Source organism: Bufo gargarizans, chromosome 11, assembly GCF_014858855.1.
Source record: "Bufo gargarizans isolate SCDJY-AF-19 chromosome 11, ASM1485885v1, whole genome shotgun sequence".
NCBI classification, from domain to species: Eukaryota; Metazoa; Chordata; class Amphibia; order Anura; family Bufonidae; genus Bufo; species Bufo gargarizans.
Genome location: NC_058090.1, coordinates 50311713 through 50383801, shown reverse-complemented (window position 1 = coordinate 50383801; position 72089 = coordinate 50311713). Strand labels below are relative to the sequence as shown.

The following is a 72089-nucleotide window of genomic DNA, read 5'->3' as shown; positions in this document are numbered from 1 at the left end:
TGAGGGCAGTATAAAGTACTGACAGAAATGCTGATGTCAGCGGTGTGTCACACATGAGCTAAAAGTAAGTGGTTGCCGAGAACAAGCATCATAATCATTGCAGCCCAGGCCTTGAAAAGAGTCAAATCAACATGAGAAGAGTCCTGGTTATTCCTAATCTCCTGCTCTCCCTGCACCTGCTGATGACTGACCGGCTTCTCCCTAGTTTTCTCCCTTTCTCTCTAGGAGAGAACTGCCAATCATCAGCAGATGGGTGAGAGAGCAGGAGATTAGGAATAACCAGGACTCTTCTCAGGTAGATCTGACTCTTTTCAAGGCCTGGGCTGCAATGATTATGATGCTGGTTCTCGGCAGCCACTTACTTTTAGCTCATGTGTGACACACCGCTGACATCAGCATTTCTGTCACTACTTTATGCTGCCCTCTGTACAGTCAGCATAAAGTTGATGATCAAATTCCCTTTAAATCAATAATTTAATCAAGTTATAGAATTGATTTTAATTCCCAATATATTCTTTAAGTTTACACACTACATTGCATTTTGAGGACACTTTGTTCTGCTTTGTAAATTGGCAATGAGCATCTCTATGAAAAGAGACTTTTAAAGTAAATTATCTCCATTAAACTCTAGCAGACAAGGAATATGTAAATTACGGTACCAACATTTAAACAAGGCCTTCACTGCCGCTCAGCCTGGCTGTTACTGCAAAGAATGCACAGTATGGCATTGACGGAATACATGGCCTTGTCTCACTTCCAGGGAAAAAACAACTGGCTTTTGTTTTATTTTGTGTGCAATTAGCAATTTATTTTAAAAAATTAAAGCTTTTACGGTACAAAATTAGCATCAATGCGGCTCAATGTGAAATCAGACACAAATGAAGAAACACGCAATGAGATATCTGCTTTCCATTACCATGTGCGCTGCGGAGAATGCATTGACAATCTGCTTTGTTATTGTGGCCTTGTGTGATGAGAACGGTTTCTTGCGTTTTAGATGTTCAGATTTAAAAGTTACAGTTGCATTTGTCTTTTTCAAGACATTGAACATAAAACGAAGCATCATAAAGATGATAAAGAGATCAGTTACAGAATGTTCCATGTGCATTGACAATGGATCACATCATGGGTGCGCAACCCGCACACGCATGCGGACTGCAGTGCCATGGCTTGCTGATGTGTTTCTGACTGGAGCGCCACCCAGCGCTGGATGAAAGGTCCTGCTGCTGAATTCTTGTAGGAACAGGTCGGGTCCCCCGTTGTCAGTGACAAAGGAGACCTGAGAAGACATTAGTGCTTTACTACCACTTCTGCCCTCTCCTCAGATAGCAAGTTGCTGTGCCACTTCCTCTACTGGACCTGGAGATCACGTGATCACAAGGTATCTCAGGGACAGAGCAGTGCTGCAGGTTAGCTCTGCTCCGTTTTCAGCTGTAACTGGGGCTCAATAAAAAAAAATAATAATAAAGAGGTATCAGTGTCCCAAGAGGGCTCTCAATGACCTCTTGGGGGGACATATGTGCAAAAATATATTAAATAAAATATAATTACTAATTAAAAAAAATGTAATAAAATATAAATAAAAAGGAAAAAAGGAAAAATAATAAATAAACAAAAAAAGTATGTCCCTCAAAGGTCTTTTAATGACCTCTTGGGGCACATGTAAAATATATATAAAAAAATAGGATATTTTTCGCTCAATAAAAGATCATGCACACGGCCGTTGCCGTATTTGCGATCCACAAATTATGGATACTGGATGTGCGTGTTCCACATTTTGCAGATCGGAGCGTACCGCCCTCTATAGAACTATTCTATGCTTGCCTGTAAAACAAACAATAGGACGTCCTATTATTTTTACAGAGCCGCAAAACAGACATATAGAGGCAGACAGCACATGGGTGTGCTCTCCATATCTTTTGTAGCTCTACTGAAGTGAGTGGGTCTGTATCCGATCTGCAAAAAATGCGGATCGAATGCGGAGCAAAAATATGTTTGTGTGCATGAGCCCCAAGATACTTTTTCCCCCCCAAAAAGTGTGTGTGTTAGGGGTGATGGCAGTGCATCTTATGGGGCCAATACTAGTCAATGCTTCCATTATGGAGGAATGGGGGTCTTATCTGAGGTCTAATAATCAATGGGGATCTGAATTGGTGGTCTAAGGTCTGATATGTCGTCTAATAATCAATGGGGGTCTGATCTGATGTCTGATGGGGGTTTGAATTGAGGTCTAATGAGAAATTTGGGCCTTATTGTCATTCTAACGAGGAATGGAGGTCTGATGAAAAATATTAATTTTTTTCTTATTTTCTTCCTCTAACTCCTAGTTGCGCATTATGGAGCGAAAAATATGGTAAGTAAAAAATGAAAAACATTATAAAATGCAAATGAAAAAAAAGAACACTCGTGCCAACCAAAATCATAGCCGATATAGCCTCATTCATGTGAAACTATACATATTATATATCAAAACACAAAACAAAATAGGGAACCCATTTTAAAAATGTATTTTGGCATCAGTTTCATACTTAAAGAACAAGGAGCTATAGTTGAAAAAAAAATAAAAATATATATAAATTCCCAACGCCACCTAAAAAAAAAATTATACTAAATTATTTTGGTTGTCCAACAAAGTTACAATCGTTAGTGTCTGGTCATTAAGGTCTTGTCAACCCTGGTTATAAAGGGTTAACCAATAAGCGCTTTCCCTGCTAGTATGGGATAGTGCTTAGTGGTTATTACAAGGCACTGGTCATACAGATATAACCTATAACTTGTGGGGGCAGGTGGCGGTAATAAACAATTTGCCCCATCCTATGCAGTGAAGGAAAGCGCTCATTTATGAATAGGCGGCAGGAAGGAAAAGTTGCCAGTTAAGCCCTTATTACACTGCTCGATTATCGCTCCAATTACTGGGAACAACTGTTGATAGGAACACTCATTCCTGATAATTGGCCTGTAAAAATTGTGCCACTGATCAACCCATATCACTCATTTGTCGGCTGATTTGCATCTTTCATCAGCACGAAAGATGTACGATTAGCGTCAGCACATCTTCCAGTGTAATCAGGGATATGCTACCGATAATCAACAGAACTGAATGAGAAATGACTGTGGTAGCAATCATACCTCCCCATTCACTTTGCATGGGACTGTGTAATAGCCTGATGCAAACATGTGCCGATTGACCTTTTGTTTTGTTTTTTTTGCAGTCCCTTGAAATAGAGCAATGTGACAATGAGACCACCAGACCCCAAAAAAAAATTGTGCACCCCTGGACAGATCTGGAAGACAGGCAGGGCTAGTTGAATAAAACGCATGGCACACCTATGTAAAGCCACCATACATATTCAATAGCTTGTTCGTCCGACAGCTCTCTTTCCTGACTTCTCCATACACATGAACAATCAGTTTAGCCAAAAGTGTATTTAATGGGAAGAGAGGAGAAAACAAAAGGAAAGTGCGTAAATATTCACTTCATCCGATTCTTCTCTTCTCTGACATCAGTAAAGAATTGGGAGGTCCCCATACACATTAGACTTTTAGTCCAACTCGCCGTTCTCAGCGGGTCTGGCTGACAATACAATAATGTGTATGGGAGTCTTTAGAGTAGATCAAGTCTGAAACATGGAGATGGCGGTTGTTAAAGCAAATTAGTGGCCCGTGTAGGAAAAGGTAAATTGGGAAAACACACTCTGGCGCACTATATGACAAAGATACTGCTGCAACCTGAGGGAAGCAAACGGTAGAGTACAGCCATCCGCAGACAGATTCATTATGGACAAGTCTAACATCCATGTGATTCAAAAGGGTGTTTTGTCAGGGGGCACAAAAAGCACTGACCTTCAGGAAGGCAAAGATTGATCAGTTTAGAAAGGCAATTGGAACAATGTCCTCATCAATAAAAATCTGACAAAATAGGATATTTTTAAAACCATCTTAAAAGTTTATTGTGAGAGATACATACCTTATAGGAATAAACAGTTAAAATACAAGAAAAAACCCCCAATGTAGATAAAGAGAAATGTAAAGAGGGCAATAAGTAACAAAAAGAAAGCATTTCAATTATATACATTAAATACTAAAGCAGGAATGTGGTGAAGAAGCACTTGAAAACTATAAGAAAAAAATTTGAATGTGTAAAAGATAGAGAAGGACAGAGAGGCTCATTGCCAAAAGAGAGTAACACTAACCCTAAAATGCTCTTCAATTACATAAATAATAAAAAGGTTAAACCTTAAAGTGTTGGCCATTTGAAAAGTCATGAGTTGTAAAGGGCAATGAGGAAAAAGCGAATTCATCAAATATTCTTCAGTGTATTCACTGAGGACAATACAATGTCAGAATGCAGAGTGTCAAAATAAACACATTAAATGTGGCCTGTCTGACCCAGAAAGGTTAAAAAAAGAAAAATATCTGGGTCCAGGTGGCATACACCCCTGTATCCTAAGAAAATTAATGTAGTAGACAGACCCTTATTTCTGATATTTAAGGACTCTATAATGACAGAGTCTGTTCCACAAGACTGGATGTCATATCTTGACTTCTTCAAAGAATTTGATACAGTGGTAAGTACATAAAATCAGAATTCTTGGACTGGGGAAAATGTCTGAAAATGTAGGTAAGTAACTGGCACAGTGATAGAAAACAAAGGGTGGTTAATAATGGTATACACTCAGATTGGGTCACTGTAACTAGTAGGGTTCCACAGGGGTCAGTATTAGCTTCAATATACAGTATTATTAATAATTTTATAGAGGGGATGCACATTCAAATATCAATTTTTGATAGTAATACCATGTAAAGTAATTAACACAGAAGAGGACAGTATATGGCTACAGAGGGATCTGGATAGATTGGAGGCTTGGGCAGAGAAGTGGCAGATGAGGTTTAACACTAACAAATGTAAGGTTATGCACAAGGGAAGGAATAATACATGTTACCTGTACATACTAAATGGCAAAACACTGGATAACACTGACATGGAAAGGGACTTAGGAATTTCAGGCAGCTGCTGCCATGGCCAATAAGATAATGGGTTGCATCAAAAGGGGCATAGATGCCTGTGATAAGAACATAGTCTTGCCACTTTATAAATCATTAGTCAGACCACACTGAGTATTCTGTACAATTCTGGGTTCCTCTGCACAAGAAAAGCATAGCAGAGCTTAAGGGGGTATTCCCACCTTGGATACTAGGGAAATATCGCTAGGATATGCCACCAACCTCTAGGACTTGTACCTATACTTAGAACGGAGCCAGAGGGCACACCGCACATGCACGGTCGCCCTCCATTTCTATGGGAGAGCCGAAAATAGCCAAGCGACACACTCGGCTATTTTCAGAAGTCCCATTGAAATGAATAGAAAGTGCACCACACAAGTACAGCCACTGCTCCATTCACTTCTTGGAGCTTAAAGAAATAGCCGAGCCAGCGTTTGGTTATTTTCAGCAGTCCCATAGAAATGGATGGCAGCCGCACATTTTGCGGGCATTTTAAGTGTAGGTTCAACTGGCGGTGGGACCTGTAACTATGAGACATTGGGGGCATATCCTAGCCTTATGTCCCTATTGTCTAAGATGAGAAATCCCCTTTAACAGGGTTCAAAGGTGGGCAACTAAATTAGTAAATGGCATGGGTGGACTACAGTACCCAGAAAGATTATGAAAATTAGGGTTATTTAGTTTACAAAACAGATGTCTAAGGGAACATCTAATAACTATGTATAAATATTTCAGGAGATCAGTACAGAGATCTCTCCCATCATCTATTTATCCCCAGGACTGTGACGAGGGGACATCCTCTGTGTCTGGAGGAAATGTTTTGTTTTTTTACTGTAAACGCAGAGAGACTATGGAACTCTCTGCCTGAGGTGGTGATGGCAAACTCACTAAAAGAGTTCAAGAGGGGCCTGGATGTATTTCTGGAGTGTAATAATATTACATGCTATAGCTACTAGAGAGGGGTCTTTGATCCAGGGAGTTATTCTGATTGCCCGATTGGAGTCGAGAAGGAATTTTCCCTCTAAAATGAGTACATTTAATTTCAACCTCAAGGTATTCTTGCCTTTCGCTGAATCAACTTTGCAAGATAATAGGCTAAACTGAAGGATTTATGTCTTTATTATCCATACAAATTATGTTACTATAGCCAGGAGCAACAGTTTGATGTATGGGCCATGACAGCCACACAAAGTCCAGGGAGCGCAGGTACAGCATGCACGCCAGGCACACTCTGGTGAAACAAGTTATGTACCTGTATTGAGAAGCCTCCGATAAAACTGTATGGCCATACAGATAAAGAAAAAATTCTTACAGTAAAGGAACAACTACTTTTATCGTCGAAAAGCTGTACCGAAGGAAATTGCGGAACAGAGTGTCAACTCCCGCGATCTTTGGAACTCCCCCGAGCTTGCTGGAAGGAGCGATCTTATAAGCCGGCAGACATTTAAAGCTCCACTTAAGCAACAGGGAGACAGCAGACACCAGACGGTAAGCCAAATACTGATTTAAAGTTTACCTCGACTTTAAAAGGAAATACCATAAGAGACTTTTTATTCCAACATTATCAGGATTCCTGTGGACATTTTATGAATACATTACGTTCCCAGGGGAAATACACCTACAATATTTAAAGTGACACTCATTTTCCGAATCTGGGATAGAGTCACAGAGGAAATACCTCCCCCTTCACAACAACAGCATATATAAGACCTGGACAATACTTGAAGTTTTTGGTGTGCGATTTATATCAGTGAATTTATCGACTATATATTATTGAATAGTATCGAACATTTTATTATCGATTGTTTTATCATTCAATACAATATTGAATATATTATCAATATCTACCATAGTTTATGTGATTGTAGTTTTTGTATGTCATTGCTATAATACACAGTTTTTATTATTTTTATTACTTGAATTTTATGGGGATTTAATAATAAATATTTTCTGCATATGTCAATTTGGTTGCCAAGTGTATGAGTGCCCGCTCATTTTTCCATTCTTATAAATCATATATAGATTAAATCTACCAATTACATCCTTAATGGAGATCAAGTATCAAAGTGTATCCATAAAAGCAATCACAATACAAAAGCAGTATCAGCTAGAGGACATCTGCCAGCAGATTTGCACCTAGGACACTGGCTGACCTGTTACATGTGCACTTGGCAGCTGAAGACATCTGTGTTCGTTCCCGTGTTCAGATGCGACTGCATTGATGAGAAAATATTATGTTTTAGCATATACAAAAGAGACTGTGGGTGCAACTGGGGCATTACCATTACACCTAGGGTGCCGTTCTCTCTGCACTTTGATTGACAGGACAGTGAAAATATCAAAGTCTGGCCCTGTCAATCAAAGTTGCAGAGGGATTGCAATACAAAATTTAAACTCAAGGTGGTGGCTCACTTCAGGCAGGGTTCTGGAGTAGGTGCTACTTGCCCAAATTAGAGGGACACCCACCCTCTAGTAATGAGTAATAAATATATAACCAAGGTTAGGGCGAGCACACAACACTTGGACCGCAATAATGAATAGTGTGAATAAAATTTATTAAATCACAATCAAGCTACACGTGTATAATATAAAATCCACAATAAGCAATGCTTCATAAATTCAAATAAAATCAATTCAAATAAAATCAATTATAGTGCTAGATTCCACACAAATAGGGTTCATGGATGGAATTAGTCCCTTATATTCACAACACGCTAAAGTGTAGATACATCTGCACCGTAATGGGTTGCTTTACAGTTGCAGAACTTCAATATCCAGTATGCACGTAACCACCCACAAGTTGATGATAAGACTCCCAAACTCCTGCACACTAATCCGGTGCTTATGTGGTCTGTGGGTTCCAGTGTGGGCAATGCGAATCCACCCAACTAAACTCCTGCTCATGTGGTGTCTCACACCGCAGTATCGTTTAGCACAAAATGTATGTAGTAGGGTTATTTATGCTAATTTTAGTTTCATGCCCATCACATAAAATACCACAAGTAGAGTCTTACCTTCCGGTTGGTTTATATCGTGTGTGCGTCTTTATGGACGCGAGAGGTAAATGAGCGGCGCGGGACACTGCCAGCGTCTCGCTCCTGACTCCTGTAGTTCGCTTACCCGAAGTCTCACGGGACTTGAAGCGTGATCTGTATCCAATCGGTGAAGAGCGGTGAATGTCAGGTTATTTGCTCTACGTCCTGATTTTCCAAGTGTTCCTCTATTTCAATATTGTTAGCATGGTCATGCATAAAGGTGCGGAGGTGCTTCTTTCACGGGTGTGCAGACCAGACGCGTTTCGGGAACTCTCCTTCCCTTTGCCGGGGAAGGGCAAAAGGAGGGCAGAACAAGATCCTTGTTAAGGTGGAAGGGAGAGACCACCTTGGACAAAAAGAAGGGAACCGGATGGAGCACAACTTCGTCCTGGAGAAAAAAACTGAAAAAGGCTCCTGGCCGGAAGAGCGGCCAGCTCCAACACCCGTCTGATGTAAGTTATGGCCACAAGGAAGACCACCCTCCAGGTGAGAAAAGTCAGGGAGACCTCTCTCAAAGGCTTGAAGGGGGCCATCTGCAGAGCACGCAGGACCAAAATAAGATCCCAAGGAGGCAAGGGGGGGGGGGGGGGGGGACATATGGGGGAACCGAAAGTGCCACCCCCTGAAAAAAAGGTCTTCACAGGACCCATAAGAGCAAGGGACTTCTGAAAGAAGATGGCCAGCGCCGAAACCTGACCTTTCAGGGAACTAAACGACAGTCCCATCTCAAGCCCGGACTGAAGAAACGACAGCACCATTGGGATGGAAAAACTAAGGGGAGGGAACCCCGAGTTCTCACAAAAAGTCAGGAAGGCCTTCCTCGCACTGATCATGGTTCTAATCACTGAATCCGAGAACCCCCTCTTCCTCAGGATGGCGGTTCCAATAGCCACGCCAGTAAACGAACAGACCGTAAATTCCGGAGGAAGAGCGGGCCCTGAAACAGTAGATCCCTTCCGTCGGGAAGAGACCATCGGGCGTCCGCCAACATCCGAGCCACGTCTGAGAACCACACGCAGCGAGGCCACTCTGGGGCGATGAGAACGGTCAGAATCCCTGCCGCCTCGATCTTGTGTATGTAGTAGAGAAAGCGGAGGGAAGACAGAGGACTGAAGTCCTGCCATGGAGACACCTGCCCGTCCACCCCATACGCCTTCGGATCCCGGGAGCGAGCCAGAAACACCGGGAGCTTGTTGTTGAGCCTGGATGCCATCAAGTCCACATCCGGACGCCCCCATCTGTGGCAGATTTCTTCGAATACATCTGGATTCAGAGACCACTTGTCTGGATCCACCTTGTTGCGGCTTAGAAAGTCTGCTGTCCAGTTGTCCACTCCTGGAATGTAAACTGCTGACAACACCGGAACGTGCGACTTTGCCCACGTTCGAATTCTCGTCACCTCCTGCACCACCATCCGACTGTGGGCCCCGCCCTGATGGTTGATGTAGACCACAGTCGTGGCATTGTCCGATTGGATCCTCATCGGGAGGCCCGCAAGGAGAGGAGTCCAATGGGAGAGGGAGTGGAAAATTCGCCCTCAGCACCAGAATGTTGATCGGAAGGAGAGATTCCGCCGCCGACCAAAACTACCTGAACCGTGCGAGACTGGAGAACGCCGCCCAAACCCAGGAGGCTGGCATCGTTAGTGATGATCACCCAGGAGAATGGGAGAAAAGATCTCCCCGACTTCAGGTTCATCGGGGACAGCCACCAAGGGAGAGCTGCCCGAACCCGCTGAGACAAGCAGATGCTATCATCCATTTTGTCCCAGAGGGAAAGGATCTCCTGTTGCCACAGGCTAGCGTGAAACTGGACATATGGAATGGCCTTTAAGACCCCAGACCCGCATGCATTCCCGTATGGAGAGACACGGGAAGCGCAGAATATGCGACACTGCCCCCTGGATCTGGGAGGACTTGAAAGCTGGCAGGAATACTCTGGCGGCCGAGGTGTCCAAAATCATCCCCAGGAAGGATTGGTTCTGGGACAGGAAGAGACAGGAGTTTCGAACAGTGATCCGGACGCCGTCCTCGGCCTGCGGTAGAGCGGGGGCCTTTAACGGGGTACCGTCCAGATAGGGCAGCAAAGGAATGCCCCTGGTACGAAGAGGCGCCATAAGCGGCGCAGGATCTTGGTAAGGGCCCGAGAGGTGGTCGCTAACCCGAAGACAGGGCGACAAACTGATAGTGTCGACCCCCAATGACGAAGCGCAGGAATCGTTGGTGGGAGACACGCAGATAGGTGTAGGAGCAGCAGGGCGGGCTGACTGGGCCCTCTAGCGCCAGGAAGGCTGGTTTGAAGGAGGGCCTTTTTGCAGACGACCTGAGACCCCCGGCGGAGGAAGCAGGCGACGTCCTAACAGACGAGAAAAGGGGAAAGGCATGCAGAGATGAACTCATCTAGTTGATCCCCAGAAGGTCTGGAAACCCCAGAATCAAAGGCATGCCAGATGCCTTTGATCCTGACTTAAAGGCAGGCAATATGTGCCCCTAATAAAGAGCCCCAACGTGCCCCCAGAAGGACTCCTATCTCTGCTTCACCCAGGCAGCCTCAGGAGTAATAAGAATGGAGAGAGGGAGGAGGAGGAGGAGGGAGGGGGGGTGGCAGTAAAGCCCGGATCAACTTGTCTTCTTTGGGGGGCAATGGAGGCAGCGTCCCAAAGACGGCGGCCGGGGACTCCACGGGGGACCAGGAAGGCGCCATGCCGACCTGTGTCCCCATCTAGAAAGAAAATAACAAACCGGAGTAGAGATAATAATCGTGTCAACCTCCTTCACCGGACACTAAGCAAAGACTGAGTTCCTCCTGGTGGAGTCGGGGGGTATAGCCCGAGGAGGAGGAGCTCTTTTGTATTTGCATAGTGTACCTCCTACTAAAACCTCTAAGCTATACCCATGGTCTGTGTCCCCCAATGGATAAAAGTACAAGAAATAAATACCAAATGGATAACATATAGATAAATCAGTACGGGGGCTATATATACTAGCCCAAGGAGGTTCACCAAACTGAATACATAAGTAGTATGTGAATAGGTCACAGCAGTGAACAGAGGATAAATATCCAAGTTGAGTTCATGAGTAGCATATAAGTAGATCACAACCGTTAACAATGTATACTGACCCAAGAGAAGACTCCCACCACAAAAATGCACCACCGGTCCACACCCCGACGCGCGTTTCGCGCGCTGCTTCCTTATGCGGTTTTGTTTTAACTTTGATTTGAAATTGACTAATTTACGTGACTGACAATACAGAACAATGTTCCTGCAGATCAGGTAGGCTTCCACTCTATAGCCTTAGTAACTTGATATTTACAGATTCAACTCTTGCACATGCGTTTTTTGCACACAAATCCAAGCTGTGTATGTAGCACCCCCAGTCAACAAAGCTCTTAGCTGACATTTTCGAGCTGCTATATTGATTACGGCAACTACAACATTACAGAACTCATTTAAAGCCAGCAGATCTAGAAGTAATTATATTTTCATCTGGCAATGATCTAATTTCTCCATGTGCAAAGCACGGTGCTAAACAGTCTAAAGAAATTGGATTTCTTCAAATGTATATTGACGTTTCAAAGAGTGTAAATGCGGCCCGAGCCGCCGTCTCCTGCATGCTGCTTCATGCAGTTCTTAGAATACAAAACCATCTGTTTTGCTCCACGTCGCTTGACTGTATGTAAACACTAATTGATTTGTGTGGTCGATACATGTGGAGAAAAGCTTGATTCTTCCAAATGAGCAGCTCACAGACTTGGAAGCAGTACATCTGGGGAGACTTGACAAATGAAAGCCATTTAGAAATCCTAAAGAGACCCTCATCCAAGATGGCCACACCACTTCTAAGACTTATGCACACTGTGCAATGGTAGTCCAAAATGGCACTGTGCAATGGTAGTCCAAAATATTTCCCGTTTGTCCAGTCCTGCTCTTGGATTGGTTAGCACTGCTCAATAGGAAGTGTCCTTGGCTACCAATTATTTGGATCCCTTTTTCAGACTTCTACTCCAAGATCCAAGGAGGATAAGGTCACAATGGTCCAGTCTGTTGCCACAACTGTACCCACTGCATCTCCAAGAATAAAACCATCACAAAGTTACGATCGGCAATATTAAAGGCTATGTACTGCTTTGGGGGCAATTTATTTTTTATTATTGCATTGTACTCATTTTGAGCTAAAAATATTTTTTAAAGTTGGTCTTTAATGAAAATATGGAGTCCTTTTTACTGTACAGAGCTGAGGTGCTCTAGTAGCACACTTTGGATTTTCTGTCTTTTCCGTCAGATCAGACAGGCTTCTTATCTCTGCTCTTTGCCATTATAAAGACTCATTATAGCTCAGTTCTTATCTTACGGATAACAATGTGGCTTAAATAAGTGTTTATGACCTCTTAGTAATTTAGAGATAAGGTTTATTAGATGACTGGCACAAAATGAAAGTGAAAGTACCAGTCACACAGCTAGAAAAACAGACAGAAGGGCTCAATATTTTTAATAAAGGCCAATAGAAAAAAAGGTTTGGTTTTTTAGCCAAAATTGAGTGAAATCATAAAAGATTTGCCTCTCAAGGTTTACATAACCTTTACAAAAAGGTAGCTGTGGAAGGGATTTTTTATTTTTCAACACCAGTGGGAAGTCGAAGCTTAAGTTTTATAAGGTTAGTTTCACACAAACTCTAAAACTGTTCCAGCAGGCTGTTCTGGTAGAGGAACAGTCTTCCGAAGTTCATCATATCTGGCGTAGTTGGATTATACCTTTCGTCGCTGGAGCCCATTGACTATAATGGGACCCGGCAGGATCCAGCCTTTTTGTGGCATTTGATCAGACAAAAATGCTGGTTGCAGAGATATTTGTCCGCCCAAGTCTTGGCACAGATGCCGAAAACAGGACAGATCCCCGCCGTATCCCATTACAGTCAATGGGGCCTGGCGGTAATATGGCAGTTTATGGTTATGCCGGATGATATGAACTCCGGCAAGCTGCTACTCTACCGGAACCATCTACCAAAACAGTTTAGCACTAGTGTAACCTGGCCTAAAACCTGTACATTCAAACCAGATTTTGCATCAGAATGTGGGAGCTTGAAGTTAACCTCTTTCCAGTGTTGGTGTCTTTGATGTCTATGCTTTGCAGAAATTGTTAATACAGTTGCACTTCGCTGGTGGTCAAGATTCAGGTCTGTGGGTGATCCAAAAGCTCCACCAAAACAAACCTTTGAAAACCAGCTTATATTATATCAATAAACTGTCCAAGAAAATCCCAATTTCCTGGGCTCATCTAGCTTAGATCATAATTTTTTGAAATATATATTTATTTTTTTGTACATGTAACATAGAACAGAATTACTCACAACCATCCACGTCAGGCGTCAGGATATAATTTCCCATATTTCCTTTTACAGATATACTGTATTTACAATCTTGAGAAATTTATTTTATATTGGAATATGACAGAATGTCCTGTCAGACAACTAGAGTAACTGATTATGCGAGTGAAAAAATAAGCAGCTTTCTGCTACTAAATCCCATATTCTGTGTGTTACTTTTTACAAAAATACATCATCATTACTACAAATTATCAAAGTGACATTTTATTTTCTGAAAACTGGCACACAGAACGAACGCCATCATACAATTGTCTAGAGTTATAAATGTAGGTAACTTACATTAACACAAAACACATGATTTTTACATAATTTATGCACAAGATGCCCACATTTGCAGATGTAACTGCTCCACCAGTCCTGAAGTAGTCCTGATTGTCCCCAATTTTCAGAGACAATTCTGGCAAATTCACATTTCTTGGTCCAAAAATAGGTGGGGCTTAAGTAAGCCCTGACCAGAGGGCGTTACTGGGAAGGTTTGGGGCATGTCTATGGGTGGGGCTTACATGCCCCAAATTTACTAATGAAAATGTTGGTAAAACCTATGTTTTTTCCACTTAAAATTTGGCTTGCGAACTTATGTGTATTCTCACTGGGAAAATCATTTACTAGTCACAGAATTCATGACTAAAGGTAGGTCAATGGAAGTCACAAGAATGAGTGTCCCATGCGCCATGTGTCCTCTATTCTGTGTCCCCTTTTTGTAGACAATTCTCCTGGAAGGAAAACCCATATAAAAGCCAGATAGGTGAGGGTCCCAGGGGTTCCTGCATGCCCCACTGAACTCTGTTTGACAGGTCATAAATACCTAATGGCTATGTACACCTTCGGGGGCAATTTTCTTTATGATTGCATTTTACACATTTTGGCCTACAAAAAGTTTTTTCAATTGATTCAATTCAATTCAATTCAAAAATATTAAGACATTCTGTTACAAAGGGTTAACTGTTTTTTCTAGCTGCTTAATCGTACTTTACTTGTGTCCAGCATCTAATAAACCTTATCTCTGAATAACTATTTTATAAGCCACATTCTTATCAGTAAGACAAAAATTCAGCTATGAGTGTTTATAAGGTCAGAGATAAGGAGCCATCAGATGAGCTGGCTGATAGAGCAGAGAGAAAATTCAGATTGTGCTAGTAGAGCATCTCAGCTATGTATAGAGAAAGGGCCTCTAAATTTTTAATAAAGACCAAATAAACGAAAGATTTTTAGCTCAAAATGAGAATGCAATAATAAAAACAAAATTGCCCCCAAGTTGTACATAGCCTTTAAGATACCTCTTGGGAACTTAAAGGGGTTTTCCGGGACTAGAGGCAATTTAACCTGTGATAGGAGGAGGATTTACAAATTACTTACCCTTCTGAAACACCGTTTGTTCCTTTATCGCCGCTGCAGTCTTAGTTGGGTTTTTGGCACTTTGTTATTTGCCATCCCAGAATCTATATTCTGTCTTCCGTTCCAGGCAATATACAGGGCATCATCATTGACGTCACGTACAGTGCAGGTAGGAGGCAGATTTACACTGCCAAGATAACTTGGCTATGAGGAGCCATAACTGAACGAGCGCCGGAAACAGACGAACCATGAAGTTTAAGCTGTAAACATCCAGGTCAGTGGCGGTGACAACAGTGACCATGCAAGAACACCAAAAATGCTGATAAAGGGTATTTGGAGCTCATCTACACAAGAGCATGAGTGAGATAGGAAGATTTACAGAAATTGAATATTTAACCAAAAAAATTATGTTCATCACTCTGAGTCTAGTCTCACTGTCTATCCGGTGAAGACCCAAGCAGAAACATCATGTAACAAAAACCAAGAAAAAAACTAAAAGTGTCCATATATAAATACTTATTTACAACAGTGCCTTGCTCAGTGTCTACATTAGACATGTCTTCTACAGCTATGACAGCTACAGCTATGACAAGATTATTTTGGCCTTCACCTGGATATTTTCCATCTCATTACAATGACTCTGAAGAGGAGACCAATGTCACTGGAAATGTGGAATGATGGAAGCAACAGAAAAAAGTAGACAAATGGAGGAACCAAAATTCTCCGGGGCAAGGACAGCAATATCCAGACCAAAGTCCATATGACTCTACTACATCTTCTCCAGCGACTCAACTTTTGCTTTTTTGTAGAGGGACTGTCTGAGAGCATTGATTTTTTGGTCAAGCTCCACCAGTGAGTAGTTCTAAAAACAAAATATATATTTTAGGCATGTAATCTCAAAGGCGTTACCACACAAATAATTTATTATATATCCACAGGATAAGTGATAAATATCAAATTGCAGGGACCCAACCTCTAGAAAGCCCCAGCAAACCAGAGCACGAAAGCAGTGGTAGTGTGCATATCGGTCCATCGCTCCATTCATTTCAATGGCGCTGGCGTAGACTGCACTACCATAGAAATGAAAGGAGCGGTGGATCAAAATGAACACTCGCACCCCCCACAATCCAATATTCATAAAAATACTTTCTGTGGTATAACCCCTTTACTAGCAAACATATTGAAACAATAAATCACCGTAAGTATATATACTTTTCTATTTTTAATTAGATTTCTTTTATTTTTATTTTTTTACTGTGTATGTATTAGGGCACTTTCACACTAGCGCTTTTATTTTCCGGTATTGAGTTCCGTCCTAGGGGCTCAATACCGGAAAAAAACTGATCAGTTTTATCCTAATGCATTCTGAATAGAGAGCAATCCGTTCAGTATGCATCAGGATGTCTTCAGCTCAGTCACTCTGCGGTATTTTCTCCATCCAAAATTCCGGAACACTTGCCGGAATGCCGCATCCAGCATTATTTTCCATTAAAATGCATTAATGCCGCATCTGGCACCAAGTGTTCCGGCAAAACAGATCCGGTTTTCCAGTCTGCATGCGCAGACCTTTAAAAATGCAAAAAATAAATGAATACCAGATCCGTTTTTATGGATGACACCAGAGAGACGGATCCAGTGTTTCAATGCATTTGTTAGACGGATCCGGATCCGTCTACAAATGCTATTTATTTGCACACGGATTTCCGTATCCGGCAGGCAGTTCCAGCGACAGAACTGCCTGCCAGATCCTCACAACGCAAGTGTGAAAGTACCCTATTTATGGCATTTCGTCCCATGACACTCTATTCACACTGGCGTTGTGTGTTCTGTGTCTGCAGGATGTATTCCAACCAACCCGAAATGTTAATGTGTGCCGAGCCTAAGGATCTAAGTCACATGTGCTATTTGTAATGTAATATAACGGTACTACAAATCTGCTACTGATCACATCAGTGGGACTTTTAATTCACCATCAGGCACTCATTCATTCTTTTGTCTGATACGTGGACACTATTACCTCTATATAAGTATATGTACCTGTGAAGTTTGCGATTTTCTTCTCTTACTCGGCATCTCCTGCAACAGAAGACAAATAAAAAAAAACATGAAATATGTAAAAGTGGATATCATAAAACCTTAAAATATATGACATAAGAATACATAATAGGAGAACCCCTTTAGGGTGCCAACACAGTCTTGTATCTCTCCTTGTGTTTGAGATTTAAAGGCTATGTACACCTTCGGAGGCAATTTCTGTTTATGATTGCATTTTATTCATTTTTGGCTAAAATTGATATTTTATGTGGAAGCAATTATATACTAGCACAGACATGTCGGGAGGGAAAGGACATGTTGAATATTTTACAGCAGACTGTTCTTACGGCGCGAAATGTAGACAAAAATAGCTTACTAATGACCATCAGTATGAAAAAATGTAATTGAGAAAATTTTTTAATGCTAAATATATCCAAAAGTAATCTAAAAAGAGAAAAATTAACCTTTTAGGGTCATCAGAGTTAGGCCTCTTGCACAAGACCATATGTTTGGTCCGCATCCAATCCGCTTTTTGGGGGATCGGATGTGGATCCATTCATATCAAAGAGGCCACATTGTGTGCTGCGCGCATCCGCACGTCCACTCCGTGGACCCGCAAAAAAGATAGAACATGTCGTATTCTGGTCCGTTTGGCAGACAAGGAAAGGACATTTCTACAGGAGTTTGAAAAAAAAAAAAAAAATGCTACTTAGGACAATATAGTGGGAAGTCCAAGGGCAGTCTAGTATTGATATGCTGTGAAGCACGTTTCATTTTAAAGTCAGAAAAGATGGCACAAACGAGTTGTAAGCAGCAGAGTCTCTTTAGGGACAGAATTACAAAAAAAATAAAAAAAAAAAAATAATAATAATAATAATAAAGCACATTAGAATAAATCTGAATCCCACTGCTCGATTTGTAGGCTAGCTCGTATGTATATGATTATAGGAATCTAACTAATAGCATGCTACAACTAACAATTCCTAGTCGTATCGTCGCTGTCTGCCGGCAGCAGGAGATGAAACATCACGTCCCAGCAGCACACAGTAATCTGCAGGCAATTTAACACTGGGAATCATTGCACTTTTAGGGATAAAAAACAACTTTGATGCTTTTAAAGGGGAACTGCCGTCAGTGTATAAAACCGCACCGGATTAGCCAAGATAAACCACAGCTTTCTTCTTAATTCATTTTTTTATCTTAATACCGCTTTGTGATGACTGTTTGCCCTCTTATCTTTACTTATTGACGTACTTCACATTAGATACTTAAAAGAAGCTCTATAAAAGTAGAAAAAAAAAATTAAATCAGATTTTGTGCTGGAAACAGCGCCACCCTTGTGGATGGGCTGCGTCTGGTATTGCCATCTAGTTGCAGTACCACACACACATATTCCTTCTCTGTCATTAAAGAGGTTGTGTAGGTGTGTGTGATTATATATATATATAACCTGTCGTCAGTATAGGTTATCAATATAAGATAAGCAATCAGCTGTTTGAAGAGGAGACCGTTTAAAGAATGAATGTTTTCTGTTCATTACACTGCACTTCGTCTCGGAATACAAGTACTCTCTCCATCCAAGCTTGTATGGAGCGCCACCTTCTCGTCAAACAGCTGATCAGCGGGGGTGCCGGGTGTTGAACCTCTGCCGATCTGATATTGATGACCTATCCTGATGATAGCTCATCAATATATATGGCCTTCACAACTCCTTTAACCTCTATGAAGGCCAAAGGTAGCTTTGCATTAGACAAAATAATTAACTTGATGGCCATGGAGTACACGTTTAAGTGATTTTGACTATGGGTACTTTCACACTAGCGTTTTTCTTTTCCGGCGCCGAGTTCCATCCTAAGGGCTCAAATCCGCAAAAGAACTGATCATTTTTATCCTAATGCATTCTGAATGGAGAGTAATCCGTTCAGGATGCATCAGGATGTCTTCAGTTCAGTCTTTTTGACTGATCAGGCTTTTCAGAAAACCGTAGCATGTTGTATTTTTACCTCCAGCCAAAAATCCTGAACACTTTGACTGAACGCCGGATCCGGCCTTTTTCCCATTGACTTGCATTAACGCCGGATCCGGCACCGTGTGTTCAGTCAAACCGGATCCGGCTTTTGCATGTTAAACCCGAAAAATGTGAAAGAAAAGATAAAGTCCATAAATGGCGGATCCGTTTTTTCCAATGCATTTTTTCATTGTGATCAAAATCCTGATCAGGATTCAAATGCAATCCGTTTTCACGCGTTTTTCCGGATCCGGCGGGCAGTTCCGGTGTCGGAATTGAACGCCGGATTTAAACAACGCTAGTGTAAAAGTAGCCTTAGTTTGCTGCAGACATTTCATACATTCAACTTGTTATTCAAACTGTATGCAGTGCTGTCCAAAGCTCCCTCTAGTGGTGGCTGTAGGCAGCCAGAACTGTATCATTTCGCTGTGGGAAGAGAAGCAGGGTTTTGGGGCACCTGGCAAAATTGTATTCTCAAATTATAATTTTTCTGTTGGAGTTGTCTTCTGTACAGTTGCGGAAAACACAAATGAGCTGTCCATTGCCATCATCACAGATCCAAGTAGACGCAATAAAAAATTACTGTACTGCAATACACACAAAAGAGACCGTCCTGAAAGCTGCTGGCACTGTAAATGCTTGTTATGGTATATCAGAGGTCTTGCTATGAACACTTCTGGCAGCTGAGTTAGCCACTAAATATGTTAGAAATTTCATTTTACAAAGAACTGGATTTTTGTTCTTACTGTAAAATCCCTTTCTGATTCGATGCATTGGGGGACATAGCAATGGCGAGGATGACTGGCGAGGTACTGAAGTACGAGCCGGCAGGAGGTGTTACTAACATGGAGACCCATAGTGAAGGCTCGTCTGCCTCCTATGGACTCTAGACTAAAACTGGTTAGTCCAGTGACTGTGAGAGGGTATATATGGTCCACCTAGGCGGGGCCAACACTTCTTTCTAATGTCAGCTTCCTATTAGCAGCTAGGCATATACCCACGGTGCTGTCTCGTCCAATGCCATTCACCAGAAGACCCTTTAAATTCCTTTAGCCATCAATATAAAATTAAATGGGCATAAAATTAAAATCTTGTGCTATTTTAAAGGGGTTGTTTCATAAAAAATATTCTTCATTTTTTAAAACTAGTACCTGGATCTGAATAATTTTGCAATTGCATGCAATTAAACATTTTGTATAGCTGCTGAGTTATTCAACAAAACGTATCTGTATAGCACCACCCGCTTTTTCTCTGTCCACCTCGCTGAGGTGGATGCACATGCTCAGTTCCATCCTTCAACTGCCACCAGTTGTATTTGTGACAGTTACAGGGAAAGATTTAAAGCAGAAAGGTCATGACTCCTGAATAAGGACACTCCCCCTGAGCTGCCATATTGAAATAAACCTGGCAGGTAGGGAGGGCCGAAACGATTAATTCGACACAAAAAAATCATCTACGCAAAATTTTTCCATCGAGGATTCGTTTGTGTCATGTGACCACAGAGCTAGCTATTACTTACTGCTCCGTGGTCACCCGCCGGCCCGCACCGCACTTTTTTTTTTTTACTGACACATCGTCAGGTCATATTGCACGTAAGCATGCACTATGAACCGACGCTGTGTGACGCTGGAGGAGCTGTGGAGCGGCACTACTACAGGAAAGGTAAGTACTGTCGCGGGGGAGATGGTGGCACTGGGGGGCAGTTGGGGGATGCAAGCTGGTGGCACTGGGGAGCAGTTGGGGGGATGCAAGCTGGTGGCACTGGGGAGCAGTTGGGGGGATGCAAGCTGGCGGCACTGAGGGGGGGGGGGAGAAGAGCCGATGACACGGGGGGGGGGGGGGGAGAAGAGCCGATGACACGGGGGGGGGGGGGGAGAAGAGCCGATGACACTGGGGGAACGGAAGAGCCGATGACACTGGGGGAACGGAAGAGCCGATGACACTGGGGGAACGGAAGAGCCGATGACACTGGGGGAACGGAAGAGCCGATGACACTGGGGGAACGGAAGAGCCGATGACACTGGGGGAACGGAAGAGCCAATGACACTGGGGGAACGGAAGGAGCCAATGACACTGGGGGAACGGAGGAGCCAATGACACTGGGGGAACGGAGGAGCCAATGACACTGGGGGAACGGAGGAGCCAATGACACTGGGGGAACGGAGGAGCCAATGACACTGGGGGAACGGAGGAGCCAATGACACTGGGGGAACGGAGGAGCCAATGACACTGGGGGAACGGAGGAGCCAATGACACTGGGGGAACGGAGGAGCCAATGACACTGGGGGAACGGAGGAGCAATGACACTGGGGGAACGGAGGAGCCAATGACACTGGGGGAACGGAGGAGCCAATGACACTGGGGGAACGGAGGAGCCAATGACACTGGGGGAACGGAGGAGCCAATGACACTGGGGGAACGGAGGAGCCAATGACACTGGGGGAACGGAGGAGCCAATGACACTGGGGGAACGGAGGAGCCAATGACACTGGGGGAACGGAGGAGCCAATGACACTGGGGGAACGGAGGAGCCAATGACACTGGGGGAACGGAGGAGCCAATGACACTGGGGGAACGGAGGAGCCAATGACACTGGGGGAACGGAGGAGCCAATGACACTGGGGGAACGGAGGAGCCAATGACACTGGGGGAACGGAGGAGCCATGACACTGGGGGAACGGAGGAGCCAATGACACTGGGGAACGGAGGAGCCAATGACACTGGGGGAACGGAGGAGCCAATGACACTGGGGGAACGGAGGAGCCAATGACACTGGGGGAACGGAGGAGCCAATGACACTGGGGGAACGGAGGAGCCAATGACACTGGGGGAACGGAGGAGCCAATGACACTGGGGGAACGGAGGAGCCAATGACACTGGGGGAACGGAGGAGCCAATGACACTGGGGGAACGGAGGAGCCAATGACACTGGGGGAACGGAGGAGCCAATGACACTGGGGGAACGGAGGAGCCAATGACACTGGGGGAACGGAGGAGCCAATGACACTGGGGGAACGGAGGAGCCAATGACACTGGGGGAACGGAGGAGCCAATGACACTGGGGGAACGGAGGAGCCAATGACACTGGGGGAACGGAGGAGCCAATGACACTGGGGGAACGGAGGAGCCAATGACACTGGGGGAACGGAGGAGCCAATGACACTGGGGGAACGGAGGAGCCAATGACACTGGGGGAACGGAGGAGCCAATGACACTGGGGGAACGGAGGAGCCAATGACACTGGGGGAACGGAGGAGCCAATGACACTGGGGGAACGGAGGAGCCAATGACACTGGGGGAACGGAGGAGCCAATGACACTGGGGGAACGGAGGAGCCAATGACACTGGGGAACGGAGGAGCCAATGACACTGGGGGAACGGAGGAGCCAATGACACTGGGGGAACGGAGGAGCCAATGACACTGGGGAACGGAGGAGCCAATGACACTGGGGGAACGGAGGAGCCAATGACACTGGGGGAACGGAGGAGCCAATGACACTGGGGGAACGGAGGAGCCAATGACACTGGGGGAACGGAGGAGCCAATGACACTTGGGGAACGGAGGAGCCAATGACACTGGGGGAACGGAGGAGCCAATGACACTGGGGGAACGGAGGAGCCAATGACACTGGGGGAACGGAGGAGCCAATGACACTGGGGGAACGGAGGAGCCAATGACACTGGGGTGAACTGATGCACTTCGGCTGATGGTACATGGGGGAAAGGTGTTGGGGACTGATGGCAGAGGTCTTATGAGTTTTTATAAAGGAAAACAGTCTATTCATTTTTTCTTATTAGATTACACAATTAATCGTAAAAAATAATCAATAGAATACTCTATTTCTAAAATAATAGTTTACTGCAGCCCTATTCAGGACAATTGGCACAATGAATGGGGAGATCTCTGGATCCATGTGAGGTACAGGGCTGGTTCTAGCTTTGTTACCAAGAGATTTTAATGTACTATGTGATGTGCGATTTTCATGTTTTACATTAATCCTGGGATAACCCCTGTAAAGGTACTCACCATGGACTGAAAATACTCAGGGGAAATTCCTTCTAATTCCAAGATTCGGTCTTCTAACTTTTTAATTCTCTGATAAATGTCTTTTGGCACAGGTCCTCCTGTAATAACACAAATAAACTGTATCAGACTTAAACAAGAACCCAAACAGATTAAAAAGGTGAAATTAAACCTCAGTTCTAGAAAACTAAAAATGCTAATGCTGAAAATATCAGTCCAAAAAAGCTTTAGTCTAAACCTCAGCCCAATCAGAGAAACATAACAACCAGAGGTGTGGAAACATAAAACATAACTTACATTGGATCAAAATTAACCCCTTTCTGCCATGGCAATTTTTCATTTTTGTGTTTTAGTTTCTCCCCCCCCCTTCACATAGCTGTAGGAGGGCTTGTGTTTTGCGGATCAAGTTGTACTTTCTCATGGCACCATTTAATATTACATACAATGTAGTAGGAAGCTGGAAATAAATTCCAAATGGGGTGGAATTGGAAAAAAAAATCTGCATTTCTGCCAGAGTTTTATGGGTTTGGTTCTGTATGCGGTAACATTCACCTGTTACCTTCACTCTCTGGTTGAGTATAATTTCGGCGATACCACATTTACATGATCACTTTTCATTCGATTTTGCCAGCATTATGTCTGTGTTATACAATACATTCCAGAACTGTAGGGGTTACATAGCATCACAAATCAATATAATGCTATGCTGCGAGGTCACGTCGGGACCTGCTGCATAATCACTCTGCGAGTGCAATGCGGTGGAACTCGCTCGTCTGAAAGGGGCCTTTAAAGTAAAGCCCTGGAAAAAATAAAACTTAAGCCCGTCCTATATGAACCCCCTTTTGACAGATTGGGGCAATTGAGAACACAACAATAATGGGAATATGAATAAAATTTAAGTTGTCACCTGGGTTTAGCTGTAAGTGATATTCAATATTTTGGAGCCTCTCCTCCACAGCCTGGTTCCCGCACTCGTGTGGGAGAGAATGTGCCCGTGAGCTGGAAGAGGAACCATCAGCTCTAGTCTGAGGTCCGTAAGCATTCACAACCCTGGAGACTAAAATAGGACATAGAAACATTACACCCACATCATACACGAAAACGTATTTCCATTACCATCTGCCAATCATGGTTTCTACAATTCTATAAAAAATAAGAGGAGTGGATGGAAAAAGGCCTATGAACTTAGGGGGACATTTATCAAGACTTAGGTTCCCATACGTCAGCCTTTATACCCTGTGCGCTGGAGTAAGATGCAACTCCTTTATTAGGAGGAAGAGGCCTCTTAATAAATTAGGCACCTCTCTGACACTTGGTGCTCCAGAAACTTAAAGGGGTTCTGTAGGAACATAAAAAAATCTTAACGCATCATCTAAAGATCATACAATCTGCTATGGATTTTAACCTTGTAACTGTCAAGCAATTTTGCTTCCACAATTCATACTTCATGCTCCCAGTAAATCAGGTTGTTTACAGCCCTGAAGTTCCTGGTAGTGGGAGTGGATTAGCTCAGACAATTCCCATAGTTCTGTGCGCCTCCAGTTCAAGCCAGTTTGTAAACGCCCACTACACCTTTCCTGTTAGTGAAGCCTCAGCCACTACACTCTCTGTTCATCAGCCCGGGCTGTTTCTTCCCGTTTCCTCCCACACAGCTTCAGAGAAAGTGGACTCCGCCCACCCCTGCTTCTGGGACCAGAGTAGGGGAAGAAGCAGCGCAAGCGCAGAAGCGTCCTATGCACGCTTGGCACTATTTATGCTGAAGTCCGGCCCTCCCACTGCTTGTCACGTCACGACTTGTATCCACTGCCTCGGAGAGAGGCATGCCGGGATAACTAGCTGTGACCTCAGCACGAGAAATGCTTCCTGGATGAGGAAGGTCACGTGACCGCTATCTGAATCGGCGGTCAGAGATAAGATCGGCACAGCAAGTAAATTGGTAAGTAGCAGGGCAAGTGTAGAACCCCTTTAAATCTATGCCAGATAGCAGCTGGCAAAAACTTGAATTACAACTTACAGCAATTTCTTGCACAAGTTGTAGTAAATCTGGCGGGCCACAATAGGCCCCCTTTTCTCACCTTTTTTTTTTCGGGAGGGAGAATCTTATCACGGCTTACCAGATTTAACAATTTAAAGCTCAAAAAGTTATATTTTTTTACTTTTTAATGCCGTAAATAGATTGATAAGACTCCCCCATAAGTAGTATGTGTTACCTGTACTTTTCTCAAACCAGATAAACACTGAATCATTGTCTAACCCATACAAATATACAGTCCTGATCAAAAATTTAGGACCACTTGAAAAATGGCAAAAAATCATATTTAGCATGGCTGGATCTTAACAAGGTTCCAAGTAGAGCTTCAACATGCAACAAGAAGAAATGGGAGCGAGACAAAACATTTTTTGAGGATTCAATTTAATGAAAACAACGAATAAACTGAAAGAGGCTGTTTTTCAGCTGATCAAAAGTTTAGGACTACACCTCCCAAAAAAAAAAACAAAAAAAAAAACTGAAATCTAACTTCCAAACATGAACTCAGTAATGAGTAGCTCCGCCGTTATTGTTCATCACTTCAAAAATTCGTTTCGGCATGCTTGATGCAAGCGTTTCCATAAGTTGAGTGGGAACATTTCTCCAAGTGGTGAAGACGGCCATCTACTGTCTGGAACTGTTGTCCATTTTTGTAAACTTCCCTTGCCATCCATCCCCAAAGGTTCTCAAATGGATTTAGATCAGGGGAATATGCAGGATGGGCCAAAAGAGTGATGTTATTCTCCTGGAAGAAGTCCCTTGTCCTGTGTACTGTAGCGTCATCCTGTTGAAAAACCCAGTCGTTACCACACAGATGAGGGCCCTCAGTCATGAGGAATGCTCTCTGCAACATTTGGACATAGCCAGCGGCCGTTTGACGCCCCTGCACTTCCTGAAGCTCCATTGTTCCACTGAAGGAATAAGCACCCCAGACCATTATGGTGCCCCTTCCACTGTGGCACGTAGAAAACATCTCAGGTGGGATCTGCTTGTCCTGCCAGTAACGTTGGAAACCATCAGGACCATCAAGGTTACATTTTTTCTCATCAGAGAATAAAACTTTCTTACACCTTTGAATGTCCCATGTTTGGTGCTCTCTTGCAAAGTCCAAACGAGCAGTTCTGTGGCGTTCAAGGAGACGAGGTGTTTGAAGAGTTTTATTTTTTTGTTTTTGAAGCCCTTCAGTCTCTGATGGTTATGGGGCTGCAGTCAGCACCAGTAAGGGTCTTAATTTGGGTCGAGGATTGTCCAGCGTCTTGACGGACAGCCAATTGGATCCTCCGGCTCAGTGCTGATGAAATTTTTTGGGGTCTTCCACTTGACTTTTTTTGTTCCATAACCCTCAGGATCATTTAAGAAATTCCAAAAGACTCTGTGGCGCGCTGTGAGAGACCCTGCTTATGCAGTTCAACAACCCGACCACATTCAAAAAGGAAGAGTTTTTTTGCCTTTGCCATCACAACGTGTGACTACCTGACAGAAAATGACAATGAATCCACATCTTTGCACAGATTTGGCCTTTTAAAAAGGCATGTGGTCCTAAAATTTAGATCAGCTGAAAAACAGCCTGTTTCAGTTTAATCCTTATTTTCAATTAATTGAATGCTCAAAAAATGTTTTGTCTCACTCATTTCTTCTTGTTGCATGTTGAAGCTCTACTTGGAACCTTTTTAAGATCCAACAATGTAAAATATGATTTTTTTGCCATTTTTCAAGTGGTCTTAAACTTTTGATCAGAACTGTATCTAAAAAACAATCAATCATTGATCAAATTCTACTATTAGGACTGTGTTCCCATTTGGAGGGCATACTGGTGAACGCAGCAGTAGTCTTCCACTCAAAACAGTGGACACCACTAAAGCCCCCCAACAGATCCCTTGTGGGTCAATGGGGTCCGTCGGGTGCCATTGGTATCCGACATCTCATGGATCCTGCAGACGGTTGTAACTTCTGAATGGAAGTCATCATATGGAAAGAACATGTAATACAGAAACACTTTTTGTTCCCTTGTATATAGTGTATTTAAAGTGGCAGTCAAGACTTCTTAATATCCTCAAAATAGGCCATCAATATCAGATTGGCGAAGGTCCAACACCTCACATCCCTGCCAATCAGCTGTTCATAAGTAGCGCTGGAAGATGGCGCCAGATACACAGTTCTGTCCATTGTGTAGTGGACAGAGCTTGTTACCGCAGCGTATTCACAGTACCCAGTTCTGTCCACTACACACTGGATGGAGCCATGTAGTCCACGCCTGGACTACTCATGAATAGCTGATCAGCTGGGGAGTGGGGTGTCAGACCACCGCCAGTGTAGGGAGGGCATCAATATTAAAATCTTGGAATACCCCTTTAATATGCTGCTACAGGTCCTCACAACTAGTAGCATCTTGTGCTTTTCAGTTACAAGGAGACCTGAAATAATACACAGCACATATAGTCATGAATCCGGTGTATCCATGAGCATGCTATAGTTTTAAGATCCAGCAGAACAGCAGGAGGTCCACGCACTGAGGCAGTAATATGACATAAAAGTGGGTGCTCATGCTCCTGCCTTGTGAAATCAGATAAAGTAACACCGATTCTGAGGAGAAGAACAACCATAATTGATGAAAAAAGTAACGCACCTTTTATATGGCTCTTAGATCCAGGAAACGGAGTGAAAATGGCATCGGTTCTGGCACAACTGTTTTCTGCAATTATAGAAATACCTTATATTATACTATACTATTTAACTAATGATTTTTACAGTAGTGTTTCTAAAAACAAAGACATTAATAGTAGTGAGTAGTGTTAGGCAGCATTATTACACAATGCACTATAATAGTACCTATTTTACCCCTTCATGACTGCCATACAGCTATATACGTCCTATCTACACATACCCCGTTCAGATAGCACGTATATAAACGTTATGGCAACTCTTGAAGCCCTTCTAGGGATCGACAGATTATCGGATTTACCGATATTATCGGCCGATATTCAGGATTTTGAACGCTATCGGTATTTATTTTGCCGATATTCCGATAGCGTATGGGGAACACAGATCGCGCTGCTGACAGCGCTCTCCGTGTTCCCTCAGCAGCATCACAGGGGAGAAGGAGCAGTGTCTCCTCCCCCTGTGCTGCTGCCGCCAATAAAAGGACAGGGGACAAGAGGAGGGGAGGAGCTTTGGCCACTGCGCCACCAATGAAGCTTAATCTCTCATTTATTCATATACAGGAGGCGGGAGCTGCAGAATCAAATAGCCGGCTCCCGGCCTCTATGAGCTGTAGCTGCGATCTGCGGTAGTTAACTCCTCAGGTGCCGCGGATCGCAGCTACTGCTCATAGAGGTCGGGAGCTGGCTATGTGATTCTGCAGCCAGCTCCCGCCTCCTGTACAGTCATGTGAAAAAATTAGGACACCCTTTGAAAGCATGTGGTTTTTTGTAACATTTTTAATAAAAGGTTATTTCATCTCCGTTTCAACAATACAGAGAGATTAAAGTAATCCGACTAAACAAAGAAAACTGAAGAAAAGTCTTTTCAAGATCTTCTGTAAATGTCATTCTACAAAAATGCCTATTCTAACTGAGGAAAAAGATAGGACACCCTTGCCCCTAATAGCGAGTGTTACCTCCTTTGGCTGAAATAACTGCAGTGAGACGGTTCTTGTAGCAATCTACCAGTCTTCGACATCGGTCTGAGGAAATTTTACCCCACTCCTCAATGCAGAACTTTTTCAGCTGTGAGATGTTTGAGGGGTTTCTTGCACGTACAGCCCTTTTCAAGTCACCCCACAGCATCTCAATGGGATTCAAATCTGGACTTTGACTTGGCCATTCCAGGACTCTCCATTTCTTCTTTTTCAGCCAATCTTTGGTTGATTTACTAGTATATTTTGGGTCATTGTCATGTTGCATGGTCCAGTTCCGCTTCAGCTTTAATTTTCTAACTGATGGTCTCACATGTTCTTCAAGCACCTTCTGATACACAGTAGAATTCATCGTGGATTCTATGATGGTGAGCTGACCAGGTCCTGCTGCAGCAAAGCAGCCCCAAACCATGACACTTCCACCTCCATGCTTCACAGTTGGTATGAGGTTCTTTTCTTGGAATGCTGTGTTTGGTTTACGCCAAACATGTCCTCTGCTGTTGTGTCCAAATAATTCAATTTTGGACTCATCTGTCCAAAGAACATTATTCCAGAAGTTCTGGTCTTTGTCAACTTTATCTCTGGCAAATGTCATTCTGGCCTCGATGTTTCTCTTGGAAAGCAAAGGTTTCCTCCTTGCACACCTCCCATGCAAGTTAAACTTGTACAGTCTCTTTCTGATTGTAGAGGCATGTACTTCTACATCAACAGTAGCCAGAGCCTGCTGTAGTTCTCGAGATGACACTTTAGGGTTTTTGGAGACCTCTTTTAGCATCTTGCGGTCTGCTCTTGGGGTGAACTTGCTGGGGCGACCAGTCCTGGGCATGTTGGCAGTTGTTTTGAAAGCCCTCCACTTGTAGACTATCTTCCGGACAGTGGAATGGCTGATTTCAAAATCTTTTGAGATCTTTTTAAATCCCTTCCCAGACTCATAGGCTGCTACAATCTTTTTTCTGAAGTCCTCTGACAGCTCTTTTGCTCTCACCATGGTGCTCACTCTCACTTCAACAGTCAGGAGCACACCAAACTAAATGTCTGAGGTTTAAATAGGGCAAGCCTCATTCAACATGCAGAGTAACGATCTACTAATTATGTGCACCTGGTGTGATATACCTGTGTGAGATCTGAGCCAATTTAAGAGGGAATACATGTGAGGGTGTCCTATCTTTTTCCTCAGTTAGAATAGGCATTTTTGTAGAATGACATTTACAGAAGATCTTGAAAAGACTTTTCTTCAGTTTTCTTTGTTTAGTTGGATTACTTTAATCTCTCTGTATTGTTGAAACGGAGATGAAATAACCTTTTATTAAAAATGTTACAAAAAACCACATGCTTTCAAAGGGTGTCCTAATTTTTTCACATGACTGTATATGAATAAATTAGAGATTAAGCTTCATTGGTGGCGCAGTGCGCCCCCCCAAGCCCCCCAGTATCAGACATTGGTGGCGCAGTGCGTCCCCCCTCCCCCCCCCAGTATTAAGCATTGGTGGCGCAGTGCGCCTCCCCCAGTATTAAGCATTGGTGGCGCAGTGCGCCTCCCCCAGTATTAAGCATTGGTGGCGCAGTGCGCCCCCCCTCCCCCCCAGTATTAAGCCAAGCCGTGCTGGCGCATAGGGCCCCCCCACCCCAGTCGCAGTGCGCCCCCCCACAGGATTCCCTCTCCCCTGCTCCTCCGATCGGAGCCCCAGCAGTGTAATGCTGGGGCTCCGATCGGTTACCATGGCAGCCAGGACGCTATTGAAGCCCTGGCTGCCATGATAAGCTCCATGCTGCTGTGTGCACAAAGCACACAGCAGCAGGGACAGTGTGAGCTCCTATTCACCCTGATAGATCTCTATCAGGGTGAATAGGACAAGGGTTCTAGTCACTAAGGGGGCTAAAAGTTAGTTAAAAAAAAAAAAAAGTTACAAAAATAAAAATAAAAACACCAAAATATTAAATATAAATGAAAAAGAAAGATTTACAAAAAAATATCGGCTATCGGCATCGGTCCTAAAAAATCAATATCGGTCGATCCCTAACCCCTTCATAACCCTGCCATTTTTCACCTTAAGGACCAGGCCATTTTTTGCAAATCTGACATGTGTCACTTGATGTGGTGATAACTTTAAAACGCTTTTACTTATCCAGGCCATTCTGAGATTGGTTTTATCGTCACGTATTGTACTTCATGACAAATTGAGTAAAAAATAAATACTTTTTTTTTTATATAAAAAAATTTGGAAAAATTAGCTAATTTAAATTTCTCTACTTTTATAATAGATAGTAATACCTCCAAAAATAATTACTTTACATTCCCCATATGTCTACTTCATGTTTGGATCATTTTGTGAATGCCATTTTATTTTTTGGGGACGTTAAAAGGCTTAGAAGTTTAGAAGCAAATCTTGACATTTTTCAGAAAATTTCTAAAACCCACTTTTTCAGGACCAGTTCAGGTCTGAAGTCACTTTGTGAGGCTTACATAATAGAAACCACCCACAAATTACCCCATTTTACAAACTACACCCCTCAAGGTATTCAAAACAGATTTTACAAACTTTGTTAAACCTTTAGGTGTTCCACAAGAAATAATGGAAAATAGAGATAAAATTCCACTTAGATTTTCCATTTGAATCCATTTTTTTCCAGTCACAAAGCCAGGGTTAACAGCCAAACAAAACTCTATATTTATGGCCCCCGATTCTGTAGTTTACAGAAACACCCCATATGTGGTCGTAAACAGCTGTACGGGCACACGGCAGGGCGCAGAAGGAAAGGAATGCCAAATGGTTTTTGAAGGCAGATTTTGCTGGACTGTTTTTTTGACACCATGTCCCATTTGAAGCCCCCCTGATGCCCCCTAGAGTAGAAACTCCAAAAAAGGGATAAGGTGGCAGTTTTGTTGGTACTATTTTAGGGAACATATGATTTTTGGTTGCTCTATATTACTCTTTTTTGTGAGGCTAGATTATGTGGTATTTTTATAGAGCAGGTTGTCATGGACCCGACAATACCAGATAGGACTACTTTTTTTGGTTGTTTGTTTCAGTTTTACATAAAGCATTTTGGGGGGGAAAAAAAGATTTTTTTAGTGTCTCCAAATTCTGAAAGCCGTAGTTTTATTTATTTTTTGGGCGACTGTCAGGCTCATTTTGATTGGCACTATTTTGGGGTGCGTTTGACTTTTTGATCGCTTGCTATTACACTTTTTGTGATGTAAGGTGACAAAAAAATTGCTTTTTTAACACCGTTTTAATTTTTTTACGGTTAGGTCATGTAATATGTTTATAGAGCCAGTCGATACGGACGCGGCGATACCTAATATGTCTACTTTTCTTTTTTTCCCTACTTCTTTACAAAAATGTTTTTAATTTTATTTGGGGAAAATGACTTTTTTTTACTTGAAACTTTTAAAAAAAAAATTTTGGGGGGGGACTTTATTTTTCCACTTTATTTTTACTATATTTACTTCAACTTTTGGGGGTCTGATCCCCTTTACAATGCATTCCAATACTTCTGTATTGAAATGCATTGGCTGTATAAGTAATACAGTGTGCATTACTCATACAGCTTCCTGCCTGTGAGATCCAGGGGGCTGGATCTCACAGGCTCTCCACCGGAAGGCAGCCCCAATGCCTAAAGAAGGCATCGGGCTGCCTTCCATGCCATCGGGTCCCCGTCACAGCAGCATGGGGACCCGATGACAGCTCCGATCCCCGCCCGACATCGCACGTGCCGCGGTCAGCGCTGACCGCGACACATGATGGGTTAATGTGCCGGCATTTTAGTCTGATCTAAGGTCTGATGGGCTATTCTGAGGTATGGGGGTACTAATGGGCTAATCTGAAGTCTAATTGGGGGTACTGATGGGCTAATCTGAGATCTGATTGGGGGTACTGATGGGCTAATCTGAGGTCTTATAAGGCTCTGAGTGGGCTGATATGAGGTCTGATGAAAAATATTTTCTCTTATTTTTCTACTCTAAAATCTGGGGTGTGTCTATCATCTTATAAAGCGAAAAATACGGTAATTAATTAAAATGTAAATTAAAAATAAAATAAATTGCCTTTTCCTATCAGCTCATTTATAAGAGATTAAATTTTTTTTTATTTTTTTTATAAACTACATAATAGATATCACCGCGTCCGTAATGACCAGCTCTATAAATGGATCACATGATCCACCCCGTCCGATAAACACCATGAAAGGATAAAAATAAAACAGTGTAAAAAAACACCACAAAAAGTGCAACATCAAGCGATTAAAAAGGTGTATGTCCCTCAAAATGGTACCAATAAAACCGTCACCTCATCCCGCAAAAAATGAACCCCTACATAAGAAAATCGAAAAGAAAAAAAAAAATATATAGCTCTCAGAACATGGAGACACAAACTTTTTGGGGTTTCAAATATGCTATTATTGTGTTAAAGGGAAATACATTTTTAAAAAAGTATACATATTGGGTATCACGGCGTCTGTGACAACCAGCTCTATAAAAATATTACATGACCTAATCCCTCGGGTGAACACCGTAAAAAAATAAATAACAACTGTAAAAGAAATATATAATAAAAATAAGGCTTTTTTGTCACTAACACTAATCGATCAAAAAGGTGTATGCCCTCCAAAATATTACCAAACAGTCACCTCATCGCACAAAAAATGAGCCCCTACATAAGTCGGTCAAAAAATATAAAAAAGCTATGACTCTCAGACTTTGGAGACACTAAAACATCAATTTTTTTTTGTTTTAAAAATGCTATTATTGTGTAAAACTTAAATAAATAAGAAAAAGTATACATATTAGGTATTGCCACCGCCGTAATGATCTGCGCTATAAAAAGTCACATGACCTAACCCCTCATGTGAACGCTGCAAAAATAAATACGGTTCCAAAACAACCAATTTTTTGGTCATGTTGCTCCATAAAGTGTAATAATGAATGTGCAAAAAAACATATGTACCCAAAAATGGAACCAATAAAAATGACAACTCTTTCTGCAAGAAATGAGCCCCTGCACAAAATGCTTTATTATGTAAAACTGAAAACAAAGAAAAATAGGCACATGATCTACTCTATAAAATAGCACATGATCTACTCTATAAAATAGCACATGATCTACTCTATAAAATAGCACATGATCTACTCTATAAAATAGCACATGATCTACCCTGTCAGATGAATCTTGTAAAAAATTTAAAATGTGCCAAAACAGCCATTTTTGGGTTACCTTGCCTCACAAAAAACATAATATAGGAGCAATTAAAAATCATATGTACCCCAAAATAGTACCCAAAAAACTGTCACCTTATCCCCTAGTTTCCAAAATAGGGTCACTTTTTGGGAGTTTGTGTAAGGGTGTACTGTAAGGGTGCATATCAGGGGGGCTTCAAGTGGGACAGGGCATCTAAAAACCAGTCCAGCAAAATCTGCCTTCCAAAAACCATATGGCGCTTCTTTTCTTCTGCGCCCTGCCGTGTGCCCTTATATCAGTTTACGACCACATGGTGGGTATTTCTGTAAACCACAGGATCAGGGTAATAAACACAGTTTTGTTTGGCTGTTAACCCTCGATGTGTTAAAGAGAAGAATGGATTAAAATGGAAAATCTGCCAAAAAAGTGAAATCTCCATTTTCCTTTAAATTTTGTGGAACACCTAAAGGGTTAGCCAAGTTTGTAAAATGAGTTTTGAGTAAGTTGAGGGGTGTAGTTTCTAAAATGGGGCTATTTATGGGGGGGTTTCCACTATGTAAGCCCCACAAAGTGACTTCAGACATATGAACATAGGGCCAACACAGACGCCTTCAGCTGCCAAGTGCACATGCAACAGGTCAGCCAGTGTCACAAGTACAAATCTGCTGACAAATGCCGTTTAACCCCTAGGTGACCACCCATATGCCTTTTTACAGCAGTTGCTAAAGCACCTTAGAATGGGCTGCCGCCTTTTCACGTCAGCAAGTCTAAGTCTCAAATGGAAGCAGTGCCCCTGCTCTAACAGCAGCAGCCGATCTGGGCTGTTTAATCCCTTACATGGCGCCTGCCCTGTGTAAGCAGTGACAGAGGGAGCGGACTCCTTCTTTCTCCCAAACGGGGACCAACACAGATGTCTTCAGCTGCCAATTGCACATGTAACAGGTCAACCAGTGTCATAGGTACAAAACTGCTGACAGATGCCCTTTACATAAATATAAACATTTTGGCAAATAAATAAAATTTGGTAAATTTATATGCCCGAATTAATACATGACCGGAAGCTAAATTATATTTATAAGACAAAGCTAAAAAAAAAAATAATTATGATGCTACACTTATTCACTCCCCCCCTCCCCCATCTAAATGTATAGTAGTTCTATATGCAGCAAAATGAAAGGCAGGCAGTGTTTGTGTGGCAATTGCACACAATGAATCAAAGTGAATCTCTAGCCGTACAAAGCCATGAATAAGACTGAGAGCACACATTTTGAGTCATATCTCTAGCAGAGATCACTGGGAAATGGAGTGACTGTAGGAACATTTACCTTGATTACAATCAATAACGTTGCAGAACTCCCGGACGTTGTTTTCATTGATCTCTGCTTGCTTTCTCTCTATGAATGCCAATATCCTTCTGTCGATCTACAGGGAGTAAGCACGGCAAAAAAAAAAAGATGGAGTGAGGGGGTAGGGGGAATTGGATATGTTCAGAAAAAGACACAGCGTGTGTGCACCCATCAACTTGAAAAACTTGCCTTTGATTTTGAACACTCTGAAAGGCTGCACGCTATAGTGAATAAGAGCTATGAAGATTCATGTGGACACAGTGATGGAAAGCACATCAAGCTTTGCTTTACTTAAAGGGACAATACAGGTACAGACTCTATGAGAACACATGTATGTCATTGCAACCATATGTCAAATAGTAAACATAATGTGTTCAATTATAATTTTCTCATTATGAGAACTAGTTAGCGTTTCATACAGTCTAGATGATTGCTGTACATTTTTCTCTTCCCATGATTGCTTAAATGTTCAATAACCATTCAAAAAAACATTGCATAAATCAAATGGTACAGGTAAATATAAAAAGCTTTGTAATATCAGGAAAAAAAAAAAAATTATTTCTCCACTTATCAGACTTTTTTTTACCCCCTTCTAAAACGATATTCTCTGCCAAATCCAACTTGAGAGACTGAGATCAACAAGATGACTAAAAGGATCTAAATATCTTCTGCCCATAGAAGTCTTTGTAAAGGGGAGGACGGCGGAGCTGCTAGAGTAGGGCTGGCCAACCTGAGGCTCTCCAGCTGTTGTAAAACTACAACTCCCACCATGCCCTGCTTTAGGCTGATAGCTGTAGGCAGACTGGGCATACTGGGAGTTGTAGTTTTGCAACAGCTGGAGAGCCGCAGGTTGGCCAGCCCTGTGCTAGAGCAAGAGAGAGGCATTTTCCTCTGATAGGAATATAAGAAAGTACTATTGATTTATAAAGCATTTGTGGAAGGCTTAACAACCATTTGAGGGGGGGGGTCATTTACTTACCAGAAATACATCTATATTAGGCGTATTTCTGGTGCAGATTGCGGCGCAATGGTCCTTTGCATCACAATCTACAACTTTTCCCGGCTCATACCAGGTCTAAAAAAAAAATGGCAGTGATAGGGGAGAAAAAGGGGACCGGCCAGCAGGCCTGTCTAATTTACTATTTTCTATGACTTATTTAGGTGTAGAAAATGGTCTGAATGTACACCAGCAAACAAGCTATCTCACGCTTAGAAGAGGCGTTGGATCCGCTGAAGTAGAGGCGGACGCTTCTACATAACTACAACTGATCCACCGCCTGCTATAGGGGATATTAAGACCGTGTCTAAAACGCTGGTGTTAATAAATGATCCCCAAGGTCTTTATAGTGTGTGAAATCTGCCCTTCTCACCTCTGCTGCTCCACACTAACAGCATGCAGCCTCTAAAGGCCCCTTTACACGAGTAGATAATAGTTTTTTTTTTAAAAAAAAAATGGTTAAATCGAGCAAAAGTGATCAATTATTGGAGTAGTGTAAAAGCATTGAACAACAAGCAATACTTGCTTAGCTTTTCATTCCTGCGATCACCAATGTAGACACCTAATCTTCATTCGTCGTCCAGAATCCCACAAGTGTAAACTGGTATCATTTCCACGACAGATGATTTCACAGTGCGCTTTACTGTTACAAACAACATGATCGCAATCAACACATTTTTACACTATACCCTGCTAATCTAAAGCAGTGTTTCCCAACCAGTGTGCCTCCAGCTGTTGCAAAACTACAACTCCCAGCATGCCCGCACAGCCAAAGTCTGTGCGGGCATGCTGGGAGTTGTAGTTTTGCAACAGCTGGAGGCACATTGGTTGGGAAACACTGATCTAAAGTGTTGTGGGTCGAACGTTAAAGTCTTGAATAACGACTCATTCCTCGCTCGATCGAATTATCAACTTGTGTAAAGAGGCCTTGAGATAGACTGAGGAACAGAAGATGCATCTCTCTCCTTCCTGTTATTTACAGTTTTACACCAGATGGACTTTTTTACGTTTCCGAGGAGGTTTCTGAATTGTCGATGCTGAAGCCAGATTTGTTGGCGGTGCTGAAGGGAAGGGAATGGGCGAGTTGGGTTATCGGCTGCTAGTGATGTAGTTGGGGGGCGGCAACGACATTACTGGGGGTGTAGCGTATGAGTGGAGGAGAGGCGCCCTTGGCCTCTGCAGGAGGGCGGGACCGGGCACTCTATGGGGGTGTTATCCTGGGCTCCTTTGAAAAATAAAAAAAATATAAAAACGCCCCTATGGGCACTTTAATGCCTCATTAGCATATGGATCAACGTTGATTTTCTGAAGATATAAATCAAGCTGCAAGGAACAACAACAAAAAATAAACACACATATGGAAAGAAGTGCTGGAAGAACATACTTTTGGTCTTAATAAATTACTCCACATGTGTATTTCAAGCTCTAAAGCTGTTTGCATAGAAAAGTGAAAATTCTAACTTCCTCCTGCAGGACACTTTAAGGGTGGAATAATACTAATCAAAAATTAAAATGCAAAAATATTAGTTAAAATACAAGACTAATCATCACTCACTTCTGACTTTCCAGCCTGAATCTGGACAACTGCAGGATCTGGTAGACATTCCAAGTTTTTATTTAGAGCATGTTTTGTGCCAGTATATCCTACGTTAATGTTCTCCTTCACTTCCACAACATCGACAGTATAGGGAGCCTCTGTGGTGTGCTGTAGGTCGGCACTCTGTTCCTTTCCATTTACAAGGGTTTGAAGCTGATCTAAAAGAGGCTGAAAAATACAAACACATAAGAAATACATAAGTATAATAAGTCACCAAGTTACGGTCTAACTATGAACTTTTAAAGGGGTTTTGCCATCACATACAATGGGGGCATATCGCTAGGATATGCCCCCATTGTCTGATAGGTGCAGGTCCCACCTCTGGGAGTGCACCTACAACGAGAACAGAGTGGGGAAATTAATGGAGAGGGCAGTGCGCATGCGCAACCGCCCTCCATTTCAATGGGGCCGCGAAAAAAACTGAGCACTGGCTTGGCTATTTCCGTCTGCCCCGTAGAAATGAATGGGAGCAGGGCCCGCGCGTTTGCGGTGCGCTCCCATTCACTTGTATGGGAGCAGTGCTTGCTGGTGGACGGACCCCGGGAAACCCAGGGTCCTCCAGCCACAGCTCTTCCCGCTCAGTTCTCCTTGTAGGTGCGAGAGGTGGGACCTGCACCTATCAGACAATGGGGGCATCTTAGCGATATGCCCCCACTGTATGTGATGGTAATAACACTAATATTTTTTACATCTTCACACTAAAAGTGAAAAGAAAGTGCTACACATACACAAATATTTACTGAACAAAAAGGATTTGTAAAAAAATAAATCCTACTGAATTTAATTTAAATATATTGTAACATTTTTACATTTGTCTAATTTTAAGTACAGTTTAAGGAGGGAATAGTCACTCAGATTGGCTCTCCCTCCAACTGAGAAACAAGATTCCGAAGAGGATAAATTATAATTAACATCTTTGTCGTTAGCACCAGGGATTTTTCTTAAAAAAATAAATAAAAAAATCATATATAACAAACGCAATAAAATAGAAAATAGCTGCCATTTAGGACATAAGTTAAAAACTATAAGGGTCCATTCACACGTCCGTTGTTTCTTTCCTGATCTGTTCCGTTTTTTGCGGAACAGATCTGGACAAGTTCTGTACCCATTCATTTTCAATGGGTCCTGAAAAAAAAAAAAAACAGATATTGAGCTGTCCGATTTTTTTCAGGACCCATTGAAAATGAATGGGTCCAGATCTGTTCCGCAAAAAACTGAACAGATCAGGAAAGAAACAACGGACGTGTGAATGGACCCTTACCCTGGATTTGGAGATACATGGATCAAAGCAAAGCCAAGGAAGGTGTAATGTCTATTTTGCCATGCATGTAAGTCTCAAAACAGCAAAAGTACCATATTTTTCACTTTGTAAGATGCACCTAGGTTTTTGAGGAGAAAAACAAGAACAAAAATATTTTTCATCAGACACCCAATCTTTAATCAGACCCACCAATCAGACTGCCAGTCTTCATCAGACCCTAGTTCAAACCTCTCAGTCTTTATCAGACCACTAATCAGACCTCCATTCTTTATCAGACCTCAGATCAGACAGTAAAATAAATAAAACAATCTACCTCTTGTGCGCAGGACGGTGCTGCCACTCTGCAGATCCAATGTACTCTTCCTGCACTACTTGGTCTTCCGCCGGCGCTACTATGCACTGTGACCTGACGTCGCACAGTGTCAGGTCATAGTGGAAACCTACATGCACTATGTCCTGATACTATACGTAGTGTGGGGATTTGCTTAGCGGATGCAGTATAGAGGCAAAGGACCAGGTTATAAATCACACTTATAAAACACCACAACAGTCACTTTTAAGGCTTGGTGCTTGTTCACACACAGAAAACCAAAATAAAGTTCACCTGGTATCCTGGGTGTCAGTTCACACCCGGTTGAATGCTCAGCCTCAGAAAGTCCACTTGCGGGTTTTAAGGCGGCCTGCTCGCCTGATACACGGTCTTCAGACCTCAGCACAGAGATCTCCAGAGCTCCACTGTCAGAGGGAGGTAATACACAACACCTGACAGTGCTGGCTGTTTTTTTTTTTATAAGCCTGCCAAGACCCGGCCTGGCACGTGGGGAGTAGTCACCAACCCAGCACTTTGACTACTCCCAGTAAGATACTTCGGAGGCATCGGTCTGTACTATAAACAGTCGGGCGTTACCAAAACCGGGGACCCACACACGGCCGACTTCAAAGCGCAGAAAGCCTTTTCTGCCCGATCATCCCAGTGAACCATCACTGACTTGCGTCCCTTCAAGAGCCCTGTCAAGGGTGGGGCCACCATAGCAAAGTGGGGGACAAACCTCATAATATCCCACCATTCCCAGGAACGACTTTACTTGCCTAGTAGTGACAGGTTGGGGCCAATTCCGTATCGTCTCCATTTTGTTCACTTGGGGTGTGATGACTCCGTGCCCAATGACATACCCTAGGTATTTCGTCTCCTCTAACCCTATTGCACATTTTTTTTAGGTTAGCTGTTAGTCCAGCCTTTTAAATGGAGTCCACTACAGCCTGTATCTTAGGTAAGTGACTTTCCCAGTCAGTATTGTGGATGACAATATCGTCCAGGTAAGCCAAAGTGTACCGACGGTGTGGACGCAGCACAATGTCCATGAGCTGTTCAAAGGTGGCGGGGAGCCATGCAGACCAAAGGGTAACATATTATACTGATACAGCCCCTCTGGTGTTATGAAGGCAGTTTTCTCTTTGGCAGCCTCCATTAAGGGTACCTGCCAGTACCATTTGGTGAGGACCAAAACAGAAAAATACCGGGCTTGGCCTAACCTCCCAATAAGCAAATCCACCCGTGGCATGGGATACGCATCAAATTTGGAAATCTCATTTAGTTTGCGGAAATCGTTACAGAACCGTAACATCCCGTCTAGCTTGGGAATCAAGACTATTGGACTGGCCCATTTACTTTTGGACTCCTCAATTACATCTAGTTGTAGCATTAGCTGCACTTCTTCCGAGATGGCTTGTTACCAAGCCTCGGGTACCCGGTATGGTTTCAACCGGACTCTGGCCTGAGGCTCAGTGATAATGTCATGTTGGATGATAGAAGTGCGTTCAGGGAGGTCCGAGAACATGTCCGTGTTCCTGCTAACAAACTCCCTGGCCTCCCGAGTCTGTTTGGAGGAAAGGCTGTCAGCAATCTTCACTGTGGCAACTGCTTCCCTTGTATCAGACCGTGGGGCTGGAACCTCTTTCCCTAGAAAACCCAACCACGGGCTGTCATCTGTACTGGTCTCCCTATCTTTCCAAGGTTTGAGCAAGTTCACATGGTACACCTGCTCCGGCTTTTGCCGCCCTGGCTGGTGTACCATGTAGTTTACCTCACCAACTTTTTCGAGTACTTCATAGGGTCCCTGCCACCTAGCCAGGAACTTCCTGTTAACCGTCGGTACCAGAACCAAAACCCGATCTCCTAGGTTAAAGATCCGGACCAGAGTCTGCCGATTATAGACCCTACTCTGGGCTCGCTGGGCTGCCTCCATATGTTCCCTAACAAGTGGCAACAATGTCTCTATCCGCTCTTGCATGTTGGTGACATATTCAATTACACTTTTATATAGTGTGGGTTGTTGTTCCTACGCCCCTTTGACTATGTCCAGCAGACCGCGAGGATGTCGGCCAACTAGGAGTTTAAAGGGCGAGAACCCAGTAGAAACCTGGGGCACCTCTCGCACTGCGAACATGACAGAGGGCAGAAGAAGGTCCCAATACCACCCATCCTTAGACACCACTCTTTTTAACATGTCTTTTAATGTTTGATTAAACCTCTCTACCAGGCCGTCCGTTTGCAGATGATAAACGGACTTCCGTAGCTGTTTTATGCGCAGTAACTTACAGAGTTCCCTTATGACCTTTGACATAAAAGGGGTCCCCTGGTCAGTCATAACCTCTTTAGGTAGTCCCACTCGGGAAAATATCTCCATTAACTCCTTAGCTATGAGTTTGGCCAAGGTATGTCGCAGGGGCACCACCTCCAGGTACAGAGTTGCATAGTCTAAAACGACCAAGATGTGTTGGTGCCCTCTCGGACTTTGGTACTAGGCCTATGAGATCCATAGTGATTCGCTCAAACGGAACCTTGATAATCGGGAGAGGTACCAGGGGACTACGGAAATGTGGCTGGGGGCTAGTTATCTGGCAGGTTGGGCAAGACTTACATTATTCTTCCACCTCTCTGAATATACTGGGCCAGTAAAACCGCTGTAGAATCTGGTCCTGCGTTTTCTGCCATCCCAGGTGTCCCCCGAGAACATGTTGGTGGGCTAGCTCCAACACGAGCTCGCTATACGCCTTGGGCACCACCAGCTGTTCAATATGCTCACCCGGTAGTTGGTTTAGCCGTTACAGCATCTTCTGATGAACCACAAAACATCGACTCTGCCTCCGATTGTTGAGGTTTACCATCAACTATTACAACGGTTTTCCCAGGCCTGAGATAGCGTTGGGTCCCGGTGCTATACCGAAATTTTCCCCGGAGACGTTGAGGTCTGCCAACTCAGGACCCGGCAGCAAATCCTCCACGCCTCCCACCATTACACTCAACGGGTTTGCCTCACCCTCTTCCACCGCAGTGGCGGTCCCCCCTACCGCTGGCCCTTCGGTCTCAGGCTCCCAGGGTTCTGGTTTCCCCCCTGAGCAAGGCCACTCTACTGGGGTTACACCTGTCTCACGGATATTGGTAACTTTCGTATCAGGCCACAGTGTCGGGAAACCCGGGAAGTCTCTCCCAATAATAAGTTCATAATGTAAATTGGTGGCGACGGCCACCTCGTGAGTCCACCTGCCGGCCACCGTGGACAGAGACACCAGGGCGGTGGGATAGTCCTTTACATCTCCATGGATGCACACGACACGACTTTTCGGCCAGTATACTTTGCGGGCAGCTCTTACCAGGGACACCAGACTCCCCGAATCCAGCAGAGCGTCTTCCACTTCCACCTGGCACAGGTGGCTATTGGCTATAGTCTCAGGGGTACCTGTTGCACACAGCTTCCTGGCATACAATGAGTGGCGGTAGCCATAGTTAGTATCCATGGGTTCGCCCCAATGGGGACAGTCGGCCCCTTATATGGCCAGGTTTCTGACATCGCCAGCAGACTATCGGAGCTGCTAGCAGCACTATAGTCACCGCTCCCTGCGTCTCCTGCATACTGCTTCCATAATAAAAGCGTTCATTAGTATTCCCTAATAATACGCACTTGCCATTTCCCCCCCACTTTTGGGAGAAAAAAAGTGTCTCAAAAGCAAAAAATACAGTATCTTGTATGCAATGTGGCCAATGCTATCCTCGTATCCTCCGCAGAGCGGAACCTCATTCATGTCCTAACCAATTCTTATCTATTTAGGTTGAATGCATGTTATTTTCTTGTCCTCCCTGTGTCTCTGACGAGATGTTCTTTTTTTGCAGCTAATAACATAACACTGATTAAATAACAATGCCTGGCAATGAGTACAAAAAAAAAATCTCAACAACAGATGATATTGTGCGTGGTGAGCTGCCGTTTGCATGTCATACTATATTTCAAGCAGGCAGCAACAGTCAGCGCAAAGCTTTTCACAATAATAAAAGATTATTTAAATTCCTCATAATAAAGGATTTCTACACCGCGCACTTATCACTCCCAACCTCATTTACAAAATTGCATAATTACTCAATTGTTACTTGCTCGTAATAGACTGCATCTGATCCTTTCTCCTTATACCCTGTATCTGATTAGATAGATAGCAGAACAAGTCCATTCACCTTGATCCATCCCTATTGCTTACTTTACCTAGTCCGATATATCAGTTCTGGTTTAATAGGACAGGAACACAGAGGAGGAGGAACGTAAAAGTAGACTAAGGGTCCATTCACACGTCCGTATTTGTTCCGCAATTTGCGGACCCATTCACTTTTAATGGGGCTGGAACGGATGCAAATCCACATTTCCTGGATCCGCATTTTCGAGATCCGCATCCGTTTTTTCGGGATCCGCAATTTCGTTCCTGAAAAAAATAGAACATGCCCTATTCTTGTCCGCAATTGCGGACCAGAAAAGGCATTTTCTATTATAGTGTCTGTGATGTGCAGTCCGCAAATTGCGGATTGCACAGTGCAGGTGTCCGTGTTTTGCGGATCCGCAAAAAACACTTACGGACGTGTGAATGGACCCTAAATGTGGATCTAAGTGTTCCTGGGGAAGGAGGATGCACAACCTGAGGCCCTCCAGCTGTTGCAAAACTACAACTCTCAGCATGCCCGGACATCCTACAGCTATCAGCCTACAGCAGGGCATGGTGGGAGTTGTAGTTTTACAACAGATGGAGGGCCGCAGGTTGAGCATGCCAGTTTTAAGCAATTTTACTGTTTCACGTTTTTTTTAAATAAACTTTTTGTGCTGCATATGGCAACTGCCTGCGTTGACACGCGATTTATGGTATAAGAGCTCTGTTTCGTGGCCCTGGATAATGAAGAGAGTTTGACTACTAACTCTCCTCGTAGAAGTGAGTAATAGATATATATTTGTGGTCAGTAGACACTTAAAAACCTGAGTACGATATCCTCTGCTTTCCCACAAGTGCTTGCACTCAGTGTTTTGAGGTCTACTTAATGTTGGCTGAGACAGTCAAATATTGAGTAATTTAGGGAAGGATTGCAGCGGAGAAAATTTGTTTGAGGAGTCATTGTGTGCCCTGAGACGTTTGTGATTGGGCACCACTCACGGATAGTAAGATTTTTAAGCAGTACATATAGATACTTCCTGCAAGAATTTGGCTGGTGGCGCTCCGTAACAGGAAATTTTTTTTTTTTTTCTTGTACTAAATGCAGGTGTCTCTGGATATACAGTCATGAGAAAAACAAGGTACACCCTCTTGAATTCTATGGTTTTACATATCAGGACATAATAAAACATCATTTTTTTTAGGTCTTAAATAATAAATATAAACAAATATAACTTTACATGAACAAAAGCATATGCCAAACTACACTGTGTCATCAGAGCTGAACACGGACATAACCCCTTCTCCCCCCACTCAGCCCCTCTGAGTTCAGTTGCTGCATCGCTTACAGCATTAGCAATGCGCCGCACAGGCCTATGAGAAGAAGGAGCACCCGGCGGCCACGGCGCACGTGAGTATAATGCTGCTCACTAACATAACATGGCAGCCAGGACTTCAGTAGCGTCATGGCTACCATGGTAACCGATCCGATCGGAACTGCCCACTGCCACCATGATGGGGGGAGGAGGGGGACCCTGTGGCCACTGCTACCATGATGGGGGGAGGAGGGGGACCCTGTGGCCACTGCCACCAATGATTAATACTGGGGAGGGAGGGGGGGTGGGTTTGAGTTACCAGAGGGGGCTGATAAGAAGGAGAGGCTGGGGGGCACATGAGGGGCGGATCAGAGGCTGGCTGCCATGGTCAGCTCCCTGCTGTTGTGTGCACAAAGCACAGGGAAGCAGGGAGAGTATAAAGTCCTATTCACCCTAATAGAGCTCTATTAGGGCGAATATGACAAGGGTTCTAGCCCTTAAGGAGGCTAATAGTTATTAAATAAATATATATCGCATATCGCACATGCTTAAAATTATATCGCAATATAGATTTTAGCCCATATCGCCCATCCCTACTCCTAAGCATTAAATGATGTGTGACCACTTCTATAAAAGAAGAAGATTTGGAAGTTTGCTGGTCTGGAACATTCAGACATGTGATAAGCAATGATCTTAAATAAGCAATTGTTGCTGCCCATCAATCTGGGAAGGGTCATATGGCTATTTCCAAACAATCTGAAGTCTTATCATTCTACAATAAGAAAGATTATTCACAAGTGGGAAACATTCAAGACAGTTGACAATCTTCCCAGCAGAGACTGCCCCAATAATTCACCCCAAGGTCAGAGCGTGCAATGCGCAGAGAAACTGAAGAAAAAAAAAAGCGCTACATCGAAGACTCTACGGGCCACAATTAGCATGTTAAATGTTAAAGTTCATGACAGTACAATTTAAAAAAAAGACTGAACAAGTATGGCTTGTTTGGGAGGGTTGCCAGGAGAAAGCCTCTTCTTTCTAAAAAGAAAATGGCAGCACGGCTTAAGTTTACAAAGCTGCATCCAAACAAACTACAAGACTTCAGGAACAAAGGCCCTGATTCATCAAGCCTGGGGCCTGCGCTGCCAGAGGAGCCATGTAATTTAGGAGGAGGCATAGGCGCCACGTTTTGTGAAACCCAAATACAGCACATCAGCACAAACATCTCATACCAAATGTCAAGCTCAATGGAGGAGGGTTGATGATTTGTCTTGTTTTGCCATAGGGCCTGGGCACCTTGAATTCAGTCAGTCAACCATGAACTCCTCTGTATACCAAAGTATTCTAGAAAGAAACGCAAGTCCATCTATCCAACAGCTAAAGCTTGGCCGAAACTGCCCTGGATCGAGGACAATGATCCCAAAAACACCAGGCCTGTCTGTTCAGTAAGCCTGCTGTTAGGACATAACATGTATATTACCATAACAGTATCCTGTGGCATAGAGTTGGGGGTTTGGTCAGGATTAAGGAGGCAGACACGTATTCAATATCATCAGGGAGGCATCCAATTGGCTCCAAATTTATTCAGCAGCAGAACAAGGACCCTAAATATACAGCCAATGTTATTAAAAACTATCTTTAGTGTAAAAAAGAAAAAGGAGTCCTGGAAGCGATGATATAGCCCCTACAGAGCCTCTGATCATCAAGTCTGTCTGGGATTAAATGAAGAGACAAAGATTTGAGCAAGCCTACATCCACAGAAGATCTGTGGTTAGTTCTCCAAGATATTTGGAACAACCTCCCTGCAGAGTTCCTTCAAAAACTGTGTGCAAGTGTACCTAAAAGAACTGATGCTGGTATTAAGGTCACACCAAATATTCACTAGATTTAGATTTCTCTTTTGTTCATTCACTTTGCATTCTGTTAACTGATAAAAATAAAGTATTAACACTTCTGTTATTAAAGGCATTTTTATTTTGCAGCATTTTGTTCCACAACTGCCTAAAACACGGGTGTCAAACACAAGGCCCGCGGGCCGAATCCGGCCCGCCAGACCTCGTCATGTGGCCCGCGTAGCCGCCGCCGGCCGCCAGCCTTCCCCTTTTATTATCACTTCCTGCAGGCGGCCCCCGCTCCTCCCGGCTCCTGTATCGGGTATATCAGCTGTGAGGGAGGAGGGGCTGGGGGCCGGCATCTGCTTTTATAATGACAGCGGGGTCCGTGCAGTGACTATTCTACTACACGGGCCCCGCTCACTGTATAATCATATCTCTAATAGTTAATGGTTACCGTATGTATATAAATCGCATAATGAGTGCTGTGTATTACCGGTACTTACAACTACAATCGCTCGCCGAGAGGAGGGAGGAGGCAGGCCGGGAGGATGGGCGCTGGCAGTGTGAGTCATACGTCACGTGCCTGCGCCGCCCACTTTATGAATGAAGCAGGCGGCGTGGGCGCATGACGTATGACTCACGCTACCAGCGCCCGTCCTCCCGGCCTGCCTCCTCCCTCCTCTCGGCGAGCGCTTGTAGTTGTAAGTACCAGTAATACACAGCGCTCCTTATGCGATTGTATACATACGGTAACCATTAACTATTAGAGATACGATTATACAGTGAGCGGGGCCCGTGTAGTAGAATAGTCACTGCACGGGCCCCGCTGTCATTATAAAAGCAGATGCCGGCCCCTAGCCCGTGTATTGAGGGTCATTCACTACATGGACACTTATGGAGGGGATCTGTGGATGACACATAGCATAAGATGCTATATATGTGTCATCCACAGATCCCCCCCATAAGTGTCACCCACAGATCCCCCATAAGTGTCACCCACAGATCCCCCATAAGTGTAACCCACAGATCCCCCATAAGTGTCACCCACAGATCCCCCATAAGTGTCACCCACAGATCCCCCATAAGTGTCACCCACAGATCCCCCATTACAGTGCGTCACCCACAGATCCCCCATAACAGTGCCACCCACAGACCACAATTAGTTCAAAACCCACCAAAACAGTAATAATTGAATGCAGTGACAATAATTTATGATAATAAAGAGTGGACACATAGTCCTACAGATACAACCGGCCCTTTGAGGGTGACCAAACTGCTGATGCGGCCCCCGATGAATTTGAGTTTGACACCCCTGGCCTAAAACTTTGCACAGCACTATGTTGCCCTTATCTTTCCTAACGGCACATAAAGGCCTCATGCACACGGCCGTTGTTTTGGTCCGCATCGAGAGGCGGACCCATTCACTTCAATGGGGCAGCAAAATATGCGGACAGCACTCCATCTGCTGTCCGCATCCGTGGCTCCGTTCCGTGGACCGCAAAAAAAATATATAACATGTCCTATTCTTGTCCGCGCTTTGCGGACAAGAATAGGCAGTTATATTAAAAGGCTGTCCGTGCCGTTCCTCAAATTGCAGAACGCACACGGACGCCACCCGCGTTTTGCGGATCCGCAATTTGCAGACCGCAAAACACACAACGGTCGTGTGCATGTAGCCAAATACATAACTCACAGAAAGTTAGGGATATTTGGCTTGTGGGTGAATTTTCAGGATGAACCTAAAATGCACTCTAACCTTTACAGGTAAACTTCTCTAAACTTTAGAATGCACATGGCCAACTGTTCAATTAGAATTGGTATTTAAACAGTCCTCCTCATCATGCCGTTCACATTTTGACATCATGAGACCAAGACAACACCTAACAATGGATCGACAGTACTTCGCCACTGCAAGGCTTTAAGCAGGATGTTCTCAGACAGAAATGGCCACTGAGCTTAGAGTGTCATCAGCAGGTTGCAACAGAGATAGACTAGAAAAGTCACAGAAAGGCATAGAAGTGGACATCCTTTGGCCACATCCCACACTGATGACCGCTTCATTGTGAATAATGCCCTGCGGCACTGGATGATGAATGCCACACAACTCCAGGCACATCTAAGGGAGGTGAGAGGCACCCAAGTGTCACGTCAGACCATTCGAAACCATTTACACCAGCGTGGTCTGCATGCTAGATGACCCGCAAGGGTACATGACCACACATCCAGGCCCAGGCGTGATTGTCTTGCATGGGCCAGGGAGCACCTGCGCTGGACAAGGGACCAGTAAGCCTCAGTGCAGTTCACCGATCAAAGATTCACGCTGAGCAGAAATGACGGCTGCCAACGATGTTGGAGACGTCAAGGAGTGCGCTATGCATCAGCCACTGTTGTCACCAGAGGAGCCTCTAGTGGTGGTGTTGTTATAGTGTGAGCAGGTGTGTCTAGTCAGTGCAGAACTGCCCTACACTTTGTGAATGGTACAGTGACAAGGAAAAAAAAAAACAAAAAAAAAAAAACACAGAAAATAATGCACTAAATAATAACACAATAGATGCAACAAAAAATATATATGGACTGTCACAACCCAGGGGGTGTGAACCCACTGTGCCACGTGTCCTACGTCCTCTAAGGGCGTTGTCTAAGTGAACCCCTGGATCTTCACAATACCCCTGTTGGTGGGGATAGACTTTCCCGAAGGGAACACCAGGTCGCTACCTCTAGAGGAGGATAGGCATACGAGCTAGCTGGTCCAGGCAGACCAGGATGGACCTGAGATGAGTACCAGGGGAGCAGGACCGAAGGATGAGACATGAGGCGTGGTGAGACAGGCAAAAGGTCAGGGCAAACGGCACAGGTACAGGTCAGGCAATCCGAATCGGCAACAGGAGAGTCAAGGCAAGCAGGTAGGGATAATAGGTAGCAGAGTCCAGGAATACAGATACGAGTCAGGAACACAAGCTGAAAACAGGAACCTTAGCAGGACACAAGGACCTTGACACTGAGGCATCTGGAAAGAGGGCTAAGCCACTTATATATGCACAGGAGGCCTAGGATTGGTAAGAGGGGTCACATGACCTAACCCATAAATTTTCAGTATTGGACTTAATATAATTGCTAATGTACGCAGAGTCCATATATGCTCCTCTTACCGCTGGCTGTGCTACTTTTCCTCCTACTTTTGGGAGGGGGGGAGTGTGTGTCTTATAGGCCGAAAAATACGGTATATATATATTTAATGACACCCCATTTCGCTTATTAGGCAAATACTTACCTGAATCAAGCATTCAGCGACGTCACCGGACTCTCCGCCTCCTTACCAGCGATGCCAGCGTCTTCTCTTCCGGGTGTAGGGCTGACGTCATCGGCGCAGACGCACTGAGGAAGGAGCAGCCAAGCGAGCGTCCTTCTCTCAGAGTGCCTGCGGCGAATGAGGACCAATACAGCGCAGGTGCGGGACTTCAGCTGCAGACAGGGCCAGCTGGAGGAGGAGAGCGCTCGCTGGCCCTGTCAATGAAGTGGAGGAGGGGGCGGCGGCTACCAGCAAGTAACCGCCCAACTTGCTGGTAGTGAAGAGATTTGCATATCACATAAGTACTATTTTTAAAGAATTTAAAGCACAGCAAGAGGTAAGAGGGGTATATATGGACTCTGCGTACATTAGCAATTATATTAAGTCCAATACTTAAAATTGCTGCTTGGAGGGGGGGGCGTCTACTTGCTGGTAGCAGCCTCAAAAAACCGCCCCCTCCTCTTGTTGATTGACAGGGCCAGCCGCGATCTCCTCCTCCCGGCTGGCCCTGTCTGCATTTCAAAAATTGCGCGCCTGTCTTGATTCGGCACAGGCGCTCTGAGAGAAGGAGGCTCGTCTCCTCAGCACTCCCTCCGTGCGCCTGCGCCGATGACGTCTTCTCTTTCGGTGACAGGTAATTAGCATATTATAAAAGTAAATTTTTTTGCCTTATCTACAGAACGAAAATGATTAATAACATAATGTATAGATATATAGAAGGATAGGGATTATAAGTACCCCAAAAAAAAAATATACGAGTTTAGTGGGGTGACAGAAGCCCTTTAAGTAAGTGCTGCAGAAAACAAACAGCAAACATGCTGTGGCCAGGGCTGAGAGGAAACTGTGGAGCAGATCCCAGAACAACAGCACCCACACAGACAGAGCCCAGGGCTGCAGTTGTGAATGGGAAGCACCGGCCGCAGATCACCGCTGAACACGGCGCCCGTGTTTGATCAAAACACGTGTGCCCACCTACCGGCGCCAAGGTGGTCTCAGTCAGGCAGGTCCTACGCTCAACCTACCTATGCCGTTGGGCGTCTACATTCAGGAGAGCAGACCCTGCACATATAGTGTGATGCTTCACATGGAACTGAACCAAAGTTTGGGGAAATGTTTTTTTACAGTAGAAATTAATTTATGAAGTTATTATGCAAAGTCTTACGAGACTTCGTGAAGTAATAACTTCAGCTCATAGGAGCCAATACATTCTAATACTGTACTGCGCGCTCGCTCCATACAGTATTCAAACAAAGTGTTATGTGAATCGACTTCGGATGTTTCATGACTAGTAAAATCCCTTGCATAATGGAAAAGGGACGGATACGTTTTGCAGCCCATAGACTTCTACAGGTGAAACTCGAAAATTTGAATATCATGCAAAGTTCATTTATTTCAGTAATGCAACTTCAAAGGTGAAACTAACATATGAGACTCATTACATGCAAAGCGAGATATTTTAAGCCTTTATTTGTTATAATTTGGATGATTATGGCTTACAGCTTATGAAACCCCAAAGTCACAATTTTGAGGTGCCCTTTGCTCAGGGGGTATGGATTAATTAGCTGACTAGAGTGTGACACTTTGAGCCTAGAATATTGAACCTTTTCACAAAATTCTAATTTTAAGCTCCATTAATGCAATTCCTTTTAATTTGCATTACTGAAATAAATAGACTTTTGCACGAGATTCTAATTTTTCTAGTTTCACCTGTATTATGACGGAATAAATAATGGAATGCCTCTAAAGGTATTCAGTTATGCATGCCGTCATAGAATTGCGTTATGGTCCGTGGTAACTGAATCCATAACGTAATTCACCTTTTACCACCGAGCAAATTTCAAAATATGAAATTCGCTCATCTCTAATAACTGGCATAAAGTGCAAGTACCAGTCACACAGTTAGAAAAACAGTTGACCCTTTGTGACAGAACAGCTCAATATTCTTAAAGGGGTTTTCTCAAGACGCAGGTTTATACTTACCTGCTCCCGGCGTGCCGTCCACTTCCTGGTTTCGGCAGGGGGCGGGCTCCATCTTCATTGATGTCTTCTCCCGGCCGGGCCGCGCGCTGTACCGAACGCGCACGCAGAGTCCGTGCATGCGCCATGGTGACTTCTTCCTGGCCAGTATAGTATACTTGCCAGGAAGAAGTCACCAGGGCGCATGCGCGGACTCATCGTGCGCGTTCAGTACAGCGCGCGGCTGGCCAGGAGAAGAAAAGAAGACGTCTGCGCTCGCGCGGCCACCGGGACTCCTGAGAAGAGCGGTGGCCATAACCAGGGGAGACGGAAGACAACAGTCAGGTAAGTATAGGTTTATTTTTTTTTAAGGGGTGGGGATTTGTTAATTAAATATATTTAGAAAAATGATCACTGTTAAATCATTAACAGATGTAACAGTGATCATTAAGATGATAATACCCCTTTAATAAAGGCCAATTGAAAATGTGATTTTTAGCCAAAAATTTGTAAAATGAAATTTTAAACTAAAATTGCCTCCAAAGGTGTACATAGCCTTTAAATAATATCATTAAGTATCATAGTATCATTAAAACTTGCTACCTGAAGTTCAGATATGTGCTGATGAAGGACAGCGCACAGGAATGCTGGTTTGGCATCAGGCAGGCACTGGATCTTTTCCCAGTTTATGGACATATTCACCGCATCTTCAGGCTGCTGAAGCTGAGAAAGGGTAAAAAGCAGTGATACATCTTCTACTTGAATGTACACGAAGCAACTAAGGAAAAAGCCACAATATCTATAAGGTTGATCCACACTAGAACCTTACATCTTACAAAGAAGGTCCTAGATAAAACCACCCAATTGTTTTACCACTTATGCCTCATTTACAGTCGGTGTTCGGTCAGTATTTTCCATTAGTGATTTTGAACCAAAACCAGGTGCAGCTCTAAACACAGAACAGGTGCAGATCTTTCCCTTATACCTTATGTCTGTGGAGGCTCCTGGTTTTGGCTCACAATCACTGACGTGTCAATAAGGTCTTAGGGTTTGTCCACAAATTCGAAAGGCCATCATTATCAGACTGGTGGAGGTCTGACACCCGCACCCCCCTCTGACCAGCTGTTTAAGAGTAGAGTCAATGAGAGCATGGCTACTGTTAGCAGCCTCGTCCACTACACAATGGACTGAACTGTGTAATTCTAGCACCGGAGCGAATGGCAGGAGTGCGGGGTGTCAGGTGCCCGAGGATAGTCCATCAATATTTGAATACTGAAATACCCTTTTAAAGGGGTTCTCTGCTTATTAGGAGGGTCAGAGGGACAAAGCACGCCCCCTAAGGAAGGGAGAAGCCAAAAAGTGTTAAAAAGCTGGACAACCAGTCAGCGTCACTCCATTCTAGTGATTGATTGGAGGGCTGAACAGTTGAACTCCCACCGATCACAAAATGATCCCCCCCCTATGTGATTACTTTTTAATGGTATGACAACCCCTTTAGTAAATCCTGCACATGGAATATAAACACCAGTCTTGGTGAATTTGCTCCAATGATCTCACTGAGGCGCTCTATGTGCACAATATGGCAGCATCTGCTTACCTTCCCCACACAGCTCTGCAGCGCTCTCAGTATCCCTCGCACGCCCTCCTTGCAGCTTGCCATAGGTGGCAATTCTACATCCTCCGCCTTAGCCCTTCGCTTCCCTGCGGCAACCGTAACACTTTTCATGGCTTTAACTGATCGCTCTGCAAAACATCCAAAAAGAAAGTAATGGGTTAGAGTAGATCTGACACCTCTGATAATGATATGACTGCTGGCCGAGAGGCTCTCGTCCAGGCCTACGAACGTCATGCTTATCTAGTTGTGCAGCAATACAGAGGCCGGCAGTGTGTTGCTGCATAAACAGACAGGTCGGTCATGCAAGAATCTGGGTTACCAGCTGCGGCTCTCAGGGCATGCTGGAAGTTGTAGTACTGCAACAGCTAGACACTTAGGCTAGGTCTACACGACAACATTTGTTGCGCGTCAATTTTTATAATTGCAGTCTATGGTGTTGCACTGCAACATGCGACTGCGACGCAACAGTCACAGAAAATCCATTCGCAGCATGTCGTATATTGCAGTGCGACACCATAGACTGCCATTACTGAGCGACAAATGTTGCAATGTAGTTGTGCCCTGTCACGCGACAAATGTCATTGTGTAGACCTAGCCCTAAATGGGTTTCCCAGCCAGGACAGATCGTCTATATCGGATTGTGGGAGCGCAACGTCTGGCACTGCCTCCGATCAGCTGTTTTCATCAGCCGGCAGCACCGCAAACCATACCGTGGATATATTCGGTGAATGTGGGAACAGCTGATTGGCGGGGATCCCAGGAGTCACTCAGACCCCCACGGATCTGATATTGATAACCTATCCTGATGGCGGCCATCAATATCAAAAGTCTGGGGGGGAAAAAAAACTTCAAACAGCAAAACAGATGTTTTGAACAGAGAAAACACATACAACACACTAATACAAAAACGTGTGTGTATATAGTAATGAAGCCAAATACAGAAAATACACATACTGCAATACTGCACAGGACTGGCCATTGCTTGTGTACATAAAGAAGGAGGAGAAATAAAAACTGCAAAACAAGACTATAACCCCAAGCAGTCTTACCTGGTAGATGGAGGGCGTTATTGTTGATATGCTGCAACCATGAGAAAAGTGCAAAACAAAGTGCACAAGGGCGAGCGGTCCCAGCAGAGCACTGAGCAAGCAGACGTGAGGAAGAACGTCAGTCACACTGAGCATGCTCAGAACGTGGACGCGGACACATTAGTCACACTGAGCATGCTCAGAACGTAAGGGCAAAGTGAGGTAAGAAGTGAGGGCGGAAGTGATCATACCGGGCGCACCGAGCATGCTCAGAATAATAACATGAACTGCTGCTGCTGTCAGGGCGGCAATAAACTAGTTCTCTGACCGTTATCCTCCTCCCATATGACTGCAGCTTATATAAATGTGGCATGGAAACCCCTCAGTGGAGGCCATGTGTTGTAGTATTAACTCTTTAAAGCAGGGGCTCCTCAGAGATACACAATGTGTGATGTTTTGCCATGAGCTATGGGCATAGCGATTATAGAGACTGAGGGGAGGAAATAAGCAGCGCTGTGTGGTAATGGTCACCACTGCTGGACATGTGTTTGACATTGCTGATACGCCTCGCTGCCTGCACGCCCCCGCAGCCTTAGCGGACAGCCATGTGTGACGTAAACGCTGCAGACTGTCTGCGGCAACATTTAAGGCCAGTTCGCACAGAGTTTTTGGCGCATTTCCACCTCAAAAACAGCTTAAAATAGCCTCCCATTCATTTCAATGGGAAGCAGGACTTGCTTTTTTTTTTCCAAATGGAAATATGATGCAGCGTGCCCTATTTTGGGGCAGAATTCACACTGAATTTTCCTTTGAAATGAACTTCCCGTCATAAAATCGCTCCATACGTGTCTGCTCGTTTTTGACATTATGGACTCCTGCACACAAACTTATTTTTTGTGCGCATCCGATCCACATTTTTTGCTTGTCGGATGCTGACCCATTCACTTCAGTGCGGACAGCGCGCCGTGTGCATGAGATTGAACAATTCCCATGTACACTTTGCAGATTTGTTCTGCACGGAGATTGACATGCCTTACGGATTTTCTAATCTATAGCACGTCAATTATGTTTGCGGTTTTAGCGGCAAATTTCACCCTTTTCAAATGAAGGCTGAGATCTGCAGCAAAACCGCATCTAATCCGCATCAAAAACTGATATTAGGAATTGAGGTTTGTTGCAGAGACGTACAGATTTCCATGCAGATCTTCTGCGCGTTCACCCGACACCCATGTGCACGTACCCTTAAAAGTACCAGCAAAGTGGATGAGATATTCAGAAATCTCATCCACACACGGCGGGGAAAAAGCTGCAGTGTAAACTGATTTGCGCTGAGGGGCTGTGATAAATTAGATAGCCTGTATAAGGGGATTATGTATTACGATGTGACTTTTTTACTGTCTCTTTTTGGAGTGTCTGTCATGGGTTGCTCTTATTTTTGTACAAAAAATTAGCAAAATGTCACACGCCATTTGTTTTCATTTGTAGCACAAATACCTGCGGATCTTTTTGCCTAACGCTAGGTTCACACCTGAGCGTTCTGAAAATCATGCCCTGCTGTAGGCTGATAGCTGTAGGTAGACTGAGCATACTGGGAGTTGTAGTTTTACAACAGCTGGAGAGCCGCAGTTTGCCCATCCCTGGGTTAGGGCAAGAATTTGGCATGGGGTGGGGACGGTGCCCTTTCAATTTTTTCCTCAGACACCACGAATGCCACATGCTTCCCTGTCCCTGGCCACAAAGCACTGAGGGAAGAGGGACCCAAGCTGAACTCTTTAGGGTCAGCTAATGTGCCTCAGTGTTTTTTTATTTTTAACCCTTTCATGACCAAGGGTCATTGATGCCCTAGTGTCCAGGTCAAAATTTACAAATCTGACATGCGTCACTTTATGTGGTAATAGCTTTGGAACACTTTTACTTATCCAAGCCATTCTGAGATTGTTTTCTCGTGACACATTGTACACTGCTCAAAAAAATAAAGGGAACACAAAAATAACACATCCTAGATCTGAATTAATTAAATATTCTTCTGAAATACTTTGTTCTTTACATAGTTGAATGTGCTGACAACAAAATCACACAAAATAAAAAAAGGAAATTAAATTTTTCAACCCATGGAGGCCTGGATTTGGAGTCACACTCAAAATTAAAGTGGAAAAACACACTACAGGCTGATCCAACTTCGATGTAATGTCCTTAAAACAAGTCAAAATGAGGCTCAGTAGTATGTGTGGCCTCCACGTGCCTGTATGACCTCCCTACAACGCCTGTGCATGCTCCTGATGAGGTGGCGGACGGTCTCCTGAGGGAACTCCTCCCAGACCTGGACTAAAGCATCTGCCAACTCCTGGACAGTCTGTGGTGCAACGTGACGTTGGTGGATAGAGCGAGACATGATGTCCCAGATGTGCTCAATTGGATTCAGGTCTGGGGAACGGGCGGGCCAGTCCATAGCATCAATGCCTTCGTCTTGCAGGAACTGCTGACACACTCCAGCCACATGAGGTCTAGCATTGTCTTGCATTAGGAGGAACCCAGGGCCAACCGCACCAGCATATGGTCTCACAAGGGGTCTGAGGATCTCATCTCGGTACCTAATGGCAGTCAGGCTACCTCTGGCGAGCACATGGAGGGCTGTGCGGCCCTCCAAAGAAATGCCACCCCACACCATTACTGACCCAATGCCAAACCGGTCATGCTGGAGGATGTTGCAGGCAGCAGAACGTTCTCCACGGCGTCTCCAGACTCTGTCACGTCTGTCACATGTGCTCAGTGTGAACCTGCTTTCATCTGTGAAGAGCACAGGGCACCAGTGGCGAATTTGCCAATCTTGGTGTTCTCTGGCAAATGCCAAACGTCCTGCACGGTGTTGGGCTGTAAGCACAACCCCCACCTGTGGACGTCGGGCCCTCATATCGCCCTCATGGAGTCTGTTTCTGACCGTTTGAGCAGACACATGCACATTTATGGCCTGCTGGAGGTCATTTTGCAGGGCTCTGGCAGTGCTCCTCCTGTTCCTCCTTGCACAAAGGCGGAGGTAGCGGTTCTGATGCTGGGTTGTTGCCCTCCTACGGCATCCTCCACGTCTCCTGATGTACTGGCCTGTCTCCTGGTAGCGCCTCCATGCTCGGGACACTACGCTGACAGACACAGCAAACCTTCTTGCCACAGCTCGCATTGATGTGCCATCCTGGATAAGCTGCACTACCTGAGCCACTTGTGTGGGTTCTAGACTCCGTCTCATGCTACCACTAGAGTGAAAGCACCGCCAGCATTCAAAAGTGACCAAAACATCAGCCAGGAAGCATAGGAACTGAGAAGTGGTCTGTGGTCACCACCTGCAGAACCACTCCTTTATTGGGGGTGTCTTGCTAATTGCCTATAATTTCCACCTGTTGTCTATCCCATTTGCACAACAGCATGTGAAATTGATTGTCACTCAGTGTTGCTTCCTAAGTGGACAGTTTAATTTCGCAGAAGTGTGATTGACTTGGAGTTACATTGTGTTGTTTAAGTGTTCCCTTTATTTTTTAAGCAGTGTACTTCATGATAGTCATATAATTGAGTCAATATATTTCACCTTTATTTATGAAAGAATCCAAAATGTACCCAAAATTTGGAAAAATTCACAATTTTCCAAATTTCAATTTCTCTGCTTCTAAAATATTTATTACTTAACATTCCCCATATGTCTACTTTATATTGGCATCATTTTGTCATTTTATTTTTTTAGGACGTTAGAAGGCTTAGAAAAAAGATTGCGGCAGTGTTAAAATGCCGGTTTCAGGCTCTGATTTGTGCTCTGCAGATCTGTGCACCAAGCCCCCCTTGTGTCCGTCTGCAGCTCGCAGATCGTTACGAACGTGGCAATACCTAATATGTATACTTTTTCTTATTTATTTAAGTTTTACACAATAATAGCATTTCTGAAACCAAAAAAATGATGTTTTAGTGTCTCCATAGTCTGAGAGCCATAGCTTTTTTATTTTTTGGGCGATTGTCTTAAATAGGGTATCATTTTTTTGCAGGATGAGGTGACGGTTTGATTGGTACTATTTTGGGGGTCATAAGCCTTTTTGATCGCTCGCTGTTGCACTTTTTGTAATGTAAGGTGACAAAAATAGCTTTTTTGGCACAGGTTTTTTTTAATGGTGTTTATCGGACAGGGTCTATCATGTGATATATTTATAGAGACGGTCGTTACGGACGCGGTGACACCTAATATGTGTATTTTATTTTATTTTTTCATTTTTTATAGGAAAAGGCAATTAATTTTTTTAATTTACATTTTAATTTATTTTTTTATTTTTAATTTTTATTATTTTCACTTTCTTTTTTTATCAAGTCCCTCTTGGATCATGAAGATCCAGTGGGGCTTATAGCTGTACTATACTTTGCAATGCTCTTGCATTGCAAAGTATAATACTATTAGATGCCCTGTAGGTGGCAACAGCAGACGCCCCGATGGTTGAAAGAGGGAGCTCCCTCCCTCTATTAACCCCATGGATGCCGCAGCATCTATGGGGTTACAGCAGAGTGTCAGCATAGAGCAGGGGGACCGGGGGCAGCGCTGGAAAGGGGGGGGCGGGGTGGGATGTACGGCCAGCAACATTGAGGGAGGCTGGGGCAGGAGGGGCGGGGAGAATGAATGGGCAGGGAGGGGACGAAGGACCGCATCAGGGCAGGAGATGAGCGCAGGAGAGGAGGAGACGAGCTGCAGGCGGACACAAGGGGGGCTTGGTGCACAGATCTGCAGAGCACAAATCAGAGCCTGAAACCGGCATTTTAACACTGCCGCGGTCCAATTGGTTAGTCTGCACAGACTAACCAATCGGATCGATTGCTGGCAAGGGGCCACTCTGATTGGTCCCTTGCCGGCATTGCTGCACTGTATGCTGTCCGTGACAGCACCAGGGCAGGGGCAGAAGCTTTAATCCAAGCGCTGCCAGAACGTTTATATACGTGATAGCTGCACGGGGCATGTGCAAATGTCACGTATATAAACGTATTGCAGTCGTGAAGGGGTTAAAAATGCATGAAAAAAATTACCAAAATACATGAATACCTTTTCTGAAGTATTATTATAGCGTTGTAGTACCTTTTTTTTTCCAATAATGTTTTTTTATATAGGTATTTTTTCAGGCATTATTAGGTAGGTTCAAAAGATTAATTCTATAGAGAAAAATGACCAACAGAACGCCGTGTCTTCAGCATCCTTAGTTTTGAAACCAGCATTAAAGGTTATAGATATCTTTGTAGGCAATTTTTTTTTTTATTATCGCATTATGAGGTAAAAATCATAATCTTTATAAAAAATATGGAGTCCTTTTCTCTGTACATAGCCGGGATGCTCCTGTGGATTTTCTCTCTGCTCCGTCTGCTCTCTGACCCCCTAAACACTATAACTCAATCCTTATCTTACTGATCAGAATGTGGCTTAAATAAGTGTTTATGACCCCTTAGTAATTTACAGATAAGGGTTATTAGATGACCGGCACAAAGTGAAAGTAGGATGCACACAGCTAGAAAAACAGTTAACCCTTTGTGACAGAACGGCTCAATATTTTAAATAAAGACCACCTGAAAAAAAATATTTTTAGCCCAAAATGAGTCAAATGTAATCATAAAAAAATTGCCCCCGAAGGGGTACTTAGCCTTTAACCCTTTGGCAGTACATTTGTCCAAATGCACTGTAGGCTGGCTACAACACACCCCTCAGTGCACTGATGCCACAATTGGCACATTAATTGACACTAATTACAAAATGGATTAGGGCAATAGGGGCATAATTTTCATTATCAGGATCAACTATACCAGGAAGGATCGGGTTGGTCCTTCTGACATCCTCTTTTTGTATTATTAAATTATACAAAATTCTATAAAATAAGGCTTGTTTCACATTTGCAGTAGTCACATTTCTGTGAATACTGTGTGCTAACAAGGTTGCATACGGCCCCATTTACTATAATGAGGACCAGCGGAGATCTGCCCACAACCGGCAAATAAGGAGAGGAGCAGCCAGACAAATACCGCATGCAGCAGTTTTTATCTGGCCGCCTCTTGGCATATTTGCCGGTTAGTGGCCGAATCTCCACCAGTCCTCATTATAGTAAACGAGGCCAGATGGTATCTTGGCAGCACACGGTAGCGCCCTCCCGCTCGGAACAGCCTGTCGGATCTGTTTTAACGCAAATGTGAAAAAGCCTATTATGGTTGGAACCCTGCCACGACGATAGCGAGACAAAGAAACTGAATCAAAAGCTTCAAAAATACTTTGTTTATAAGTTCCAGAATAGAAGAATAGTCTCCTATCCCCAGAAGTTGCTACTCTGCTAGAAGTTACATAATGGTGTAACTGGGTGTTACCAGTTTGGGGGGGGGGGGAGGTGTTTTATAGTCTGACACTGGCAGAACTGATTGGATAGTGTCAGACTGTACAGGGACACCCCCCCCGCCCCCCCCAACTCTTAGCATTCAGTTGGACCTTTATTGCAGACCGCTGGCAATTCATTAATAAGCTTCTAGGATGAATAATAAAGGAATAGCACAACATAGAGTCATAAGAAAAGATGCTCCAGAATTGTTATCACACGATGTGTGCTGTCCCAGCATTTATTTCTTCCATTTAAGATAAATTGCTGTATTTGTGTTATCATATCATTACCATGTTCTGTAATGCTGCCACCCTGTGGTCATTCTTGTTATAGGTTTTGCTGAATGTATTATGTAAATCCCATTGCCTTTGCTCTCTGTCTACTCCTCCTTTTCGATGACATCATATCCTGTTTGTTCTGGTTCTTTTCTGCAGCAGACTCAGTGCTGGTAAATTCAATAAATTACCAAAGCATCTCAATTGTATTCTCCTCACTGGATTATCACATGCAACTAGTACCACGACCTAAGGGATATTAGTGAGTTCAGCTGTCTACCATTGCTTGTACAGAGATTACCACTCACAACCAGTCAGAGACTTCTCTAACGTACATCTGTGGCAGAATCGTCAAAACTAAGCCTAAATCTACAGTCTTTGCATGTCTACACACAGTCTGCAAGCAAGCAAGCCTAGAGCTTTCCGCCATCTTACATGCACGTGGCTTCATAAGCACAATGAGTAAGCTAAATCCTTAATTAAAGAGACAGTACCACTTAAACAGGAATAACATGTCCACAAGAAGCTCTGTGGATTTCTCAGTCACTGAACATACGGAAACTCACCCTGCTCCCAAAAACTCAGATATACAGGAATGCAGAGTCCATGTTTACTGAAGAACAAACTGTACGATCTAAATGTGTTATCACAGCCAACACAAAAGATTAGAGAGAACTTTGAGGCTACCAAAGAAGAGTTCAGTGACAATTTAAATGATTTATGGCAAAGAACTGAACACTATATAGCAGCTCTTTCACGCTATAACAATGATGCACCAAAGTTAATCACAGCGTTGAATCGTTTAACGCCTATGTCCGCTATCAGCGACTGTCTGAAAAGTACATCACCTTTCTGAACGATTCTGATTTTGATGATGCTTCAGAAGAGTTGAGAGAGAGAAAGAATCTCCTCCAAGAGAAGGAGACCTAAGTACAAGACACTAACAACAAGGCAGAACACAATCGCAGACTTGCAGGAGGTGAGATCTCATCGATTAACTTCAACCAAATATACGGTTTCATCTTCCAAAACCCCTTGTTCCGGAAGGTCGGCGTTACATGACAAGCTTATAGAGATCTGGGCAGAAGTAGAGGAAGCTAGTGTAAGAAGTTCCTTTGCTAAGATGGAGGAAGAGGCAGAAGCCCAACTAAAAATTCTCCAAACAGAAAGGGAAGAAGCAGCTACCTTAGCTAAACTGAAGGTCTTCGAGCAAGCATTAGGGCAAGGTACCAACCTAGACTGTTTCATCCCAGGAGAAGTGGAAGACCCAGCTAACCGTACTGCCAGATATGTGTTAAGGCAATCATCGCCTGCTCCTCCTGCTAAATCACATGTACCAACGCCACTTCTAAATAACCAACTGCGTGAACCCACAGAGCACCAGATGTCATCCACCAATAACAAGGTAATTGCTAGCATAGAGCGAACTGATCCTCCAGAGACTAAACCAAAGCTCAATCCTTATGCCACATCATTTTGTCCTGATCAATCTCAGTCTTTTGTGCCAGAGCCCCTACATGCCCCAGAGACACCACAATATGATCCAGCAACAAGGAATGGGAGATCAGACATGTCGGACTTTGCCAGATACATGATGCGCAGGAATCTGATTAACATTAGTCTCTCGAAGTATGATGACCGGTCTGAAAACTACAGAGCCTGGAAATCGACCTTTGACGCTGTAATCAGTGATCTTAACCTCACTGCCAAGGTGGAACTTGACTTGGTTGTCAACTGGTTAGGCCCAGAATCAGCAGAATGCGTAAAGATATTAAAGGTAACCTGTCACCGGTATTTGGGGTATAGAGCTGAGGACATGGGTTGCTTGATGGCCACTAGCACATCCGCAATACCCAGTCCTCATAGCTCTGTGTGCTTTTATTGTGTGAAAAAAACGATTTGATACATATGCAAATTAACATAAAAGAGTCATATCTTACTTGTGTGACCAGAGAAGAGTCATATTTTCAAGCTCTGACTCATCTCAGGTTAATTTGCATATGTATCAAATCTGTTTTTATACACAATAAAAGCACACAAAGCTATGGGGACTGGGTATTGCGGATGTGCTAGCTGCGATCTAGCAACCCATGTCCTCAGCTCTATACCCAAAATCCCAGTGACAGGTTCCCTTTAAGAGCAGTTCATGAAGGCCACTCAGCGGAAGGTCTCGCTGCAGCATGAGAGAGACTTGAACAGACTTATGGCAGTTCTGAAGCTATAGAAAGCACCTTATTCAAGAGACTCCAAGCCTTTCCAAAAATAACTATCAAGGACAATTTCAAGCTCCAGGATCTGAGCGACCTACTAAAGGAATTAGAATTGGCTAAAATGGACCCACGTCTTCCAGGACTGAGCTACCTTGATACTGCCCATGGTGTCAACCCAGTTGTGTTGAAACTACCACATGGCACGTAAGAAAAATGGGCAGACCAGGGCTCCAGATACAAGAGAGAACACAATGTGTATTTTCCCTCTTTCTCTTATTTTTCCAGATTCATCAGTGAAAAAGAATGATCCCAGCTTTGACTTCACAGAATCCACTCTACCTGCTTCATCCTCGTGCTCAAGGTATGACAACACAAGTAAACGTAGAGACTTAAGGGGAACAGTATCCGTTAGAAAAACAAATGTCCCGCTTATTGCAGCCTCGACTACTAGGAAGGACATCCCCATCCGAAAAGAAAAGGACCCTAACCGCATGTGCTCTATCCACAAAAGATCTCATCCATGTCTTGGGCTCAGGGCAAAGACTTTGCAAGAACGCAGAGAGACACTCAAAGAGCTTGGAGTGTGTTACAAGTGTTGTGCTTTGTCAAATCATATGGCAAAAAACTGTAAAGCTATCATCAGGTGTTCAGAATGCAGCAGTGACAAGCATGTTACATCAATGCATCCTACTTTGCCTCCAGACAACACACCATCTCAAACGCTAGCTACAACAACTGTCTCGTCTTCCTGTATGGAAATATGTGGCAAGGAGACTGGTACCAAGTACTCTGCAAAAGTGTGTTTGGTCAACCTCTACCCAGAAGGGCAATCTGAAAAGGCCACCAGAATGTACGCCATTATAGATGAACAAAGCAATAGGTCTCTGGCGAAACCGAAATTCTTTGAAATCTTTGGCATCACGAGAAAAGCAACACCATACACCCTTAACACTTGTTCTGGTCTTGTAGAGACTTATGGCAGAAGAGCCACTGGATACCTTATATCCTCCATTAAAGGGAACATTCATACCCTTGCCAATGTTAATTGAATGCAAGCAGATACCTGGTGAGAGAGGAAATTCCTACTCCAGAAGCTGCATACCATCATTCCCACTTAAAACATCTAGCTAGTGAGATTCCTCCTATGGACATGAATGCTGATGTCCTACTCTTGTTCGGGAGAGACATTCTGAGAGTCCACAAGGTGCGACAACAATGCAACAGTCCTGACAACGCCCCATATGTACAGAGACTCGACTTAGGCTGGGTGATAAAGTGCTTTGATGCTTTGCCACAGCTGCGCCCTCCTATGTCAGGGATACTTCCGATTTTTTGCTAAAATTGAAAATTAGATTTTCTTGAGTGGTTACTATTTGGTGACATTTAATATAGCATCATTATATACATCTATAAGACACAATGAAGGTTTGGATGCCTTCGGTGTGGCGCTGGCCAGCTTGGGATGTGCTCCACCCTGTGCACGGCTGATCCTCGGACTGCTTGAGATTGTCCTTGAGAGGAATTATTTCCTCTTTGGGGACGACCTCTATTGGCAGAGGAGGGGCACAGCGATGGGGTTGAACGTGGCCCCGACTTATGCCAATATCTTTATGGGGCGGTTCGAGGATCGGTATGTGTATGGGTCCAATTTTGGTGAGCACACCCTGAGCCATATCGATATCTTTATGATATGGTAAGGGGATGAGCATAGTCTGATTGAGTTTTATGATTTTTTAAATCATTGTGTGGAGGGTTTGTCCTTCACTATGTCACAACAGTCAATTCAGTTTCTGGATGTATTGGTTGTGAGAAGGCACAGGGTGCCATAATAGATGATAGATACGTGTCACCGAGGTGCCTGGCCTCGGTGAAATGAACCGGTAATGTTTCGTCAGTAACCCTAGGTTACTGACAGTTGCTAGCGGTAGTTTAGCTGCTAGCTGCAGCTGATCCGGGCCGGGTTTCATTGGAGTAGTCAAAGAGCAGGGTGGGATGACTACTCCCACGTATCCAGGCCAGGTGTTGACTGGCCTATTTAAGCCAGGAATCCCAGGAGAGCTAGGGGGTGTGGTTCCTAGTCTGGAAGTGTAACAGACTGGGAGTAAAGCTGTGTGGTGTGTTGCTGTGGATAAGCCTGCCGTGGCCTAATCTTTTTTCCCCCTCTCCAGCGGGTGGTGGAACTCTGGAGCTACAGAGGACTGTGAGTTAGACCATTTCATATGAACTGTGTTTCTTTGTGTTTACCCGCTGAAGTAAGCGAGCATTTGTTTAAAGCTGTGTTTGAACACAATAAAAGACTATTGTTTAAATGACACCTGAAGTCCCTGTTTGAGCTGATCCCCACAAGTGGTGTCGGATGCGGGCATAAACCCGCGGTCGAATTACATGTCCTGGGTCAAAGCTGCAACACAGAGCCAACCCACACCAGCTGCCATGGAGGAAGTGATTAAGCACCTGGTGCAGGCAAACTTGCAGCAACAGAAAGCACATACGGACGCCATGCAAGCCCAGCAAGAGACCAACAAGCTGCTCATTCAGCAGATGGCCGTTCTGACCGACGCCGTTCGCACCCGGGAGAGTTCAACTCCTCCCACTCCGAATGATGGTCATCGTGTCAGGAGGACTGTGAGGGAAGCTTTACAAAAGATGACCCTGGAGGATGACGTCGAGGCTTTCCTCACGGTGTTCGAGCGGGTGGCTGACCGGGAAAAGCTACCACCGGATCAGTGGGCTGAAGTCCTGGCCCCGTATTTAACTGGGGAGCCCCAAAAGGCCTATTATGATCTTGCCCTGCAGGACGCAAAAGAGTACCCCAAATTAAAAGCCGAGATCCTGGCACGGCTAGGTGTTACTTTGGCGGTGCGAGCCCAAAGGGTACAGTACTGGACCTATTGCCTGGACAAACCTCCGAGGTCCCAGCTATTTGACTTGCTACATTTGGTTCAAAAGTGGTTGCAGCCAGAGGTTTGCTCCCCTGCTGAAATGGTGGAGTGTGTAGTCATGGACCGGTACATGCACTCCCTTCCTCACCCCATTCAGTGCTGGGTTACACAGGGTGACCCCCAGACAGCAGATGACCTGGTGGGACTAGTGGAGAGATTCCATGCCATGGAGAAGTCCCTGGGCGGTCCAGGGAACCTGAAATCAACATATTGGGGGGCCCGGAAGGACTCAGATAGTCAGAGACTAGGGGCCAAGCCTACTCGAGAGGGTCGTGTCAAGGCCAGGGGGATGCCTGAACCCATACCCAGAGGAATCTCTCGGGAAATCATTTGCTGGAGATGTCGGGCCCCAGGTCACATGGTAGCCCAGTGTCCCCTCACCACGGAGCCCATGGACTGTTCTGTGGGCCGGCGCAGTTCCCTCTTTGCGCAGCCAGCTTGCAGCGCCGTACCCACAGGGGGGGAGGGACCCCAGATGTGTACTCTAACCGTCAATGGAACTCTGGTCTCAGGACTATTGGACTCAGGGAGCTTGGTCACCCTGATCTCGGCCTCTCTTCCTCATGTGTTGGTCCCTGGGAAAAATCTGGGAGTCACATGTATTCATGGGGACACCAGAGTTTACCCGGTGGCCCAGGTTACTCTGGAGACAGAGTGGACTGCCCTGACCCACCATGTGGGAGTAGTGAAATGCTTACTACATGAGGTTATTATTGGCCGTGACTGCCCCCTGTTCTGGGACCTGTGGGCAAAGGTTGCTATGCCGAATCACCGCACCGGCCCATGCAACCCTGTGGGTGGGAGTCCAGAGGCGACCCAGGAGTTTCCTCTGACTGTCCTGCTAGGAGACAATGAGGAAGAGGATACCCCAGAGGAAAATGTCCCCGACTTGGAGGTATCCCGGGGAAAGTTTGGTACGGCCCAACTTCGAGATTTGACCTTAAAAGGGGCACTAGAGAATGTGGAGGTCCTTAATGGGGTTCCGCAAGAGCCTGGGGTCGACCAACGGTTTCCACACTTTGCCCTGAATCAGGATCTATTATACCGGGTGACCAAGATACGGGACGAAGTGATAGAGCAGCTACTAGTCCCGGGACCATATCGACGTATGGTTATGGACATGGCCCATTCCCATGTGTTAGGTGGTCACCTGGGTGCAGACAAAACACTTGAGAGGGTCCTACAACGATTTTATTGGCCGGGGTGTTACCGAGAGATTAGGGAATTCTGTCAATCATGTCCAGTTTGTCAGGTCACTTCCCCAGTAGCACACTTCCGTAGCCCTCTCGTTCCCTTACCAATCATTGAGGTCCCCTTTGAAAGGATAGCAATGGACTTGGTAGGCCCATTGGTGAAGTCCGCTAGGGGGCATCAGTACATCCTCGTAATCGCTGATTACGCTACCCGGTACCCCGAGGCTGTTCCCCTACGGAACCCCACGTCCAAAAATATTGCCCGGGAGTTGTTCCATGTCTTCTCCCGAACGGGTATTCCCAAAGAGATTCTTACAGATCAGGGGACCCCGTTTATGTCAAAAGTGATGAGGGAACTGTGCAAAGTTTTAAGAGTCACTCAGCTGCGAACCTCCGTATACCATCCTCAGACGGATGGCCTTGTGGAGCGTTTTAATAAGACCCTAAAGGCCATGCTGAGGAAGGTGGTAGAGAAGGATGGGCGGGACTGGGATTGTCTGTTACCATACCTACTGTTCTCTATTAGAGAAGTGCCCCAGTCCTCCACAGGTTTTTCACCCTTTGAATTACTATATGGCAGACACCCCAGAGGTCTCTTGGATGTGGCAAAGGAAACGTGGGAAAGTGAGGCCACTCCCTACAAGAGTGTAGTAGAGCATGTAGCACAGATGCAAGAGAGGATGGCAAGGGTGATGCCCATTGTAAAGGAACATATGCTTCAGGCTCAGGAGGCACAGGCCCGGGTATATAATAGGTCCGCTTGTATAAGACAGTTTAATCCGGGAGATAGGGTGTTAGTGTTAGTCCCTACTGTCGAAAGCAAATTCCTAGCCAAATGGCAGGGTCCCTACGAGATAGTGGAAAAAGTGGGAGAGGTCAATTATAGGGTACACCAGCCAGGGAAGAGAAAGCCCTACCAGATATACCATGTCAATCTGATCAAACTCTGGAAGGAGAGAGACCCACCTGAAGCTTCGTGCCTGGTGGCTCAACAGGGGTCCACCATTGAAGCTGTTAAAATTTCAGAGACCCTATCCCCCTCCCAAAAACAACAGTTTAGGGAACTGCTGCAGAGGAATACGGGTCTCTTCACAGAAACCCCTGGCCGTACCAATGTGATAGTACATGAGATCCTCACAGATCCCCAAGTGAGGGTGAACTTAAAACCCTATAGGATCCCTGAAGCCCGCCGGGACGTGATTTCCAAAGAGGTTAGGAGGATGATGGAGCTAGGGGTGATTGAAAGGTCTAAAAGTGGCTGGTCCAGCCCCATAGTGTTAGTGCCAAAACCAAACGGGGAGTGGAGATTCTGCAATGACTACCGCAAGCTTAATGAAGTGTCCACAGTTGATACTTACCCTATGCCCAGGGTAGATGAGCTGGTCGAACGGCTAGGCCCCGCAAGGTATATTAGCACCTTAGATCTCACTAAAGGATACTGGCAGATCCCACTGTCGCAAGAGGCTAAGGAGAAGACTGCGTTCTCTACACCTGAGGGGTCTTTTCAGTATGTAAGAATGCCGTTTGGCTTGCAGGGGGCCCCTGCCACCTTCCAAAGGGCTATGGACCAAGTACTACGGCCCCATAAGGAGTATGCCGCGGCGTACTTAGATGACATTGTCATTTTTAGTCGCGATTGGGAAAGCCATCTCAGAAAGGTTCAGGCCGTCCTTGATGCTCTAAGGAAGGCGGGGTTTACGATAAACCCAGCCAAATGTGCCCTAGGCATGGAGGAAACCAGATACCTGGGCTACGTAGTGGGGAGAGGGGAGATTAAACCCCAGCTTAACAAGGTAGAAGCCATTCAGAATTGGCCCCGTCCACTAACTAAGAAGCAGATCAAGGCATTTCTGGGTATTGTGGGCTACTATAGGCGGTTTGTCCCCAGGTTCGCAGAAATAGCGGTTCCCCTGACTGACCTGACAAAGGGCACAAAGTCTGCTATGGTGAGGTGGTCCCCAGAAGCGGAAAGGGCCTTTCAAGAGCTTAAACAGGCCCTGTGTAAGCAACCAGTGTTGATAGCCCCGGATTTCTCCCGTGAGTTTGTGGTCCAGACCGATGCCTCCGATGTGGGTCTGGGTGCAGTCATGTCTCAGGTAGTGAATGGAGAAGAGCACCCAGTGATGTACCTGAGTAGAAAACTGTCCCCAGCAGAAAGGAATTATGCCATCGTTGAGAAGGAGTGTCTGGCCATAAAATGGGCACTAGACTCCCTGAGGTACTATTTACTAGGAAGGAGGTTTAGGTTAGTATCAGACCATGCTCCCCTAAGGTGGATGCGAGAGAAGAGGGGGAATAATGCCCGAGTTACCCGCTGGTTCCTTGCACTTCAAGATTTCTCCTTCTCAGTAGAACACAGGCCAGGCAAGATGCAAGGGAATGCGGACGCCCTGTCAAGGGTACACAGTCTGGGGGCTAAAGATGTCCAAGCCCCCGGCTTTGGACAGAGGGGGGGGATATGTGAGAAGGCACAAGGGTGCCATAATAGATGATAGATACGTGTCACCGAGGTGCCTGGCCTCAGGTGAAATGAACCGGTAATGTTTCGTCAGTAACCCTAGGTTACTGACAGTTGCTAGCGGTAGTTTAGCTGCTAGCTGCAGCTGATCCGGGCCGGGTTTCATTGGAGTAGTCAAAGAGCAGGGTGGGATGACTACTCCCACGTATCCAGGCCAGGTGTTGACTGGCCTATTTAAGCCAGGAATCCCAGGAGAGCTGGGGGTGTGGTTCCTAGTCTGGAAGTGTAACAGACTGGGAGTAAAGCTGTGTGGTGTGTTGCTGTGGATAAGCCTGCCGTGGCCTAATCTTTTTTCCCCCTCTCCAGCGGGTGGTGGAACTTTGGAGCTACAGAGGACTGTGAGTTAGACCATTTCATATGAACTGTGTTTCTTTGTGTTTACCCGCTGAAGTAAGCGAGCATTTGTTTAAAGCTGTGTTTGAACACAATAAAAGACTATTGTTTAAATGACACCTGAAGTCCCTGTTTGAGCTGATCCCCACATGGTATATATAGAAGAAGGAGTGATCAAGACAGATATTTTTGTGAAGCCAACTAATAGAAACAACATGCTATATTATTGCAGTAACCACCCAAAACATATTATAGACTCTTTACCCTGGAGTCAACTCCTGAGGGTTAGACGTATTGTAGCAGATAAATAGAGAAATTGCAAATTAGAGTTGAGGAGATGTGTGCCAGATTTTTGCAGCGAGGATATCCGGATGGCCTCCTGTGTAGACTTGGCACACAAATATTGTCAAGTAAGATGGAAAGTAGAGAAAAAGAAGAAAGATAAAGATAATGCGCATACCTTTTGTTTCCACATTTGGTGGATTGAGCCCCAAGTTAGCACAAATTCTGAGACAGGATTGGGTTATGTTGGAGAAGGGTTGTTCGAGAGTCAAGGAGTTTAAAGAGAAGCCCCTAATGTCCTTGCAGAACTCACACGGCCAGTATCCGTGCTAGAGCAGTGTACATAAGGTTATATACATGCTACTTATTCTCTGAATGGACCACTATTAGGTGAGTTTACAGTAGACATGGATTTGGGTGTAATTATCGATTAAAATTCCAGTCTTCTGGATTGAAAGCGAACAAAACATGAATATGTTCAATGCTGCATAGCGTAGGACAAGGGATTTTTCTTTACTGCTGGTGATGTACCGGGCTTCTCATGGGCATTCTAGGCGGAAACTTCTGCCTAGCAGTGATCCAGGTGACGTCACCGGCACATATGGGCGGTCTTTAGCTCTGCCCTCATCTGTTTTACAGGCTAGGGCAGCGTTAAAGACCGCCCATTAGTCACCAGGCTCACTGCTAGGCGGAAGCCTTGTCCTAGCATACGGGGGGAAAAAAGTCAGGTACGTCACCAGCAGTAAACAGCCCTTGCCCTGCACTGTGCAGCGCAGGCCAAGGGGGGCCATCAGCTAAATGTGCGAGTGGGAGCTTATGTCTGAGCCCGGACAACCCCTTTAAATATATACTATTAGGATTAGCCTTGGGTGTCTGCTGTGTGAAACAGGTACCCAGTGGCTATGGTGTGTGCTCTGGAGTGGGCACCATCGTTAAAGAGAGGACATCTGCCGTACATGTACTGCGGATGTTGACAGGGGGTTAAAGGGCTTTTCCATAGTTCCATATTGATGGCTTATCCTCAGGCTAGGTCATCAATATATGATTGGTAGTGGTCAGACTCCTGGTGAGCGCCACAGCCTCTTCCTAGGCCAGCTGAGCCCTCTTCAGGTAAATGGGCCATTACTACAGTACCAAGCACATCCACTATACAATGTACGGCACTGTGCTTGGTATGTCTTGAGGTGGCTGCAGCCTCTTCAAACAGCTGATTGGCAGGGGTGCTGCGAGCTGGACCCCACCTGAGGATAGGCCATTGATACTGAACTCCTGTAACCCCCCATAATAAATTTTCCCCAGTGTGTTTTGCAGGACCTGAGGATGTTGTCCATGACATAGGGAATAAAAAAAAAAAAAACAGGGACACGCTGTTAGCTCTATTATGATGGCACAGCAGACAGAGCTTATAAATGAATGGGTTAATAGTAAGAGACTCGCCATTAGCCTGTAAATCTGTGGGGCAGATGGAAGGGGTTAATAAGTGGTAGTAAGAGTAGCCCACAGACTGCTTGTCTGCCCCACTACCTAGCAGCGGGTATGTATTATACGTACACTATATGTGTATGGAGCCTGTATCACCGGTCAATGACGGCATCTTAGT

At 44.6% G+C, this 72089-nt stretch overlaps 1 protein-coding gene across 1 annotated transcript; it reads right to left on the bottom strand.

The window, feature by feature from the left end:
* Positions 1-14606: 14606 nt before the first annotated feature.
* On the bottom strand, positions 14607-54524 carry LOC122921875 (MAP3K12 binding inhibitory protein 1). The gene is made up of 10 exons (XM_044272168.1): positions 54387-54524; positions 53320-53465; positions 52326-52445; positions 37563-37772; positions 34990-35086; positions 27480-27545; positions 23732-23881; positions 22828-22925; positions 16796-16834; positions 14607-15620 (listed from the first exon to the last, which is right to left on the bottom strand). Exons 2-10 carry the CDS (start codon positions 53446-53448, stop codon positions 15528-15530), a joined length of 1002 nt encoding a protein of 333 aa, XP_044128103.1. The 5' UTR covers positions 53449-53465; positions 54387-54524; the 3' UTR covers positions 14607-15527.
* Between the last annotated feature and the right edge of the window lie 17565 nt (positions 54525-72089).

Coding starts and splice junctions, on each gene's coding strand:
- LOC122921875 (XM_044272168.1), bottom strand. CDS start 53,448: ATGAAAAGTGTTACGGTTGCCGCAGGGAAGCGAAGGGCTAAGGCGGAG. Junction 52,446..53,319: donor TGCAGAGCTGTGTGGGGAAG/GTAAGCAGATGC, acceptor ACCCTTTCTCAG/CTTCAGCAGCCTGAAGATGC. Junction 23,882..27,479: donor ATCTAAGAGCCATATAAAAG/GTGCGTTACTTT, acceptor GTCCTATTTTAG/TCTCCAGGGTTGTGAATGCT.